At 45.8% G+C, this 72,089-nt stretch overlaps 1 protein-coding gene across 4 annotated transcripts; it reads right to left on the bottom strand.

The window, feature by feature from the left end:
• Window positions 1–13,077: 13,077 nt before the first annotated feature.
• NGF (nerve growth factor) lies at window positions 13,078–68,827 on the bottom strand. 4 transcript variants are annotated; one of them, XM_065906401.1, is made up of 3 exons: window positions 68,795–68,827; window positions 21,810–21,933; window positions 13,078–13,964 (listed from the first exon to the last, which is right to left on the bottom strand). In XM_065906401.1, exon 3 carries the CDS (start codon window positions 13,950–13,952, stop codon window positions 13,227–13,229), a length of 726 nt encoding a protein of 241 aa, XP_065762473.1. In that variant the 5' UTR covers window positions 13,953–13,964; window positions 21,810–21,933; window positions 68,795–68,827; the 3' UTR covers window positions 13,078–13,226. The 4 variants fall into 4 exon arrangements, with proteins under 4 accessions (XP_065762473.1, XP_065762466.1, XP_065762490.1 ...); XM_065906394.1 differs by lacking the exon at window positions 68,795–68,827 and adding an exon at window positions 68,642–68,708; XM_065906418.1 differs by lacking the exon at window positions 68,795–68,827 and adding an exon at window positions 68,481–68,541.
• Between the last annotated feature and the right edge of the window lie 3,262 nt (window positions 68,828–72,089).

Here is a 72,089-nt window from a genome sequence, read left to right as displayed (position 1 = left end):
CTGTGCCTTTGCAAATGCTGTTTTTCTCTGCTTGGAATTTCCACTTGTCCTTGTATGGTTCTCCAAGCCTCAGCTCAATGCTCCTCCTGCAACTTGCCTCTATAGGCAGAGCTAAGAGCTTTGTCTCACCTCACATTATTATCTATCATATTAATATCTATTCCATTACTTAATAATTGGATCATGCCTGGTTTTTCCACTTGACTGTGAGCAAATACTCTTGTCTTATTCATATTTTTTTGTCTTCAGTGTCTAGCACATAGTAAAAAGTTAGTATGTGTCTGTTGAAAGAATGATGATTAGATGAAAGAACAATAAAAGTAAAGGATGTTACCACTTGGTTACAGATTTGTAGCCAGTGTTAATTTAAGTACTACTGGAATGAAGGGAAAATGGGCTTAAAATTGCATGGTCACCAGTTGATTTCTTACAAGTAAGGAAAAACATTGAACAAATGAAAAGAATTGCTGAATGATGTGATTCTTAGGGAATGGTGAAACTCAAGTAGAGAAAGATGTCAGGAAGGTACCTAGTGTTTTCTCACAAAGGACTTTTGTTTTTCATCCACATCGAATCTTCTCTAGCACCCACAGTTTCTTCTTCTTGCTTCCTTATGCTTTTCAGTAGGTTCAAAACCTCCATGTTAAACAAGAAAATCAAACAAAAACCATCTATTAGGCTTGAAGTTCTATCTCGAAGATCCATGATAGACCCAATCAGAGTCATTGCACATGATGCATTTTGATTTCCTCAAGACATGGACAATGTAGCTCATGAAAGCCTTGCAGACAGGATGGGGAAAGGTGGATTAAAAATTATCTGACAAGCAAGTTTAAAGAAAACTGGCTGTAGACTGGACTTAATCTGGAGGCAGGCCTTGGTGACAGGCCAAGAGACTCTCTTCCATTGCCTCACCTTCCTCCCAGCTCCCTCTCCTGGGTTCTATTCTAGCCACACTGGCATCTTGTCAACTACCAGGACCTTCTGGGCTCTCCTCCACCAGACCTTTCTCATAAGGCCATTGTCTCTGCCTGGAAGTTTCCTCACTTTTACCCTCACCTGGTTGATCCCACTCATCCCTCACCTCACACGTGACTTTCTTCTCCCCAGCTAGATCAAATCCCTCTCTGGGGGTGCTCATGGTCCCACAAACTTCTATTTGTAACTGTCATCATGAATGCAATTTCATTTATATGTGGGCTATCTTGCTTCTTCACTAGACCATAATGTAGTTTTTCTTTTTCCATATCTGATGTTTTTCCCCACTGTATTCCCAGCTTCTATGCAGCTGTTGGCTTAGGTGAACAACTTTATGAATAACAAAGTTAAGGTCCAAGTTAAGCAAATGCAGGTATTTGCATTTGCTTAACTTGCAAGTCTGTGGAAGTCTGCCTGGGGTCCAAAGCTAACAGGAGCCAGCAAATAAACCAGGTGAGGGAATCAGTGCTCAGACCAAGAGAGTTTGCAATTACTTCTTTGGACTAAGGTTTCATTTGTTGGTGTTTCTTTAAAAGTTCCAGATTGGCCTTATCCTTCCTCACAGATAAGAGGATCAGTGTGTTGCATTATGAAATTAAGATTCATAAAGCACACAAATGATCAGTGATCAGTCGAGTTATTGAGCGTCTCTTACTAGTCTTATGCTCTAACCTCTAGGGGGAGCTCAAGGCTTCCCCCTCCTCTCACAAAATGGAAGGGGTGGGGCTCTTGGTGAGAGGAATAATGCAATTATAAGTGGAATTGCTGTTTTATTCACCCCTTTTCAGTTTGAGCTCATGTTCTTTTCTTTTTCGCCCCTGCTCTGCTTGTCATCAGATGTGCTTGTTTCAATGAGTTCATAAAAGTTCTACAAAGATCGGAGGTGCTCCTATTCAGTAGGGATTTGGGAGCCAACGTGTAATTGGAAGTAGAGATCAAGCTTATGCCTGGTGCCTTTATTCCTTGGGCTGTCATCATAGTGGGAAGCAGCTGGCAGAAGGTATAGCTAACACATCCCTGAGCCAGGCACTGTGATAGGCTCTGAAATTCCATCATGAGTTAAGACACAGCTCCTGCCCACAAAGACTTTAAGTCTCACCATTCAGTAAACCACATGTCTGTGTTTAAGCTAAATAATCACTGGCAAAAATGGGAGATGGAGAAGTCCTGGTTTAATAATAGTAAGAAAACAACAAAACAAAACAAAAACCCCAAGCAGTTGTAATTTACCATAAACTCAAAAGGAAAATTTAGACTGATGTGGCAACTGAAAAAGGTTGTGTAATTTTAGACGCCATTAATAGACATATGCCATGTGGATCAAAGGAGTTAATAGTCCCATTGTAATTAGTGCTGGTCAGTCCACATCTGGGGTATTGTGTTTCCTTCTGGACACCACATTTGAAGAGGAACATGGATAAATTAGAGTGTGTCCAGAGAGGGCTGGCCAGCATGGCAAAGGGGCTGAAAACCCTTTCATACAGAGTTGATTGAAGGACCTGGGAATGTTTAGCCTGGGAAATAAAAGACTTAGATGGGGGACATAATAGCTATTTTCAAAGATTTGTCATATGGAAAAGAGCATGTGCCAATTCTATGTGTTATTCCAGAGAACACTTCCTAGGGACAATAATTGGGTGAATGGGTATAAATGTTGGGGAAATATTTTTAGTTCAATATGAGGAGAAACTTTCTAACATCTAGGCTGTCCAACAGTGGAATGAGAATCCTCTTTTCTTAGCACTTGACTTTCTTGTCTTCTTTTCTGCCTCTCCTTCTCAAGGTCAGAACTGGTTTACAGGTTCCTGTTTCTTCTCTAAGAGTCTCAAATCTCTGATCCTTTTTGGTCACTCTAATGGAATGAAGTCCCAGAATTCGCTTCTATGTGAGTGAAACTAGCTCTTGACAACTGACAGTATGCTAAGCGCTCTACAGAGGTGATAATGCTTACTGAAAAGGCACGAGGTAGATAAAATTATCAATTATATATAATTGTCTATTTTAAAAGCAGAGAATATAGCTTAAACAACTTGCTCAAAGTCAAATACCTAATGCTACGAACTGAATGGTGTGCCCACAGGGCTACCCTGGGGGTTCAGTCAGTAAAGAATCTGCCTGCAATGCAGGAAGCTTGGGTTTAATCCCTGGGTTGGGAAGATCCCCTGGAGAAGGAAATGGCAACCCACTCCAGTATTCTTTCCTGGGGAATCCCATGGACAGAAAAGTCTGGTGGGCTACAGTCCATGGGGTCAAAAGAGTAGGACATGGCTTAGCAACCAAACCACTGCCAACAACAATCAAAATTTAATGTTCAAGCCCTAACCCACAATGTGACTGTATTCAGAAATGGGGTCTTCAAGGAAGCAATTAAAATTAAATGAGGTCATAAGGGTGGGGCCCTTACCCAACAGGATTAGTGTCCTTATGAGAGCTCTTCCTCACTGTCTTTCTCTTTCCCACAATGTGAGGACACAGTGAGAAGGCAGTCATATATAAGCCAGTAAGAGAGCCTTTGGCTGGAACTTTGATCTTGGACTTCCTGGCTTACAGAACTGTGAGAAAATACCATTCTGTTGTTAAAGCCAGTCTATGGTTATTTTGTTTAGCAGTCTGAATTGGCTAATACAGCCAGTCAGTGGGAAAGTCAGTATTTGAACCCAGTAATTCTACTTCCATAGCCTACTCTAACTACCCTGCTATGCTTGCCTCTTCCCTACCAAAAAATAAATTCTTAAAAAATATAAATAAAAGAGTTTTGGTGGATTAGGAGTTTGGACCAATGTGGACTATTGGAGCAGGGTTGTTGTTTTTGTGTGGTTTTTTATGGTGGATAAGGGGCAAAGATAAGCATGTAACTTGTATGGTTGCGACAAGAGCAGAGATGTTCAGTATGTTCCCCTGGACTTATCATTATTTGCTGCTTGAGCTATGCACAGTGTCTTTGTTAAAAGGAAGTAGTACTTAGATCCACTCCATCGCCCAGATGGTCTGCACATGTCACCAGGCTGAGAGCCCTCTTCATTCAGTGGCACAGTCAGGATTCTGATTTAAATATTGCTGTTCTTTTTTTGACACTCTCCCCTCATTCCACTGAGATCTGGGTATTCCATTTTCATTGCATATTTATTGCTTCACATAAGACAAAGCCTTTTGTAATGAATAAGAAAATTGAAATGCCTTTTTTCTCCTAAAAGCCTCTATGACTCACCCAATACACACAAACCACAACCCAATAAAGCCATGATTAAAGTCTATGTAGAATAAATCTCTGAATGAGTAGAGTTTCGAGTTGTTACCACAAGTCATCCAAACCCTTTGATGTATGTTGGGCCCTCTTGCTCATAGACCTCTGTCCCTATCATCACTTTCCCCAGCCATGAATCTTAAGCCTGTGTGATTTCTCAATGGATAAGAGTCTTGTTTAACAGGAGGCACATAGGGAGGGCTTCCTGGAACACATGGAGAAAAGTCAGGAAAATGCCCCAAGTGAAAGGTAAATCTAGAAGAAAAGAATCAGCAGCAAACAGATAGCTTTCCCAGCTGTAATCCTTGCCTGTACTGAATCCAGAGGCTGCCAGAATAAGTGAGCAAGACTGATTTACAGGCAATATTGCCCACATTTTCATCTTCTGACTCTTGTTCTGTGTAGAAAATTTTTGTTTAAAAAAAACATAACAACACAGCTCAAACAATCTCCGAAACAAAATATTTTCCAGATAAATTTATATTTATCATGTAGAGCTACAAATCTCTGGCAGTGAATGATGCCAACCAAAGAACTTCCTTGAGTTATATAAATATATGATTTCTGATATATGAACACAACATTCATTTGGTTTTATTGCTTCCATCAAATATTAATTCAGAGACAACTAGGTGGCCATCTGTTCTGATAAACTTTAGGTAGTTTAAATTCTTCACAATTGCTTCCAGCAAAGAATCTCTTAGGGCAACTGATAGCCACACTCTTTTGTGTGTGTCCATGATATTTTGCTCAAAATAGCGATATTTTTACTTAATGGATAAAAGAGTGATTATAATGGCAGCAGCAACTGTTGTAGATACAGAAGGGAGATGACTAAATAGAGAAGAAATTGAACTGGTTGTTATTTTTAAATGACATTCTTCAAATATAATAAACTGTAAATAAACTATATATCACCCTTTAAGGATGAGAGCCAGACGTGGAAACTCTACATATGGCCACCAAGGGATCTAGTTTGAGATTTTCAAGTGCTTCAATGACTCCTGATGTGGTTTGGCTATGCAATTCATCTACTTGAAGCTGATGGGTGACAAACTCTGAGATGGAAAAGGGCTACTTGTTTTACACATTTAATTGTGACATTTTTCATTTTTACAGCCATTGCCAATAGTTATATCAAGTGTTATGTAAACTGTCCTGGGTGCAGTAAGAAACAACCCCTCTGGGAAGTTTTAGGACAGTTCAGAGTGTCTAAGGCTGATGAAAATGATTTTTCATCCCTCTGTTATCAAGACAAGGAAACTACAGGTCAGAGAGGAAAGGGAGCTATGGTGTTTGCTTGTCACTAACTTTTTTACAACTAGGATGAGCCTGGTGTTGTGTGACTGGTGCCTTTCTTTCTTTCTGTCTCAACACAAAATACACCTTTGAGGCCTGACACTTGCAACCCTGCCTCCACCCCGGGTTTCTCTTTGCAATAAGTTTCTGCCTCCTCGAGCCTTGGTTGTAGCTCCCATTGCATTCTTCCCAGCATGATGTAAATTGGGTCTGCCCTTTCTGACTTCTCCCTTCTCAAGGGAGGATAGCAGCACTGACCTTGTGGGACAGCAACTCAGGAGCATAAGACAGAGGTTGAATTCCCAGTGACTGGAGCAGGACCAACACTGTTGTACCCAAAGCCAATTTGGACTCTGAGAACTAGAGATGAGTCTGGTTAGAGTTCCCAAGGGAGAACTGAGGTCTAGACCAAGGGGAGGCCATGTGTAGTCTATGACCTTGATACTCAAGTGTGTGGTCCCCAGAGTAGCCTCATGGACAACATCTAGGCACTTGTTAGAAATTCAGGATCTCAGCCTCCTACCCACTACATGTTGAATCAGGTGACTCAGGTGAACATTGAAGTTTGAGAAACACTTCCCTGAAAAACTCAGGTCAGGATCAGGGTCAAGGGCACGAAGTCAAGGGTTTAGAACTCAGTGAGGATGAGATAGGAGTGAGAGAAAGTCAGGAACAAGCAAGTGGAGGCCAAGGTGAGGGGGCGGGGTGATTCCTGCCAATACCAGGGGGTATTTGATGTGATATGGGTGTGTGGCTGTAGATATATTTGGACTAAAAGTTGAAAGAAAGGTCAAACTTCTGTGTCTAGCCTCCAATTCAGACATAGAGTCCTGGAGGACAGGGAACCCCCCTTATCCTCTGTCGGCTTAGGGTCCAGCATGGCTCCTCATGTCACTGTTGTGCAGTTGGTCTCTGCTCATCCGATTAAGTCCCCTCAGCCTCTCCTGGCAGTTATACAGCTTGGGTGATTAAATGGAGAGTTGCCACAGAGGTGGGAGATACAGAGATTCTGTATCTGGCAGGAGTTTTCTGATAAGATTAAGACATTTTGGTATACTTTGTAGCAAAAATCACCCTGATAAATCAGAAAGGAAGCAGCATCATATCCCTTGAGAATCCAGGCAGTGCCCCCAGAAGACCCAGGCTCCCATTGGGGTGTTGGCCCATCAATGTGTCATTTCTGCAAAGAGGAGAATGGGTCTGCTGGTTCTTGCTATTATTGTTGAAAATTTCCTGCCTAGATGCCAAATCTGGAGCCTCGTTGCATACCTGGGAATTGTTATTGCCAGCCTCTGCAGAGCCTTTGGAATGAGCTCGACTTGCAGCAGCCTTCTCCTGGCAAGAGTTAACGCTAAGGTGCAGCTGAAGGAATGTGAAGGCTGGAAAGCCAGCTTGGGGGATTGCTATTGCAATCAGAAGACGGCCCAAGTCCGAGTTCCAAAGTCCTTTGAAGGGATGCCAGCTCGGACACATGTTTCCAATTATCATATGCAATCTCGAGACAGTGTGCAAGTTGCACTTTCATTATGTCAAAGTGAAAGGAATGGTGAGGGCGAGATAAAGGGGGAGAGGCCGCCAGGCTGGAGACTGCATTTAGCCGTGGCACCGAGTGTCAGCCAGGGCATCGAAGCTGGCCTCCCACCCAAGTCCACCCCTGGAGACAGGGGACCACGGTGCCCACTCTGAGGGCTGCTCTTCTTCCTATTTACTTTGAGCTTCAAGGAAACCAGCTGATAAGGCTGGAGGAAGTCCCATATTCAGAAGCTATTTGACTAGACCTTCGGCATTTGATTGACTACAAAGACTGGGTGGACTGCATACAGGGATCTTGCGTTCACCAGTAGGATTTCACACTCTTATTATCTGAGTTTGCTCATGGTCTGTGTTTACAGGTGAAGCTGGTTCCTTTGCCAGTTTGTACCAGGTTGGCCAATAAGTTCGAGTTTTTCCGTAAGATGAGATGGAAAACCCAAATGAATTTATTGGCTGATCCAGTCATTCAGACCGAGGTGAGAGAACAGGGGCATCTGTTCTCTCTCTGTCATCCAGAGCTGGGCAACCTTGTATTTGGGTTTTACCTTGTTTCTGAATCTGGAAGAAGTCCCAGCACAGACGATAATTTTACTCAAATTTTTCTAAACACAGTTCATAAACTGTTTCCTTCAGGAAGCCTTCCTGGGTTTACTATTTCCATCTGATTGCTTCTTATCACTGTGGCCATCATTCAGAATCACTGTGGCATCATTGCAGTGATTTGTCTGTTGTTCTGTGATTTTAAGTCAGTGTGTGGGTGTGTTTAAGCGTGGAATGTACACTTCCTGGCTGCTTCATAGCTCGAAGGGACTCTCTTTGTAAGTGTATCTGTGTGTGCTCCTTCACGTCTGATGCTTTGCAGCCTCATGGACTGTAGCCCACCAGGCTCCTCTGTCCATGGAATTTTCCAGGCAAGAATATTGGAACAGGTTGCCATTTCCTACTCTTGGGGATCTTCCCAACCCCGGGATCAAACCTTGGACTCTTACATCTCCTGCACTGGCAGGTGGATTCTTTACCACTAGCGCCATCCGGGATGCCCCCAGTGTATCTGTATATTGTGTCTTTAAGTGGGCATCTAGGAATATATAGATGTGTGTATCTTTACATATGGTTTATACATAATAATTTACTATGTACCAAGCACTGGACTAAGTGCCTTTCAACTCAACAAAGTAGGTGCTATTGTCATCATCCATATTTTCCATATAAGAAAACTGATGTGCAGAGAATAAAGGTAACTTGTCTGATATCACTCGGCCCAGCTAGTGGTGAGGCCAAGGTTTAACTGTGGTAGTCTGATCATGCTCTTCATTAGATACCAACCTCGGAAAGCTGCTTGGATGATTCCCAGGCAGTGACTTCTGGGATGACCTTCAGTTCAGACCATTAACCCATTTCCTGCTGATACAGTGCGGACACAGAGGGGGTGGAGATGGTGGTGGTGGTGACGGTGTTGAAGAAAAAGATGGGCATTAACTTCTGTCTTAATTACCTTAAGACACTGGTGGAGTGCCTGCCACATGCGAGGTTGGGCCAGGTGCTGAGGGGACACAGATGGAGCACTTCCTTCATTTTAAGAAACAGCCCTAGGTTGGAGGGATTCTCCTCAGGCGACTGCTGCAGGAGGACCTTCCCAACTTCATCTTGGACCCAAGGTCCCTGAATCATTTCCACAAACCCAGGTGAACTTTGAGAAGGTCAGAGCTTTCCAGTTGCAGACCCAAGTGAATTAGAACAAAACAGAGCCCACGTGCTTGACACGTGGAAACTCTCAAAGCCAGTGGTTTATAAACTTGCCAAGGGATGGGGAGGTAAACACATCCCAGATAGCCAAGGAGCAGTTCTCTGGCAGGGATGCATAAAACAGAAAGCACAGCCTTCTGGTGTTCTCCTTAAGGTGGTCTTGGTTTTAGAGCCCATAGACTTGCTTGGAGCTGATTGGAATGAACTACTAAATGCTGTGCGCATGTAGAACAAGCTTTTAGTAAATGCTGATGATCAGTATCAGCATTGCTTGTCACAAAATGGACCTGTGATACATCCTGCAGAGCTGTCTGTTCATGAGCCTCCTTTGCCTCGTTGAAAGCGGTCCACTCCATTCTAACAAACTTTTAGAGTTTCTCTACCAATTCTACTTTTCAACACTAACATTTATTTTACTCTTCTTAGGCATGCACACACACACACACACACACACACACACACACGCTCAGTTGTGTCCAATTCTTTGCAACCATAGGGACAGTAGTCCGACAGGCTCCTCTGTCCATGGGATTTTTCCGGCAAGAATACTGGAGTGGTTTGCCATTTCCTCCTCCATGGGATCTTCCCGACCCAGGGATCTAACCCATGTGTCCTGCATTGTAGATAGATTCTTTACCACTGAGCCTCCAGAGAAGTATTGCTATCCCCATTTCACAGATGAAAAGTTGAAACTCAGAGAAGTGAAACAACCTGCCTAGGGTCACATAGCCTATGCAGAACTAACTTGCTTGTCTGACTCCAAAGCCCATGCTCTTAACTGTGACACTAGAACCTCCAGAATCTAGGTGGCCTCTCTGAGCCCAGATTCAAGAAGAATCTGAGCTGAAGAACTACTGTTTTTGCTCTTACCCTTTGGGGCCTGGTTGTGCTGCACCTGTATTCCACGATGTCCACTAGCCAGATTCCCTTCACCCAATCTATGTATCTGACAACAAACAGATATCTACTGAGTGCCAGCATTATTGTCACTCTCCTACAATTAACACAGAAGTTATTACGTTTAGAACAAATTACTTTGCCTTGCACTTGTATAGAACATGAGGTTTACTTTCAAATACTTGGTTTGGCTTCATGCTCACAACTCTGGGATATAGGAATGATTATTTTCATTTCACAGCTGCAGGAACTGAGGTCAAAGAGGAGCTTGCCAAAGTTGCACAGAGAGGAATGGGGGAGCTGGGCCTAGAAGCTAGCTCTGCCGACACCAAGCCCAGTGTTCTGACCATCACACTGGCTGCTTCCTCAGCACCAGGGCACCGGGGCGCCCACAGCTCCAGTCAGGCCTGTGAAAGAAAGACCGAGCTTACCACTGAGGGGGACCCTGTGGTCTCGATCACCCACACTTCTACTCCGGTCTGCTGAACATCTGCGTCCCTGTTGTAGGTTTTCTGTTAGGAGGGAACGCAGATCCAGGGGAGGCTGGTGCTGTGCTTGAGGGAGGGGGAAGTCACGGGGACAGATTTAAAATATAAACTAGAATCGGGTACCACGTGGCTGTTGCCTCCCAGAACTGGGAATTTTGCCTCAAGCTGAGGAGAGCACGAGCCTCACCAGCAGGCTGGGCCGTGTCAGCCTGTGGGCAAGCCAGGCTCTGCGCTCATTTTGGGGGCAGGTGTGCTGGAGGGGAGAGGGATCTGGGCTTTTGCGGACCCCACTTAAGAAGACCTCAGTGAGGCACATGAAGGAGAAGTTTGCAGGATTTGCAGATGCTGCGCTTGGGCAGAATGTAATGGACAGTTTGGGGCTGTTTTTTCAACATATTCAAGTGTCTGGGGCTCTGGTGACCCAGCAAGCCCCTGGGGGTCAGCCTGGGTGGGTCTGGAAGCCAGAGCTCCCCGCTGTGTAGTTGTTGGGGGTGGGGGGCGGGTACAAACTATAGAAGCCACCAGGCTCTGGGTTGTTTTTGGACCTTTCTGAGTCTTTTCAGCCAAACTCATATCCCCTCTTATTGTGAGAAAACTTTGGCTCCCACGCTGGGACTCCAGAACTCAGCCTAGAGCAAATGTTCCCTTTGGGGGAGGCCGTAGTGTTAGTGGAGAGGGGGCACCTTCTCTTACCCGGCTGTCAGCCTCCGTCTTTCCTCAGGGTTGGAGGCTGCCTTCCCTCCAGGCAGGCAGTGGGGTCCCAGTCACCCCCAGGGTCCTGCAGGGCTGGTGGTGGCTCTCCAGACTCTCCACAAGGTGCGGCTGCACAAACATAGCCTTGCTTCCCTGTGGAAGCTTCCTGAATGCCTCCCTCTCTCCCCACATTCAGGACCCAGGAGGCCTGTCTGGCCCTCAGAGGAAGGGTAACCCCCGCCCCGAACTGTTTGTAGGAGGGGCCAGGAAGGCCAAGGCCACTGGCTTTGGAGCCCAGGAAAAAGCCACAGTCATAGGTCAGCGGGAGGGCTGCCTCCCTGCAGCCTTTATCTGAGCAAATATCTCAGCACAGAATGTTCTGGTTGGTGTTTCTTGTACATAAATCTTTATTCCAATTGCAGTAGCTTTGATAGGAAAAATAGGGCCCATTTCATTATGCTTTCACCCTAATCAAATGTCTCTCATGCCAAAGCTCCCTATGTTTCTAATTTGCCCTGTTTGGATTGGGTTGAGGATGGTGGGCGGGCAGGGAACAGGGAGAGTTACAGATAAATGGATACCACCATTTACTTTCTTTTTTTTTTTAATCAGAGGGGTAGTTTGGGCCTGTTACAAAAACTAGATCGGCATTTTGCCCCGGGGGAAAGGGCAAGGGTAGAAAAGCAAAATTTTCAACCCTATGTAAGTGCTCTAAGCGAAAAAATTTTGTGCCTTTGGGGAAAAAACAAAACACAAAACAGACAAAAATGTTGCAGGGGCAAGTGGCACCTTGAGGACAGACAGAGCCCTGCTGTAGACTGTACCTGGAGTCCCTGTCACCTCCAACTATCTCTAAGACTCTCCTGATACAGCCAGTGTGGATGAGCACACCCCCAGCTTAAACACACACACACATCCAAAAAACCAAAACAACCCAGGAAACTACCCAGGATGTTGGATTTCTTAGAGGCCCAGGGATCCTGATGCTGGTAAAGGTGACACACCCTCCTCCTTTGCTTGTGCTCCCCATCATCAGACCCCTGATCCCCTGTCTTTCTCTTGTCTAGTGTCCTCTGTCAGGGAGGAGCAGAGTCCTTGCTCCTTCTGGCTTGGCCCACCCCTCCTCCGCCCCTTACCCCATGGTTTGTATTGGTTTTCGCTCATCTTTGTCATCTTCTCTGCAGGTCCCATGACCCCATCCACCTTTGGTCACTTGTGGAAGTCACCCAGGTAGGAATTAAAAAGTTCTTTTTCGTCTGGTCTCTGGCTCCTGTGATTCTGGACTGATGCTGGGGCCAATGGAACTTGCTGTGGGGCCGTGAATGGGTGGCAGGAATGTTAGAGGTTATCATATTTTCTGGGGGAATGGAGTCTTTCTGCAGGAAGCCACCGGGGGATAAATTGAGGGCCAGCCATTAGAACTAAAGCAATCTTAACATGTAATCAGATCTACCGTGACAGGCCTCCTGAGATTATTTTGTTACAACTCTTTGAGAGAGTTTTTCAGCAAAAAAAAAAAGATCCTCCTCTCAAAAAAAGGAGCCTGCCTCATTAGTCTTTGGTGCAAATCTCCTCCTATCCATCTAGTGAGTCCTTCCAGGACCCAGCCTGGGCCCCTCTGAGGTGGGAGGTAGCTCTGTGCCCGGCAGAGATCTGCCTTCTGATGAGGTTCCATGAATTTCCCCAAATGAAGCAATCAAGGCTCAAGAATCTGGGCTGTGGGGCAGGTAATCCAAGGATTAGGTATCTCTGGCTCTGGAATGCAGAACAAAGTTGCAATCCAACAGACGTCCCTTCCTAATCATGCTCGGCTTAGGCTAATAGCTGAACCCAGTTAGCTTTCACTGAAGTGGCATGGCTGGCTGGGACTGACGAGTGGGTGAGGGTTACAGATGTGTCTGAGAGAAAGAGGATGGTGTCCCAGGTGGTGCAGTGGTAAAGATCTGCCTTCGATGGAGGCGACACAGGAGACGGGGTTTCAATTCCTGCTCCAGTATTCCTGCCTGGGAAATCCCATGGACAGAGGATCCTGGTGGGCTACAGCCCCTGGGGTCACAAAGAGTCAGACACGACTGCTCACACACACTGAGAGAAAGCCAGGGGGTACTGTGGACCCTCTTCCCTGCAGCCTCCGAACCACGACTTGTGGGTGGTCACCCTGGGCAGAATGACTGGAGGGCCAGCACACAAGCTGCTTCCAAAAATTTAATAAATAATGATTTTTTAAAACTGTATAAACTATAAATTACCATGCAGTCCTTATAATTTAAAATAATTTACAGGTTGAGGTAGGGAGGGGCGCAGGAGAGTGTAGAGGGGAGCAGGGAAGGGTTGGGGGCTGCTGCAGATCAGGCTCTCCGCCCAGTCTTCCTGCTGAGCACGCACACGCAGGCCGTGTCGATCCGGATGAACCGCCAGGCGGCCTGCTTGTCGTCCATGGTCAGCGCCTTGACGAAGGTGTGGGTCGTGGTACAATACGAGTTCCAGTGCTTCGCGTCGATGCCTCGGCACCCGCTGTCCACGGGGTTGGGGTCCCGGCACTTGGTCTCAAAAAAGTACTGTTTGAACACGCTGTTGTTGATGTTCACCTCTCCCAGCACCATCACCTCCTTGCCCTTGATGTCCGTGGCGGTTGTCTTGTCCCCCACCCACACGCTGACGCTGTCGCACACCGAGAACTCCCCCCGGTGAAAGACGGGGTGGGATGACGACCGCTTGCTCCTGTGAGTCCTGTTGAAGGAGGCGGCCCCGCCCGCTTCCAAGTCCAGATCCTGAGTGTCTGCGGCCACAGGTGGGGGCTGCGTGCTGAACAGTACGCGAGGTGAACGCAGTCGCCGCTTCTTAAAAAGCTTGGGGTCCACAGTGATGTTGTGGGTCTGCCCTGCCACCCTGGCGGCTATCGGCCCAGCCGGGGCGCTGCGGGCTCTGCGGAGGACTGTGTCAAGGGAATGCTGAAGTTTAATCCAGTGGGCTTGAGGGATGGCGTGTCCAGCTGGGACATTGCTCTCCGCGTGCGGTGCTGCCTGTATGCCGATCAAAAGAGCTGTGATCAGAGTGTAGAACAACATGGACATTACGCTATGCACCTGGAATGAAACAGAAATGAGGATTATTCCACGGGGCGCTGAGTGTTGGATGAGGGTGGTTTCTGGGTCCCTCAGAGTTGCCCTCCCAAGAGGATGACAAGGAGGCTTCCCCTGGTAGCAAAGCGCAAGGTGACCCTGGAATTCAAACTGGGACCCTTCTGAGAGTGAAGGGTGATGCTGTAACTAGGATCCTGTTCCACTAGGATGGCAGGCTTAAACAGGGCTGGCTCAGACAACCTGAGTGTCTGGGTACCTCATCTAAAAGGGTTGGGCTTTTCCAGGAAGGGATGGACAGAGTCCCAGAAATTCTGCCCAGTGGTGTGGTGTGAACTTGGTAGCGTTGCTTAAAGAATCGTTTGAGTTCTCCATCTGCCAGTGAGGCAGTCACCATGGGCAGGTGGCGTGTGTGCAGCAGAATGGCTTGGGGAGGGTGAGTCTGACACCTCTCCCAGCGCTGTGCCCTGCCCAATGGTTTGAATCCCCTGGGAAGGCAGTGGGAAGGGCTGCTGGGGATTTGTCTTGAAGCCTCAGCCTTGAACCCACCCTCTGCAGGCAGGAGCACCAGGTCAGCTCTGAGATTTGATGATTGAAAATCCACAAACATACCAATCCATGTCTGGCAAAAAAAAAAAAAAAAAGTATACAGCTCTGGGATGTCTGAACCAGTCTGGCTATTCAGCCACCGGTGCATGCCTGTAGACATGATATTGATAATGTTTTCTCTTTTCGTGAGTGATGTTTTTCAGCTTTTCAAATGCATTCACTTCACATTTCTTGTTAGCTTGTGACTTAGGTTAGGATTTATCATCTCCCTTTCATATGCAAGGAAAGTGATCCACAGAAATGAACAGGCTGACAGTTACAAAAACTGGACCAGAAATAGAATCCAAATCTGACCTCTTACTAAGCCAGTCTACCCTTCCATCCTTCCTTCCTCCTCTACTTTCTCTTTCATTCTTAAGTGTGTCTTTTCAAAAATTATTTAATCTTAAGTGAGAATAGACCAAATAGTGTAAATCATCTGTCCCCACTAGCGGTACAGGCCCCTCTTGAGCTCATGCCAGATGGGACACTGCACTTAACTGTACAGACTTGCCTACCACTAACCACCCCCAGGGCAACCTGCTGTGAAACGAGCTCTGTTCTTGAGCTCACATTTGGTGAGCTCCTACACACACTTGCAGATGTGTATCAGATGTCACCTCCTCTGGGAAGCTTCCCCAGATCTTCCTGGTAGGGTTAGAGGCACCCCCTAGACAGGGTGTTAAACTTCCAATGCAGTCCCTCGCCATCTCTCTCCCCAGGTCATTCTGCTCTCCGCCCACTCTTCTAGCCTGGTATGAGTACCATCTCTTCCTTGAGACCTTCTCAGATCACCCAACTAATAGCCATCTCTCCCCATTCTCAACTTCAGAAGTGTGTGTCTTCTTTTCTACTGAATCAGTGTAATGAAAAGAACTCTGCACTGGATCTAGGGTTAGGAAAACTCATTTGGATTCCTAGTCCTACTACTTGTTAGCAGAAGAAAGCCACTTAATCTTTTCTGAGCTCTGATTTCCTCAGTGATAAAAAGCAGGCAATAAACACTATTTCAGGGCTTTTCTAGTGGCTCAGCGGTAAAGAATCCACCCGCAGTGCAGGAGACATGGGTCCATGGGTTTGATCTCTGGGTCAAGAAGATCCCTAGGAGGAGGAAATGGCAACCCACTCCAGTATTCTTGCCTGGAAAAATTCCACAGACAGAGGAGCCTGACGAGGTCCATGGGGTCCATGGGGTCGCAGAGTTGGACACGATTTACCAACTAAACCACTACAAACACTATTTCACAGGGCTGTTGTTAGGATTAAATAGGTGCTCATAAACCTATTTAATTCTGAGTCATTCCAATGTCCTGTGACCAAGACTTTGTTTTCTTCAGTTATATTGCTAATTCATTCTTGGAGCACACTTCATCCACATCTTTTCATAGCACATAGTTTTACTTCTGTCAGGCTTCTTTTCAAGCCTAATGATTTGAGACTATCTCCCCACTAGCTGTGTGCAAGGTCCTGGAGGGCAGAGCCTGTCTCATCCACCTGTATGGTTAGTGGATGAGATTTAATAGATATATTTTTTCGATGTCATGAGAGGCATTGAAAATGAGAAAAATACAATCACAGGGTGTTCCTGCTGGGGGGGCTCCCCATCTGTTCTCTGTAATTGATTATTGTTAAACTAATTTTCAACTGTGTAAGTCTTAGAAAAATGATATAAATGTATGTGATTGTCTGGGGTGAGGGTGGGGGCGGTTATTGTCTGTTCTTGATCGTCTCTGGCTGCTGACCAATTTTGTAGCATTTCAGCAAATTCATTTCAATGTTCTTAAGTGTTTACATTTACATGTCTGTTCTTTGAATTCTCCTTGGAATTGGTCATAACATCTTACTGGTTCTCTCACCAGTTAATTTAATTGAATAAAAGTTGATACTTGTTCATGAAAAAATAAACAAAAATGTTTTTTCTACCCCTTTTTGCTCTAGTGGTTTATGCTTAACCCTATTACCTCTCCTTGTGTTGTGAACCATGGTTTACTTGTCTGTTTCCCTCAGGGCACTTTGGAAGTGGTGCCATCTGAGTTTACTGGGGCCATGCGCAGTGCCTGGCATGTAGAAAGTCCTCAAACTCTACAAGGAGAGTGAGTGAGAAAGTGAATGGGGATGTCCGCAGCAGCTCACCATCTGCCTTCTTTCCACCATGACGCCTGTTTTCTTTTGGATGCTGTGCATATGACCACATGTTGCATTCCTAATCTGTTTTAAAGCAATGCATTCTTCTTCTCGGTAATGTGCTTCTCTTCAGCTGCTAGACAGCTCTTTGGTGAGATACCAAGAATAAAACCACCAAATTCTTTTCTCTTTGGTTACTTCAAAAAATGTTTGTGTTTTCTCCAGTTCTCCAGCCAGCCATGCAGAGGAGGTAGTGACACATCTGGCTTTTTGACCGTCACTGGTTCTGCAGGCTAATGGTCTTACAGATAAATATCCAGCTGATTAGTCAGTTAGCTGCTAATTCAAGGCTTTGGCTTTTGCTCCCTTTCTTGTTTCATTTCTTTCTGCTTCTCAGAAACATTATCTCTCATCAGGTAGATGGAGGGAGAAGAAATGAAATGGAAATTTATCCCTTTATATCCATATTAGTAACACTTAAGAGATAGGGAAGTGAAAAGACTACAATGTAGTCATCAAATGTATTTGATAATAAGGGACATACTGCTCCCTAGTTCCCATTACCAGAGGCTCCCACCTCATTCTACAGTCTCCCCTTTGCTGAGCTCATCCTCTTCTACAGTCAACTAAGATATCTGTGCAGTTGATGCCCATGCCAGGATCTCTGGTCTAATTCCTCCCTTGAAAGCCAGTTCTGAACTTCCAGTTTCGTGATAGGCAACTCCCCACAGGTGTCAACATTTTAAAACCAAGCTGTCCAAAACAAGAACCTTCATTCTCAAAGTCCCCACTAGGACCACCATCCTCTCCTTTCTCCTCTTTATTCAGAAGCAGCTGCCCCATTTTGGGCCACTTGATGATTTATGAAAGTAGTTTCACAGCTACTATCTCTTGTGAGCCTCTCTTCCCATCCTCCTAAACACGTTTCTCTGCATCTCTGTTTTCTATTCCTGGAACCACCATTTGCTTTGTTTGCCAGCTCCAAGCCTCAGCTCCTCACTGGACTCTGCTTTTTCCTCTCTGCCTTTCATCCATCCCTTTTTGTCTGTTTTAGCATCACCTTTTGAAACTGTGCTTTTTGTCCTCACCTCTATGTTTCTAGTTCAGGTCATGCAACAGTCTCCCAACTTATGTCCTGGTTGCCTACCATCCCTGGTTGCTCCATTTAACTTCCTAAAGCACTACTCTGATCACATCACCATGCTCAGAAGATCCAGAGGTGAGCAGTTGTCTAGGGAGCCACTAGGACTGCTCAGCCTGGCAGATAGACCCTGCCTTCCATCTACTCCCTCCACATAGTTAGCATTCCTGGCAAACAGATCTCACAGGATGTGCTGGCTCGGTGCTTCCCCACCACTGCCCTCAGTTCAGACTCTTCTGTGCCAGGCATGCTCCCCTCCCCCCACCAACCAGTGCCTTTTCTGCTCCCCACCTCTGCTGGTCAGAGTCCTTCCTGCTGGCTATAACAGTCAACTTAAATGCCATGTCCATTGGGGAGATTTTCCTGTTTTCAGAGGGATCAACTTTCTTCCTTCTCCATAAAGGAGAAGCATTTCCTTAAAATTCTCTTACAGCATTGTATTCTACTCTTATCCTCCCTCCCAAAGGGCAAGATCCCTGGAGGCAGAAATGCATCCTGTTTGTGTTTTCCTGTGCAGGTGACCTAACCCTTACAAGGAGTTCCACCTCTTAAGAGTCTGAGTGTGAACAAGTCTCTTCCTTCTGTGTCCCTTCATTTCTCCATCTGTTTATGGTATCTTTCAACTCTGACCCTCTGAGTATAAGCAATTATAAAGTTTTCTGCTCTACCTAGAACGCTACTGGTTCTACTCAACTGACTACACAGAGTTCTTAAAGTCTAACGCTGCTCCTCAATACACTGTCAAGGTAACCCATGGCTGTGGTGGTTTGTATTTGCTAAGTCATGTCCAACTCTTCTGCGACCCCATGGACTGTATCCTGCCGGGCTCCTGTGTCCACAAGATTTCCCAGGCAAGAATACTGGAGTGGGCTGGCCATTACCTTCTATAAGGGATCTTCCCCACCCAGGGATCGAACTGCACCTTCTGCATTGGAAGGCGGATTCTTGACCATTCGGCCACCTGGGAAGCCCCTAACCTGTCCTCACTGAGGGTATTTGAACACATTGAAGATTTGCCTCTTGAAGAGACTGCATCATTGTTTCATTAAGATTTTAAAATGTCGCAAATATATCTCTCATTTGGGCCTTAGAGCAAAAGGATTTTTTTTTTTCTAAATTGACTTACTCCTAATAGTATGCCCCTATAATCTTCTTAAAAAAAAAAAAAGGTTTGTTTAAAAAATAATGAGTAGATAAGAAAGAAAAGAAAAAATCAGTACGTATTTTATTCTAGTGATTTGAAGTACAAGGCGCAGTTCACAAAAGAATATTCTCTCCTTGGTTGATGTGAACCAGGGAGGAGTTTTATTTATTTACTTTTAAAAACAACCTTTGAAGCCTTACTTCTGAAGCAGTGACAGTCCTCACTGGGGTTTCACTAAGCAGAGACCTGTGAGTAGAATGATTACCTGGGGAAGATGCAATTAGGGGCTTGCAGGATGGAACATGTTCTGTTTAATGTGTGAATTTCTGTGTTTGTCCTGCTCCCACGAGAATGGAAGATAAATGACTAAGAGTGCGGGGACCCGCCGGGGATCTTCTTCCATCTATTCAAGGGCCACCCAGCTTCCTTGCCCTCTCCTGGGCTGGAGGTACATTCTGTGGTTTTCCAGTCATTCACATACTCCAGTAATAAGAGAAATTTCCTGCACCAGGTGAATGATTTCACATAGGTGTTCTCACCTGAATAGGTGGTTAAGCGGCAGGCCAGAGCTAAGTAACTGGTTCATCTCTGTGGCCGGGACGGCCAATGGCGCTGGAAAGCCTGGTGAGCGTGCCTTTGGACATGCCTTGTAAGGGAGTGAGGGAATCCCTGTCTTGGCTGGAGGAGTGCTGAGAGGGAGCTGTTAGTGATTCTCAGACTAGCGATTATATTGGTGAACCAGGGTCACGGAATGCTAGCTGGAGAGGAAATCCCTGTGGCTGAGAAAATCCAGCCTCCTTCTCCATCTCATTCGCCACATTAGAGTGTGGGTCAGGAGTCATTTCGTGTTTTACACTTGGCCTCCACTCCAAATGTAAACTGACTGCTGTCTTCAGCTCTAAAGACTGGGACACAGTCGGTTGTTGGGGTCTGCGTGGAGTGAGAGAGGAATTCTAGGGCCCCTCAGCTTCCCAGGGAGAAATCCCTGAGGCTGCCGCAGAGAAAGGCACTGACAGTATAAAATCCAGCTCCTCTGCTAGCGTCTCCCAGGCTGAATTTATCACGGGGAAGCATGAACAGGAAGGCACGTCAGAGCTGATCAAGTCCAGAGGTTCAGTGCATTAGCATCTGCATTGATTTCAGCCCCTTGGAAGGCTTATTAAACTACAGACTGGAGGGCCCATCCCCAGAGTCTCTGATTCAGTAGGTTTGGTGTGGGGCCCCAAAACTTGCATTTCCCACAGCTTTTCTTGAAAGAAAAGCTATGACAAACCTAAACAGAATATTAAAAAGCAGAGGTATCACTTTGCTGACAGAGGTCCATATAGTCAAAGCTATGGTTTTTCCAGTATTCATGCATGGAAGTGAGAACTGGACCATAAAGAAGGCTGAGTACTGAATAATTGATGCTTATGAATTGTGGTGCTGGAGAAGAATCTTGAGAGTCCCTTGGACACAAAGAGATCAAACCAGTCAATTCTAAAGGAAATTGACCCTGAATATTTATTGGAAGGACTGTTGCTAAAGCTACAACTCCAATACTCTGGCCACCTGATGCAAAGAGCTGACTCATTGGAAAAGACTCTGATGCTGGGGAAGATTGAGGGGAAGAGGAGAAGGGGTGGCAGAGGATGAGATGGTTGAATGGTATCAATGATTCAACAGATATGAGTTTGAGCAAACTCCTGGAGATAGTGAAGGACAAGGAAGCCTGGGGTGCTACAGTTCATGGGGTTGCAAAGAGTTGGACATGACCTAGTGACTTAACAACAACATCCTGTCCAATCCTTGAATCCTAGAGAGGAGAGAAATGGACCTTGGAGAGGCACGGTGACCTGGAGTTATGCAGCTAGTGAGTGGCCGGCTCTGCATGTGGGCACTTGGCACTGCTCTGCCTCAGCTGTTCTGGAGGTGAGAGGGCTGAGGCTACACACACACTATAACTGATGGGTCCTGGGCTGCATTTATTCAGCCTCCAACATCAAAATGAAAATTCCGTTCAGCAGGCTGTAAGTTTTCCCTTCCTGAAGCCATAAATCCAGATACCAGGGAGGAATTAGATACTTAATTATTTTATCTGGTTTATCAGGTTTTCTCGACATCATGCATGTTTGATCCAAAAGCACTTAAAATGCCTGTAATAGAAGTATGCAGTCAGAAACCACTAGCAGGTACGGGCACCTGTGGATTTGTTGTCTACTTCAGGGCAGAATGGAAACAGAATCTACTTGTCTGAATGCTTAAAGACATCTTAAAATGAATGAGGACAGATCATAATTACATCTTATCAGGTTATTGGGCATAATTGTCTCATTACCCAGCACGACAAATCTGGCAGGTGGGTCTCATTCTTCCCATTTTATAGAGAAGGAAACTGAGACACAGTAAGAGTAAATAACTTGACCACAGGCAGAAGCCTGGTGGAAGTGGACCTTACCCTTGTTTCCAGACTTGGAGCTCTCCCTACCCTCCACTCCACAGGCAAGGGCATGAAGAATGATCAGGGACCTTCAGTCTCCTAAGATCACTTGTTCAGACAGATCAAGAGCTGTGTGGAGGGTCTGACCGGTGCTCTCTGTCTACTGGAGGTCCTCTGTTCTGACCCTTTAGACAGGGGTGGCTCAGTCTCTAATCATGTCCCTGAAAACTGTGGGACCAGCCTGAAAGCAAGAGTGACATCCTCTCCAGACAAGCTAGGAGGGCCACATGTGGGGCGTCACTAGGAGCCACCCGGGCCCCTTCTGATTGACAGCTGGCACCAAAGTCCCATCCTCAGCCTCAGGCTTGTTTCCAGCTAGCCCGGCATTTCTAGAACTAGCAACCTTGGTGAGGCAGATGCCCTGCGGGTACTTACCTTAGTGTGGCCAGGACAGAAAGCTGTTCCCTTGGAAAAGCCGTTATTGGGCCCAGACACTGAGCTGAGCTTGGGTCCAGCATGCCATCCAGCCCCTTGGACTGCACGATCCCGGGCCAGGACTCTATGGGAGGAGAGAGCTGGCATTAGATGGGTGCTTCAGTACATTGTCTAGCAGATGGGTAGCTGTGCCCCAAGCAAGAGGAGAAACCTCATTTTCCTGAGGTTTTCCTGATGCTGGGATTCTGCCAGCATTGGAGCCAAAGAAGCCAGAGCTCAGCTACCGAAATTACCAGGGGCCTGACCTTGCCCAGACTTGGAGTGGCACCCGCCTCTCGGTCTGGTGCCAGAGCTCTTGGTATCTCCCTGGACACAGTATATGGTTGATCTTATGCCCCGTGTAGGTGTTTCTAGTCCCTCATCAGAGTCTGGCTCTAACAGGTCCCTAACCCAGCATCAAAATGGAATCCTTCTGTACATTATACACACAGATATAGCATACCCAACTCTGGACCAGTATACCTAAGGACCAGTATACCTTAGTCAGAAGATAAAGGCCTGACAATGAAGAACAAGCTGGTGCCTTGATGAAACTCCAGACCAAGTCATGGTGGAAAGCAAGACAACTTGACCACTTGACAGATAACAGAGAGCTCTTACAGAACAAGGAAGGTAATCTCAGAGATCAAAGTTTAGCAAAGACACATTTTAGGAATCAGGAGCTAGGGAGTTGCTACAATGAGAGAAAAAGTTCTATTCAGATTTAGGTTGTAGTTTCTAGAAGCAATGGTAGGTTTCTATTCCCCCTTTACCTTTATAAACCTTGTATAAGTATGCACTTCATTCATTAATTCAACACTATTTATTTCCTGAGCACATATTTCTGCTATGTACCAAATACTGTCCTAGGTGCTAGGGACCCAGCAGTGAATAAGATCAACAAGGTCTATACTCCATGGAGTTTACAGTCTTTTATAAATAAACATAACATCTTATATTCTCTACATGCCCTGCAGGTAAGCAGGATATGATGATAGAGGGTGATGGCGGGGTGTAGTGAGGGGCCATTGAAGACAGGAGGGTCAGTGGAAGTGGTCTTCCATCTCTGAAGAAATGACCTTCAAGTTGAGATCTGAAAGATGAGAAGGAATGGGGGAGACAGCATTTCAGGCAGAAGGAACAGTAAGTGCAAAGATCCTGGGGGGTAGAAACAAGTCAAAGATGCTAAGCATGTAGAAAGAGACCTAAGAAATGAATGGAGAGAGGGAAGAATGTACTGAGCACCTGTGAGTGCAGGCGTGCAGTGAACAACTACAGTTTCACCCTATAGGCAATGGGAAGGGAGCAGAAGCCTTTGAGCTGGAGGGTGGCATGAGAGTTTTTACAAATGAGTGAGTCAACTGTTAATGTCTATCGTAGAATTTTATTGTAGGTGGGGATACCTCCCCCCCAAAAAGTTCTGAAATGACACCTTTATCTTTCCTATCTAGATTATCTTTTCAACTCCTCAACCCCTCGTTCCCAGCATGCCTTTTCCCATTGTGGATCCCCTGCTCGGTCTTCCTGCAACACCCACTCTCAGCTTGTACTACCGAAGCAAAGGTCAGTGAAGCCACCATGGCCCCCAAATCCCTGATCATGCAGAGGAGCTGGATGACAAGGTGGTAGGAAGGGCCTGGAGTGATTTTCCTGCTGCTGGAAATTGTGAAATTAAGGACTGGGATGTTACCTTTTCTCTTTCTTACCCACTCTACTTAAAATATCCTTTTTCTTCAGAAGTACCAGAAATAGCTTCCAAACCTCAATTGGGGTTCAGGCCTAGAGATGAACACTTACTCAAACACTAAAAAAAAGTTAGAGTTTGTAGCAAAGACCTTGTTTACCCTGAATCAGGGTTGAACTGAGCACAGGATGGGGAGGACAGCAGGTCCTCCAGGAAGGAGGTGCGTGTTCCAGGATCTGGTTCCATCGCTCACAGGAACAGGATCTGATGGATTGGGTCCACAAACCCTTCAACTGGGTGTTTGGCCAAATCTCACTCATCGCCAGACTGGAAACTACAGAACTTTGTCCTGGCCCAAGTCATCAAGTATCTTTAGGCATCTCTGATCTTTCTCCACAGATGAGGAACCAATAGGGATGCTAGCTAAGGTCCCTTCCAGCTCTGATAGCCCATGATTCAATGGGCACTAATATTTCCAGCCTGCATCCATACTGAGCATCTAAGGAATGCTTTCCTTCCTGTCCATACACTGGGATTCATTTATTTCATTGATTAGACACTAAACTTACAGGCACTGCACCAGCCACTGTGCTAGGTACTAGGGACACAAAGAAGAATGAGACGTAAGCACAATGTCCAAGAGCAAAGAAGCTAGAGGTGAGGAAAGCAAAATACCTGAACAGCATTTAAAGCACACTGTGATAAGTATGACAGATAATTCTGACATGATGTGGGAAACATAGCAGAGGGAAGAATTAGTTTTATCTGGCCAGGTCATAGGGGAAGTAACATCTGAGCGGGGTTCTTAAGGATAAATAGGGGTGCGAAGGGAAGAAGGGAAGCAGAGCTATTGCAGAGCTCCAGAAGTTCCACAAGGCTTAGGAGGGGGTGTTGGGGAGGGTGAGAAGAGTATGTGGTGGTCTTATGCAGCAATAGCAGGAACTTATGAGCTTGCAGAACTCAATGCTGTGGCCTATCTGCTGACTGTACCTTCCAATGTGACACAAAAGCCCCTACTTTAATCTAGGGAACAATGTGGGAAGTAACTGACTTTCTCTGAAAACATTCTATGTATTCCACTATATGCCAGGGTGGCCTCCAATCTAGCTGATTTGAAGGGGAGGGATGGTCGATCTAAATCAAACATTCCACGACTCCTAGGCAGAACTGCCTTCTTGGGGGATGGGCTGTAGATCAACCACAATAGCCCCCTTTGCATGCCAGGGTCCCCTGCCAACCACATCTAGATGTCTGATTGCTATATTTGAGACCCTGTCTTGTATCTCCTTTGGTCTTGTCTTATTCAGTGTAGGTACAGGTAGCTTGCTACTGGAGACAACAATTTCCTGCCCAGAATACTGAAATACTAAGTGATTGTCATAGATATTATTGTCATTGTTCTTAGTCTCATGCTAGTGAAGGTTGGGGCTCTAAAATTAAATCTGATTTAAATATTACCAATTTCTAATGCAATGATATTAGGAACAAACAGCCCCAAATGTGTATCTATTTTTAAAACCTTGTCTTTTCTCCTGCAGTAATCACTTAATCAGAGAGATTTTTCACTTTTATAAATGCATGGAAATAAATCCCAGCTCATCTCAGGACCATGTTCTATTCCTTCTTCAGGGAATGAAGGAATACTACTGTAATCTGGTATTCCTTCTAGACCAGGACAATGCTGGGTCTCAGATATTCCTTCTAGACAAGGATAAGGCTGGGTCTCAGGCTTTAAAGCAGTGTTTCTCAAAGTGAGGTCTACCATAATACTAGCAATATCTCAGAATTTCTTAGAAATGTATATGCTTAGGCTCTACCATAGGCCTAGCCATGCTTAGTGAAACCCAGCAAATCTGAATTTTAACCCCTACTGCTGATACCGATGCATACCTAAGTTTGAGAAGCACTGTTTTGGAGGGTTCCACTCTGGACCCCCTCCAACTGCAACCTCCCCCTGGGGTGAGGGAGCCAGGGCTGAGAGAGAGTGACAACTCAGAATACTTCTGCAGGCTGCCTGCTTGACCATAACTTTCCACATCACAGTTAACATTATGTCTAGATCATGCCTCGGAACCCAAGATCAACCAGCCTTGAGTCAGCTGGAGCTAAAGGTTCTTCTGAAGACCCCCTGAAGTTGAGCATGTTTGTATGGCCCTCTCTATTGACACTTGTCTCAGCCTCCCTTTCACTCTCATTAGGTCTCAATGATATTTTGGTCAGTTTTGAAATACAAGCTATATTTTGTAAAGCTTCCATGGTGACCCCAAGGAAAAGTCAGGGCTGAGAATCATGGCTGCACAGGATGAATGGGAAACTTGACACTGGCTTTGATGAGCTAGCAATGAAGAAAAATGATCAAGAAATGAATATGTCTCAGAAAATATGAAGTGCAGGTATGGTCACACTATAGGCAACAAGAATGTGTGAGCATATAGCTCGCAGACTCTTGAGGGGATGTTGTCCCTGTCTCCCCTTCCCACACTCCGTCCCCAGAATTATCTAGGTATAACTGACATTTGTGAATTTTGAAAGGTTTTTTTTTTTAACTCCTTGCACACCACTTAAAATGTTCTTTGGTTTTGGAGCTATGATTAGCTTATTATCAAGTCCAAGGACTATTTGCTGACATTTTTAATTCCAAAAATTGGGGGATGCTTGACCGAAAAAACTTCTTAGACCATTCATCCCTCACAGGTGCTGGGACCCAATGGCTAGTGCTAAAACCAGCTTACATCACATCAAAATGCTAGAGTAGCTGGCGTGAGCTGCAGTCCCCCTCCCTCCTGGATTCCACCTGCTGGAGTTCTGTGAGCTGGGAAAACTCACTAGGGAGGTTGAGCAGCAAGAACATGTTGCTGAGGGCATAATAATAACTGTTGGTGCTGTTGCTGTGGTTTTCATTTCTGTAACTGTTCCCCTTAATGCTTCCCTCTCTCTGTTAGTTCTCACTCTGAGTCTATACACAAAGAAAATCTGAAATCTTTTACATTGAAAGTCTCTTTTCCTAATTTTTAGCCTAATCAGACATTTTTTAGTATGGAATATGACTGTGAGGTTTGCTGACTGGGAGCTCTTTCTTTGGGGAAAAAAATTCAGTTTTGGCCGTTTTGAAATGATTTGACGTGTTTTAACTATTTAGTGGTTTTGGCACAACCAATAGGAAAATAGTGCATCTGGCAACAGGACTTAGGAAGATATTCAGGTTCAGCAAAACCGCTATTCTTTTTTTTGACTGAAAGTTTCAATGCTGACAATTCTGAAGCGTCTTGCCACATTTTTCTAAAAGAGAAATAGTCCTATGACTCTTTTGGAGATTCTCAGATAAATTACAGACTCTTCCTAGCAATTCCCCAGAGAGGCAGCTCAAGGAAGAAATCATCACGGTGCTGACCTTGGCGTTCAGAATCAATTAGCATTTCCTACAAATGTGTGTGGCCTTCTGGGGTGAGTGGTGGGACAGTTGTCATTGTATTTGGCCGACTGGATCTGCGAGCTGTGGATTCACAACCTATGCAATGTCAGTGCCATAGAGAGGTTTTCATAACGTGGGTAATCACAATGAGACGAATGTGGTAGAAGGTAAGACATCTAAACAAACAGCAGCCTTCCGTAACAGGGCTGAAGCCAATACATTTTTGCAAGAATGTGCTACTAAATAACAGTCCTTGTAGTGGAGCCCATCAGCTTAGTAATACTAATGATATATCTATGATCTACATTTGAGTGCCAAAAACAATCCAATAGTTTTTCAGCCTTTTCTGCAACCCTAAGAAAATATCTCCTCAATTCCAACTGACTGATTCTTAAACCACACGAAAAAGATCCATTTCAGTTCTGTGCTGGGCTTTTCCTGGCTATTGTTTGCATACTTGGGACTAAGAGCAGACAGAAGTATTGGGGAAAAGGGGGAACTCTAGGGTTGGTTGGAATCAAGGTTTACATCCAATAATATCAGTGCCTACCAAGGCCTCCAGCCTACTGTAGATTCAGATGACCTCCTGGAATGGAATACATGAATGAAAACAAAACGCTGCCAATGAGAGCTAACTGGGATCCAAGCGATTTATTCCATTTGCTTTATCAGATTAATATCCTCAGCTCTTCTTGAGCTAGCCTTTTCCTCTCAGTGTGTGGTACGTTTTCCAAGCAACAGGTCAAGCAATGGTACAATACGTAAGTCTATAATGCAGTTCAGATGTAACTTCAGAAATTAAGACCAGCTAAACATCCACAGCCCTGAAAAAGACCTGGGAAAAATCCTGACTAAACAGACACACAGTGTTCTAGGGCTTTAAAAAAGGCAGGCAATTCATCCTTCCCTGAACGAGGGATAAGGGACAAGCTGTGGGACTTGAATGTAAAAATCCCTGTAGAAGGCCACCCTTACTCGTTAAGAGTCCATGAGATGTTGCTGTTGTTTAGTTGCTAGGTCATGTCTTACTCTTTTGTGACTCTATGGACTGTAGCCTGCCAGGCTCCTCTGTCCATGGGATTTCCCAGGCAAGAATACTGGAGTGGGTTTCCATTTCTTTCTCCAGGGGATCTTTCCAACCCAGAAATTGAACCTGCATCTCCTGCGTCTCCTGCATTGGCAGGAGGATTCTTTGCCATTGAGCCATCTGGTTATTTCTATTTGAGCAGCTGGACTTCAATTTCACTGCAAAAACTGTTGCGCCCCAAACACCCTGCTTCCAGGAAAACATGGATCACAGGCAGCCAGCACATTCTGGGGATACCGAGTCCCAGGGGCACATCAGATGCCATCCCACTCCATGCCCCCTCGAGGGAGTGAGTGACAGCTCCCTCACTCTTCTGTGCTGACATTTCCTGGCTTGTCTGCTGACTTCACACTCAGAAAATCTGACTCAAGGCATGAAAGAGATAACGCAGCCCAGCTTTGCCCAGGCATGTAGCACATGCGAATCCTAGGTAACCCGAGGCTAAGATAAGAGCTGGAAATGAAAAATTTATTTCCATGTATGTGTTTGCCAGGAGGCTCTGAGCTGTTTTAGCTACTTCCTGTGTATGTCTTTAATAATCCCAGCCCCAACTGGGCACTTATTATACAGATCATATATGCTTGATGGGGACTATTGGAATGTCAATGGGCTGGTTAACTATTGCTTGGTGGCTCAGCAGTGTTCAACTCTTTGCAACCCCGTGGGCTGTAGCCTGTGAGGCTCCTCTGTCCTTGAAATTTTCCAGGCAAGAATACTGGAGTGGGTTGCCATTTCTTTCTCCGAGGGATTTTCCCAATCCACGGATCAAACCCATGTCTCCCGCTCTGGTAAGATTCTTTACCGTTAAGCCACCAGCGAATTCCTGGATGACTGTAATAAGGGGCTGACCGGTATTAAAGCTCCCTTTAAGGAGTTTCATCTAGCTCCTTCATTTCCTCAGGAGGAAAGATCAGGGGAGATGAAAACTGCTGTCCCCCTAAAGTCACTTGATTCTCATACAATTATATTTCACAACACTCTCAGTCTTCCAGTGTTTTTTCTTTTAGGCCTTATTTGACCATGACATCATGAACAAAAGCAAAACCCTGCACTGAGGAAATTTACTCCAGAGCCAATAAGGGACCCACAGAACGCATCGTCTCCAGGGCCCGGAGGACTGTGAGTAATTAGGAATTCCAAAGATGAAGACAGACGGCTTTCCCTGTTCTATCACTGCACACACACACACACACACAAAGAGAGAGAGAAAGAGACCAGGCACTCAGTCACTCAAGAGGCAAGTTTAGATGTTTAAGGTTCAGAGAAATAGAAACTATTTACTTTAGAATCTCAATTGTTATTTTACAGAATTATAAGCTGTTAGTGCTATAAAGGGGCTTCCCTGGTGGCTCAGAGGGTAAAGGGGCTGCCTGCAATGCAGGAGACCTGGGTTCAATCCCCGGGTCAGGAAGATCTTCTGGAGAAGGACATGGCAACCCACTCCAGTACTCTTGCGTGGAAAATCCCATGGACGGAGAAACCTGGTACATTCCATGGGGTCACAAAGAGTCGGACACGATTGAGCGACTTCACTTCAGAGCTGTAAAGAGAGTGACTTTGCACGCCCCTTGATGGCTGAATTAACCAAGGCCCTGAGTCCTCATCGCTTATCAGCTGTATGACCTTTAGCAAGTGACTTAACCTCTCTTTGCCTCAGTGTCTCCTCTCAAAGGTCAGAATTGAGTTATCAAGAGGCTTAAAAGAAATAAGCATTTAGCCCAGGGCCTGGCACCTAGCTGGTGCTGCATAAATGCTAGCTCTTCTTATTAATACCATTAAAGACTTTCAGCTGTAATCTGGCAGTGGGTTACTGGCAGGCTGGGTGCAGAATAGAAAGTGATGCCCCTCGTCCATCTCATGCCCTTGTCTGGCTGTCTCCAGCAGGAAGAAACCCTGTTTATGTTACAGTCGTTGTTTATATCCCAATCTTTTTGAATGGCTGGCCAGGCACATGCTCAGTGGCCCCGTCTGAGCAAGTGCGGGAACACTGCAGCTGCAGGATGATTATCTGCAATCATTTGCTGACAAAGATGCTGAGTAACGAACTAAGACATTTGTTTTCGAAATGATCCATCTTCTTCAGCCTTGTCAAGTCAGAGGAAGGAAGCTACTCCAGCTATGACTAAAACTTGCCAGGCCCTGTAGAGTTCAGAGCGTCTTTGCCTATGGTGAATGCTGCCATACAGGAAAAGTAGATCACAAGAAAAATATCAACGCAAAGGTATCTTCACGGTCAAATTTATGCTCACTTATCTAGGGACTGGGGATAGATTTTGGCATCGGCTGGATCATTAACTTCTTGAGGTCTTAGGTGTTTTTCTCTCCATGGGGCTGTCTCAGAGTAGGCCCTTGTATGTGTGTTAGTTGCTTAGTCGTGTCTGACTCTCTCTGACCCCATGGACTGTAGCCTGCCAGGCTCCTCTGTCCATGCGATTTTCCAGGCAAGAATAGTAGGGTGAGTAGCCATTCCCTTCTCCAGGGGATCTTCCCGATCCAGGGATCGAACCCAATGTCTCCTGCATTGCAGGCAAATTCTTTACCATCCGAGTCACCAGGGAAGCCCCAGGCCCTGAAAGAATGTTTATGGAATAGAATTGAAAATTCTTCCCACAGCTGCACCAGACTATTCAAAGTAAATCTGTTTAAAAATATTATATTGATTAATAACAAGAGGTCTCAATTTATATTCCTGGATTACCGGGTGAGCCCCCCGTCATGTTGACAATACGATGTTTTATTTAGGAAGGAGAATGCCCCATGACTGGGCTGACAGGTGCACTGCTAAGGAACCAACTGTCTTAGCTCTGAGCAAAGCCTCATTCCACCTTCGTTACCAGCACTAAAAAGCACACAGGTGTCGGGCAAAACAAACTCATTTCCGGCTTGCTTATTTTTCTTGTCCAGAATTTCTTTGGAGAAAGCTATGCTCCAGTCCAGCCATTGGTCCTCTTGTGCAATCCACTGGGATGGCAATCACCTCATTGTTTAGTTACAACCCTTGAAAAGATGAAAAAAAGAAGAAAGAAAAAAGCAGAGCACCCACACACAGAATGAGGGTGGAGGCTGCACGATGATAATGAAAACCATTTGTTAGCATTTCACTCCTTTCTTTGTGAATCAGCTGAGTTCCTGGCACCACGCCTCTGTCTGTGAAAGGCAGCTGCACCTCCAAGGCCTTCCAGGGACTCCTGCCACCATGTCTGGCCTAGAGTGTCACCCTTTGTCCCCAGACAGGTGCTTGACTGGCGGCCCCAGCTCCCTCTGGACCACAGCCATCAAGCCTGGCACTGGTCCTCACCTTCTATCCTGGGGCACCTCCCCATCCAGCGTGACTGTGCACGCCCTTGGTGACCTCTAAGCTCTGCCTGAACCAGATGCGGTCCACTTTGTGTACGAAGGGCTCTCCTCTTTACCTGCGGTATCCACCCATCTGTGTCCAGGATTGCAGCCTCTACTTTCTTTTTAATTATTTCTACTTTTCTTTCTCTCCACAGACCTGATTTCCCTATTCCCAAAATAAAGATTGAAACATTTTTAAGGATAAAAACCAAAAATGAAAAAAAATGAAAAAAAAATAAAACAAAAAGCTTTCAATAAGCAAAACTTCCCAAAATTTACAACCAGTAGAACAGGATATGTGCTTCCCTGGTGGCTCAGTGGCAAAGAACCCACCTGCCAATGCAGGAGACAGGAGTTCCATCCCTGGGCCAGGAAGAGCCCCTGAAGAAGGAAACAGCAAGCCACTCCAGTACTCTTGCCTGGGAAATCCTATGGACAGAGGAGACTGGCGGGCTACAGTCCGTGGGGTACAAAGAGTTAGACATGACTTATTGACTAAACAACAACAACAGAACAGTAGTCCGCTTAAGCATCTTTGTTTTGCTTGCACTGTCCCCAAGAAAGTAAGCATCTTGAACTACATACCTTGTAGTTACAGGCAGAACCCGGTACCAAATTATCTGTGCATTTGTGCTCATGAAGGCCTAGTACCTAAGTGTCCCATGGCTCTCTGCCCACCTTTCAAATAGATCACAGCATTCATACAAGTCAGGTCTCTTATTCAGATCCACAGAGCACAGCAGCAGCATTTCCAACCATTACCACCACCTCCACCGCCATGACCGTCACTTCCACCACCATCGCCACCTGCATCACCATCACCACCAGGATCTTTTTCATCTCCATGACCACCACCATCCAGTCAACACTACCATCATTCTCTTAATGCTTCCTCACCACCACCAGCCTATCATTCACCCATCACCACCACCAGCATCACTACTGCCATCATTTTACCATTACCACGATCACCTCCACGATCAATACCACCGTCACTATTACCACTACCATCACTAAAGGACTAAATAACTTTCTGGAGTCAGGCAGGGAAGTCTGACCAATGTTTCTCAAGGCTTCCTCTTGCTGAGCCAGAAGAGGGCCAAGCTGGGGGTCATTTAGTCCCTTGCAAGTAGTTAAGTGAGCTATTTATGTTCCATATAACTCCCAACTAAGTGAGCAGAGTTGGGTCTAGAAATCAATATTCCTGCTTTCCATCTATGTATTCCATCAGACTATTTCCCAGCACCCATTCTGGAAGTTGTTTTTTTTCTCTCCTGAGTTTTGTTATTGTTGTTAACTTTGTATTTCTAATAATGTTGATGACATTAGTTTAGACCTTGATAAAATTCTCTCAAAATAGGAGTATCTACAACTATCAAGGACATTGTAAATAAACACATGTACACTTCCAAAGGTAAAGAAGGAATTATGTGCCTTGTCTTCCAAAATGAGGCCGGTTCTTCCGTTTGCCTGTGCAGTGTTTGAGGATCAGTGCACTACTGTTACGAGAAGGAAATGGCAACCCACTCCAGCGTTCTTGCTTGGAGAATCCCAGGGATGGAGGAGCCTGGTGGGCTGCTGTCTATGGGGTCGCACAGAGTCAGACACAACTGAAGTGACTTAGCAGCAGCAGCAGCAACAGTCTGAAGGCGAGTGGGCTTTGTGGTTAGATCCCTGCAGGAGGGAGAGCTCTCCCTGACCCCTCCCCTCAGCCTCCAGGAGGTACTCCTCAGGCTAGTGTGACTCTATGCAGTGACTGGCTCCCACTTAAAAGATGGGGGGAGTTCCCTAGGAGTTAAAGGCCAGCCTGAGGTGGCTCTCTCGTGGCCCCTCTGCACTAGCCGGAGAAGGGCCACCAGTGTTCCAGAAGAGGACTGGCTCCCCGGCACTCTTCTCCCTCCAGACATTTGTTTAGACTCCAGAAGTTTGAGTTTAGGCTTACAGGGAAAAGGGTGTCTGGTAGGATAGAACCCCTACCCCCCGGCCAAAATCCTTAGGCATCTCCCTTAGGCTGCCTGAGAGGCACCAAAAAGGATGGAATTACCAATATTTTAGGTGCAAGATTAAATGTAATGTAATATGATGCATTAAAATATAAGTCCTTCAGACTTCCCTGATGATCCAGTGGCTAAGACTCTACACTCCCAATGCAGGAGGCCTGGATTCGATCCCTATTCAGGGAACTAGATCCTCCATGCCACGACTAAGAGTTTTCATGCTGCAACTGAAGATGCTGCAGGCCACAGCTAAGACCCAGCAAAACCATAGATAAATGTACTTTCCTAGCATAAACCTTGGGCTAAAAGTGAATACAACTACTGCCACTAATAATAAGTAACATTTATTGTGCATTATGTGCCAGACATTCTACTAACAGCTTTCTAGAGATTACCTTTTAGAGTACTTATTAACAATCTTCTGAGATCAATATTATCCCCGGTTTACAGATAACGAAACATCCACTTGAAGTGGGGAAGTGCAGGTGTTTAGTGGGCGGCAGGAAGGACGAGAGCACAGGGCTCCCACTCTGTGGTCACTGCTCATCACCCTTCTCCAGATGCTCACAAACCAGATGGTTCAGAGGAGCAACAGCTTCGCCCTCTGGGCTTTGTACTGAGAGCTGGTTTCTGTTTCTGTGATATGGATAATGTATAGGTGGGATCCTGCATATTCTCTGTTCTTGAATTTACCTAATCACTTTTAAAAATAGAATGGGGTGCACATGTCTCTTTCAGATCTCAGTGTGTATGCCCAGAAGTGGTATTGCTGGGTCATATGGCAGTTCTCACACGTGCACCCCAATGTTCATCGCAGCACTGTTTATAATAGCCAGGACATGGAAGCAACCTAGATGCCCATCAGCAGACGAATGGATAAGGAAGCTGTGGTACATATACACTGTGGAATATTACTCAGCCGTTAAAAAGAATTCATTTGAATCAGTTCTAATGAGATGGATGAAACTGGAGCCCATTATACAGAGTGAAGTAAGCCAGAAAGATAAAGAATATTACAGCATACTAACACATATATATGGAATTTAGAAAGATGGTAATGATAACCCTATATGCAAAACAGAAAAAGAGACACAGAAGTACAGAACAGACTTTTGGACTCTGTGGGAGAAGGTGAGGGTGGGATGTTTTGAAAGAACAACATGTATATTATCTGTGGTGAAACAGATCACCAGCCCAGGTGGGATGCACGAGACAAGTGCTCGGGCCTGGTGCACTGGGAAGACCCAGAGGAGAGGGAGGTGGGAGGGGGGATCGGGATGGGGAATACGTGTAACTCTATGGCTGATTCATGTCAGTGTATGACAAAACCCACTGCAATGTTGTGAAGTAATTAGCCTCCAACTAATAAAAAAAAAATTTAAAATAAATAAATAAAAATAAAAATCGAATGGGGACCTCCTGATTTATGGAGTGCCTTGACTTTGCCTCTTCTCTGTCATGAGACTCCCCTTGTTTACTACCTTGAGGGAGACCAGAGATACTGAAATACCCTCCTCACTTAAATACTACCACCAAGAAATAGAGTCTGGATGGACCTGTTATTCTGAGAGGAATGTAGGCATAGAAGACAGACACTTAGCATGCTCAGATGTTACTTACTGAGCAATTTATAGACAAGGGAATGTGTCTATTCCTTGTACTCTCATATTTTGTGAATAAGACTTACTCTTAATTGTGAAACTGTGTAAAAAGCTGAAAAACCACAGCAAGACAGAAACTACTCACTCTGGGCTGGGTTGTGATTCTCTGTTGGTTGGCTTTTTGGGTGTGAAGACCAAGCCAGAGCCTGATGGAGCCAAGTGGAGTCTGTTAATATTTCCATTCATGGACATGCAATAGAAAACCATCTCATACATTTACAGGAAAACATCACATATAATATCTTTGTTGTGCTTAATCAGAACCAGAGTAAAATTCCAGTCACCAAGAATAGAAACTTACACTAATGATTTCATTTTTACTCCAAGATATACAGTGTTTTCTCTGCCTGTTCTGTTTGTCACTTTCTAAAACAAGAAATTACCAAGCTATGACTTTGGTTTGAGGGATGGGTGAAAGCGGTTAACACTGAACAGAAAGTCAGACAGATCAAATGTCAGGGATCCTTGGTGGAAGATCATCCAGAAGTGGATTCAGTTTGTGTATTGTTGACTTTATTTCCCAGAACCGTGTAAATTACTCAATCAGGGTTCAATTGTCCAGGATTCCTGCTCTCAGCAGGGAGTACTTCATGTATATAATAGCAGGGAAGCAAAGGCAAAGAAGAGGGTGAGTCACCATCAGTGATTTTTTTTTTTTAAAGAAGACTTGGTTGTTTTCATTGTTAGCAAATTAAATGGTCTTTTCCAAGAAGAATGAGAATCTCATGCTATGAAAAACAGACAGGACACCTAGACAGAAGAGAAGCATTTCCTTCCTATTTGCCACATTAAATTATACAGAGTTGAGTAAATGGCTTGCCATTAGGGGTCAGGCTGCTATGTTGCAGCAGATTAGTGGTTTCAATTTTAAGTTCTGGAGTGAAAATCTGGCAATTTCTTTGGCCCACCAGTCTACAGCCTTCAGAAACTCCCATTGAAGGAGACGGGCTTGCTGTCTTCTAACTTCTCAAGAATAGTGTGAGCAGGAAAAGTGCAAATCACAAGAAGGCTTTTCACCGGTGAGCAATAGCTGTCACCTACAGGCTGACAGTGACATTTCGGCAGACACAGCAGAAGCACACACACTGGCCATGAATTATGTGGCTTGGCCCCATCCCCACTGGGCAGCATGGGGCATCTGAGTAATGCTGGCACTGACGATGGCTCTGGTGCTCAATCTGCTGCTTCCAATTAGGGGCCAGCCTGGGGCCGGGGCCAGGTCAGGGACAGAAGGAGAAACGCCTCTCTCGTTTCCCATCAGCTTGGAGCTAGAAGTGTTTGTGGCACGAATGAATGAGTTCTGAACAGATGGAATCAGACCAGCCCAACACCTGCAGGCACTGGGACAAACTCAGTGAGCTGGGGTTCGCCCTGCCCTTAGGAAATCTGATGTCATCATAGAGGGAAACTGAAGACTCGGAATGAGAACGACGGGACTATAGTAAGAAGCACTTGAGAGAGGAGGAGAGTGGGAGGAAGTGCAAGAGCAGAAAAAGAGAGCAGAGAGAGAGAGAGGGCAGGAGAATGACCCGGGTGGGGGGTGGGGGGCAGTGGCCAAAGTGGAAAGAGAGGAAGGGGGACCCAGAGGGCAAAGGAGCAGTAGCAAGCAGAGGGGAACCGGAGGGAGAAAGAAATGAGAGAAAGACACACAGACTGAGAGGACTTTGAAGATGGCCTTGGCCTCAGCGCCAGTGAGGCGAAAGAAGCACTTGCACAAATCATAAACAGACATGCTCTTCATCCTGTGCTGATGAGATGTGATTCCTGGATTTCCCTGGAGAAACAGTTCAAGCAAAGGTAATCAGAGCCACTTATAATTAGCAGCTCCCTCCATCAAGAACCCAGATTTCACTGAATTGGCTTCTGGTGACCGTACAAAATACTCCTGATGATGTTTCAATTAACAGTCTATGAGAATACAATTTCTGCTGGAAAAATTCCAAATCTGAGCCCAAACCCAATGATAGCATTGCCTTGGCAGCCTGACACAATGATTTCATTTCACAGGTTAGGGTAAGGCCATATCCCAGGGTACACCATGCCTTGAACACAAAAATTCCTCATCACAGAGCCACCGTGCTGGGTGTGCCAGACTGACCCCTTAAAATAAATATGATCATGACCTCACCATTATCAGATGCAGAGAAAATGCCTTGGAAGAGAAATTGTGAGTAGAAAGGACAAGAGGACAACATCAGGGGATTTGGGGCTTCCCCTTGATGGGTAGATCCAGCTGGAGTCAGTTAGAGTGTAAACTTTGTTTAATCAAATCCTCATTAATCAACCCCCTAACCAAATCCAAACACAGATAAATGATGATGCACTTGGAATTCACATTGAGCTTGCATCACTGCTTCACCAGGTGCCATGCATAAATCTGGGGTGCAGGCTTCTGGGGCTGGAGCTGCAGAGAGGTTGTCTTGGGGGTGCGCTCCCACCAAGACTCGTGCCACTGCCATTTTCTGGTTACTGCGGCCCAGCCAGCCAGTGAAGGAGCTGAGGGCAACAACAGGCTCTGTGCAAGATCCACCATGCTTCTGTTCCCAGGGTGGCAAATGATAAAGGAAAACCAGGAAGGCAGGGCATCTGGAAACCATCCCATAATAAAAATGACTGGATGAGTTAGAGGTGTCACAAATTTAGGAACACTTTCACAGGGAGGGGAGAGGAGCTGCTCTCCATTGTTCCAGGAAACACAAATAGGGGAAATGCACAGAACTGGAAGACAAGTGGGTGCTACCTCGACACGAGGTTGCCAATGATACCAAGCAAAGGGGAACTACTATCTGCTGTGGTAGAATTCCCTGTCATGAGCCATATTCAATTCAGGCTGAATAAAGATAACAGCCTCTCAGGACTTCCCTGGTGGTCCACGGCTGGGAGTCTGCCTTCCAATATAGGGGACACAGGTTTGATCCCTGGTCTGGGAACGAAGATCCCATATGTCTCAGAGCAACTTTGGAGCCCAAGTACCACAACGAGAGAAGCCTGCACCCCGCAGCAAAGAGCCCACATCCTGCAACTAAGACCTGATGCAGCCAAAGAGAAAATAAAATTAAAAATATTTAAAATATAATAGTCTCTCATTCTGGGGCTTCCTTGGTAGCTCAGACAGTAAAGAATCTATCTGCAATTCAATAGACCTAAGTTCAGTCCCTGGGCCAGAAGATCCCCTGGAGAAGTTTCTCATTCTAAGAGTATTAATCTTGTGTAAATTATCAATAATTAGAACAAATAAAAGGAGGGAGAGAGAGAGAAAAGGAAGGAGAGTAGGAAGGAGGGCATGATAGAAGGAAAGGGGAGTAATGATGTAAATAGTGAGGGTGATTCTTCTCGTAGTCCTACCAAGCTAGTACAGGAGGTAGAGATACAATTCTTCCATCAGTGTCCCTTTCCATCGACCTCTCCTTCTGTGAGCCAGTGTGGATTTAGTATGTTTTAAACAATATGGCCCCTTTGAAGCCAACAACACCCAGTGCTCCACCCAAGAAAGAGTAATCTGTTCCCACATTGAAGGAAAATCCAGCTGGTTAAACTTATTGGGAGGCATTGTTATTCTTCAGCATGGGCCTTCCTAAGGGGCTTTTGAAGGTAAAGTTGGCTTCACTTCACTGCTGTCTTGTACACTGACTTTAGAACACAGACCTGCTGAAGGGCAGATAGATGGTCTTAAACAGAAGGTGGATGATGTGGAGGTAGCTGCAGGTTTCCTATTGAGCTCATGGTAGCGCTTCTTTGCAGGTTCACAAGACCCCTTGCTATGCCGACTAGAATTACTCATCTGTCTTAGTTGAGGCTAACAAAGCATGACCTAGGGACTGAATTTGCGTTTCCTGCATTGGCAGGCAGATTCTTGACCAATGAGCCATCAGGGAAGCCCTTTATTCTTTATACTTTTTGGGTGGGTTTCCGTGGTGGCTCAGTTGTAAAGAATCCACTCGCAATGCAGGAGATGCAGTTTGGTCCCTGAGTCAGAAAGATCCCTCAAGTAGGAAATGGCAACCCACTCCCGTATTCTTGCTTGGGAAATCCCATGGACAGAGGAGCTATAGCCCATGGGGTTGCAAGAGTCAGACATGACTTAGCGACTAAACCACCACCATTTTCTAAATAGTTTTCAGTGAGCCATGAAGAATTGTTTATAATCAGAATAATGTATTTTAAAACAATTTGACAGCTGTATACTTAAAACTGTGGAAATGTCCATAGGGTTCACCCACTAATCCCAATTTTGAGACTTTATCCCACAAAAATAATTCTGAGGAAAAATCTATACTTACGACTTTTTCCCCTAAATTATTTATAATTGCACAATCAAAAGCCAAGTGTCCTCAATAATGGGATAGGTCATATCTCATATCTCATATCATCATCCCATATCTCAATAATGGGATAGGTCATTAGTTACTTGGTGGAAATCTTTTTCCAGAACTTCTGTGAGTCATTAAATATGAAAATGGTAGAGACAGTAAGAACCTGGAGAAATGCCTATACTGTAGTGTGGGATGAGGGGTGGGATGAGGTGGTGGCAGAAACAAATTGGGAAGACTGTGTATGATATCTTTGCAGCCAAGGGAACTCACATGTGCACGGAGGCCAGGCCAGGAAGTAAACATCTAAAATAAAAACAGTTGTATTCAGTGTTAGAACTTAGGTCTCTTTCCCTTCTCGCCCATTTTCCAAATGAATCGTCATGTCACTATAATGCCTTTATAATAGAAACAAGGTCCATAAACCTTCCCATGTGTTCTTTCTGGAATCTTGTCAGGTTTCAGGTGATACCAGTTTTGTTCCAGGTTTCATGCGATACTAGTTTTTGTTTCTCTCTTAGTGTTCCCCTCAAGGAGCCTGACCTGGGCTTCTGCACTCTGCAATGGAGCAGCTGATGTTACTAAGCCACCAGTTTACTCTATGGCTTTGGGTGGCTGCAGGTAGGGGACATGCTTAGTCTGTGAGCAGCCTCACTGTTTGCTCAAGTTACAGTTTTATTGCTTTGAACAGAGAATGAGAAACTGATGAATGGTTCCAGGGCCTATGGACACACTTTCTATACTTGGAAGTTCTTGGGCATGTAATGAGACTTGGATTCTCCATCTATTGTTGACTTAGGCGATTCTGTTCCCCCAAAGCTCACATAAGGTTTGGATATAATGGCAGCTCCTGATTATCTGTTCTATGGAAGGAAAATATTGGAAACAAACCACCAAGCTATTTGTAGCGCATATCTTTTGTTTGTGTTCACCCCAGGCTTTGGGGAAGGGTGTGGAGAGAAAGAGGGATAGGAGGAGTGGGAGGAGGAGAAGGAGGAGGGAACCATTGACATTTGAAACATGCCTGACCCTCTCCAGGAATAATTCTACGGGCTTGCTAGTGTGTGGTTCACTTACACGTCCCAGACAGACAAGGGAATGGAGACTCAGAAGTTAGGTAACTTGTCCCAGACCACACAGGCTAGAAAAAAGGAATTATTTAGTTCCGAAGCACAGTAGGCCTTGATTTCTATGCTCTGTGCACACGCAGATAATCCACAAAATGCAAAAAAAAAAAAAAAAAGTCTGGAACTGACTTTAATCACCATGGGTTCTATTATAGTAAATGGCTCTCAAGCAAGGATGATTTTGACCCCCAGCCCCACCCCAGGGGATATTAGACAACATCTGGAGACATTTTCGGTGTCATAATAGGGTGGGGAGTGGCTACTTGCATCTCAAAGGTAAAGGCCATGAATGCTGCTAAATATCCTATGGTGTGTAGGTCCACCTACCACAATTAAGAATCATCTGGGCCAAAATATTAATAATGTTGAGGCTGAGAAAACTTGCCATATCATAATGGAACCCAAAGTAACTTAACCCCCCTACATTCACTTCCTTGTTCACTTTTGAAATGAAGTTTCTCTGCTTCTGAACACTTCTCAAATATATAAAGCATCTTGAGATGCTGTCTGCTTACTGATCATATGATTAGGAACCACTCAGCATACAGAAATCAAATAAACGTGCATAAAATCTAGATGACAATGCCAAGTTCAAACCTCAAATTTATTAAGGGAGTTTACAGTGAAATTGCTAGCAAGAAATTAACAGCTCCCCAAGTATTACCAATTGTGGCTAACCTAATCTGTATTAAATTCTATAATGAACAGCTAAACGTTCTCTTGGGTCTCAGGATTCCCATACGGAAAATCAGAGACTTGGCTGTCCTCTGATAACAAGGTCAAATCACTAAGTTCTAACACGTAAGCTGTATCTATAAGCTGAGAAAATTGCTTTGGTTTTCTATGGCTTGCCCATTTGGAGGGGCAGCATACATTAATTTTGTTACTTCAATAGCATTAATATAGCCCCTGGATAACTAGAGCTAATGAATTATTTAATGCTTTTGTGGTTCACCATAATTTTGCAGTATTTGAGAAAAACTCTTAGAAACTCTGCAAAACTAAAAAGGACTCAGAGATCATCTAGTTTAGTCTTGAATTGATCAACTAGTTTTCTCTGGATGACCTACTATATGTCCAATTCCATGCTCAGTATCACAGAGAATACTAGACAAGCATAAAGCACAAGCTTATCACCAAGTAATAAACAGTATCGGGGAGGAGATGAGACCAGTTCGCAGGAAATATTTAGTGAGTAACAGGTTCTAAATTGTGTCATGCAGACTGTTAGCAATGACAGGGTTCACATGAAATTGTTGATATTTGTCCACATGTTTACCTCTTCTGTTACACTGACAGTTACTAAGAATACAGGGACCTTGACACTTTCTTTTTGAGTCTATCTTGATGTCTAGACAGAGCCTGGTCTATAGAAGCCAACAAATTAATGTCCATTTAATAAATGAATGAATGATCTCAATAGGAAGTGGACTTTGAAATCACAGAAATGTCTAAATCAGTGTTTCCTACCCCTTGGGGTGTCAAAAGAGATTTGGTAAAACAAGGGATCCATGGTAAGATTGCATTTGGGAATTGTTGGCCTAAAAACAGTTTTCTTTAATCAGAGCTTTGTATATGCCTGTATGCATTGGGAATCTCTAGAAGGACTCACTTTTTCGAGGTCAAAGTTATTTCACCATGGAAACATTTTTTTTACTGAAGATTTGGTAACATAAATTTGAATCAATACACTTAGAAATTTGAGAATAAATTATCCAAAGAAAATGGTTGCTTTAATTGATCAATGCTTCAAAAACTGTATAATGGAGCCATAAAATTATGATTTGGGGAATCTTGAGAGAGAGGAGAAAAGAAGTCCTGTCCTTCTAAACCATGCTGTGTGAAGGGAAGACCAGAATAATTGTTATGCTGCCCTTGAGGAGCTCTCATAAGTGGCCTCTCTGCATCTCTGGTTTACAGAGTTCAGTTTTGGCCTACCATGATGGCTTAAGCCTTGGATGGACATTCTTTAAAAATTTGGATGAGTCTTTTCTTAATATTCCCAGTGGGCTTGTACTTTTATTTTTTTTAATGTCTTTTGCCCTGAACTGCTCAACTGGGCTTGATAAATTCTCAGCAGACTGCTGGCCCCAGAGCCCTAGAAGATCTGGGACAGCTGCTGTTTGTTTTCCTGTAAATCTGTACTTGCTTTGATTTTGGTGGGTTTCCTTATATAGTTTCCAATTATAAGGATCACTTATGGGCACCAGTCTACAAAAAGGTAAAAGCAAAAATACCTATTAAATTTATTTACCTTATTAAAAGCTTCTTTTATCTAACTTTAATATAGCTTTCAAATGTAGAATTGTTTCCCCTTTTCTAATTAACTTTTGAAACAAGTCTTCCAGATCCCAAAGGGTTTTTTATTAAAATACAGAGCAGTTTCAAAATAATTGATGGTGAACTGGGGAGTTGAGTAACATTCTATTGCCATTGGGAGAAAACACAAGCAGACAAGTGACACATTCTGTGAATTATTTCTATTTAAACATTTGAGCCTGAGGATACAGTTGAAGGCAGTGCTAAATCCATTTCTGCAAGTAGCTTTCGTTTAAGATAAATTTGTAAAATGATTCCTAGTGCACTGTGTCATGTGCTAGCCCAACATATAACCTGGAATTTTGTACTTGGACTTTCTAAAGGAGTGAGTTATTGGGAATGGGCCTTGTTATAGCTCATCCTCATCTATACCAGGGCCTGGGGGCACAGGTCCTGTGGATGACACTGTAGAAAGACCCCCAAGCCATGTGTGGTTTCCAGGTGGCACAGTGGTAAAGAATCTGCCTGCCAATGCAGGAGGTGCAGGAGACTCGGGTTCAATCTCTGGGTTGGGAAGATCCCCTGGTAGAGGAAACGGCAGCCCACTCCAGTGTTCTTGCTTGGTGAATCCCACGGACAGAGGAGCCTGGCAGTCTACAGTCCATGGGGCTGCAGAATTGGACATGACTTAGTGACTGAGCATACTGCAAACAAATGGATGCAGCTCCTAAGTTGAGGAACAAAGTTGTCAGGTCCTATAGCAGTGTAGCAGAATGGGACAGGAGCAAAAATCCTGGTGTGTCCAGCTCACCAAGGTTTGTCTGCATGGTGCTGTGGAGGACGTATGGTACACCCTTCCCCCCAAGACAAACCCTTGACCCTGGTGGCCCACGGCCAGTCAGCCCTCTGGTCACACTTGCTTCTGCTGCTTCCCTCAGAGCTTGGCTCGGGATGCTGGCTCTGCTGTGACTGCACCTCTGTTTTCTCCAGCACACAAAGCTCCGTTTGTGCTACTCCTTCTCCCCAGAGTGGCTGCCTAAGTTCTAATAAAATACTGGGACCGTCTTTCAGAAAAATGAACAAACCGTCTGGGCACAGTGCCCCTTATACATGATATGAACTGGATTTGAGTCACATAATTTGTGGCTAGCACTGAGCAACTGTTCAATTTAATTCAACACCCATGTGATGAGCACCTGTTCCGTGCAGGTGCACCATGCTAGGAATTGTAGGAATTACAAAGAGGAGCAGGACTGGTCTAGTTGGAGTAATAAGTACACAAACAGCTAATCTGAAATGCAGAATGAAAGCATATTGTTAATTCACTCATTCAGCAAATATACGTTGAGTACCTGCTACCTGCCAAGGCATGATTCACGATACAGGGAATCAGTAGTGGACAGGGTGCAAAAGTTCCCTTCATTAAAGGATCTTAAATTGAAGGGATATGGACAGAAAATAAAGGACAAATAGGGACTTCCCTGGCAGTCCAGTGTTTATAAGAATCCATCTTCCAATGCAGGGGACATGGCTTAGATCCCTGGTTGGTAACTAAGATCCCGCATGTTGTGGGGCGACTAAGCCTGCAAACCCCAACTACAGAAGCCCATGCACCATGGCAAAGAGCCCCTGTGCCACAGTGAGACCCAGGGCAGCCAAATTAAAAAATTTTAATAAAAAAATAAAAAGTTAGAAGTTTAAAGAAAGAAAAAGAAAGGACAAATAACCAACAAAGTGTCAATTGATGGTGACTGCTGGAAAAAACAAAGATGGGAAGGATTTGGGAATCACAAATTGGGGAAGTGCTACTTTGTAACAGGAAAGTCCCATGAGGTGATGTTTACAGAGATCTGATGAAGTGTGGCACAGAGTTATGCAGAAATGTGGGAGAAACATTCTAGGCAGAGAGGACGGCCAGTGTGAAGGTCCTGAGGCAGGAATGTGTTTGGCTGAAAAGAGTAAACATTCCCCTGCAGCTGGGGCAGATAAATCCCTGCGGAGGGCAGCAGAAGAGGCAAAGGAGACAGTCCTTGCAGGACATTCTGAACCATAGTGAGGGCTTCGGACTTTATTTTTAAGGACAGGGGGAGCCATGACAAAGCTTTGAACAGGAAAGTGACCTGATGTGATATATTCTGAAAGGAGTGCTCTTAACGAACCTGCACAAGGCGGACCAAGAATAGAAGCAGGAAGGTCGGTGAGGCAGCTCCTGTGATGACCTGGCAAGAGGCGGTGATGATCAAGACTAGCATGGCAGTGGGAGGACACTGTGAGAGGGAGGTGCTGAAAGAACAGGGTGAACAGGATTCTCTCATGGACTCTGACCTGGGAGAAGTGAGGAAGAGGAGAATCAAGAATGATTCCGAGGTCTTAGCATCCAGCAGGTGCTGCTGCTAAGTCGAGTCAGTCATGTCCAACTCTGTGCAACCCCATAGACAGCAGCCACCAGGCTCCTCTGTCCCTAGGATTCTTCAGGCAAGAACACTGGAGTGGGTTGCCATTTCCTTCTCCAATGCATGAAAGTGAAAAGTGAAAGTGAAGTCGCTCAGTCATGTCTGACTCTTAGCAACCCCATGGACTATAGCCTACTAGGCTCCTCTGTCCATGGGATTCTCCAGGCGAGAGTACTGGAGTGGGGTGCCATTGCCTTCTCCAACATCCAGCACGAGGGAGCTGTAACTCACTGAGGTGGGAGAACACCAGGGAAGGAGCAGGATTCAAGGGCAGAATCAAGAGTTTAGGTATGGACGTGGTAAATTGCGATCCCTATCGGATGAGAGTTGGAGTAGGCAGTTGATTCCAAAATTTGGAGTTAAGGGGTGAGGTCAAGAACTGTAAGTATGAATTTTGGAAATATTGGGATTTGAAAATGTCTAAGATAAGGAGCCTGGAGAGGTAACTCACTGAGGTTTATTATGTGATTCAATTTCTGACCTTCATTCTTCTGTAGATGAAATTAAGTCTTCCTGCTCTGAGACTCCTTTGTCCCCTTTCTGTGCCTTCCCTGGTCAATCTCTGGAAGCTTCTTGAAATCAGAGACTGTCTTATTTAGCTTCCTATTCCGTATACTGCCCAGCATGCGCCTGGTATGTCAGAGGCTGCAAACCCTTGTTGAGTTGGGCTGAGCAAACCATTTATCAAATACCTGCATACACCCAGGGGCTGTGCTGTGTGATTTTATGAGTAGTATAGGACACCAGTTGGGAGTCAGTATCATTATACATCAACCAGGAAAGAAACCAAGAGGCCATCTGTAAGACTGAAAGGAGATGCACAAACAGTCAGAAAGTGGTCAGGAACCTAGAGTCTGGTTTGGTCTTTGTTACTCTCTGACATTGGCTAAGTCATCACACATCAAATATCGCATTTGTAAAATGATCTGGACCGATTACCTCTAAGAGTCCTTCTAGTCCTAAATTTCTGCCTCACCAAATTATGCACTATTTATAGGAGTAACTAGGAGGAGGATCTAAGACCTGATGGTTGTTGCTTAGTTGCTAAATTGTGTCCGACTCTTTGGACAGTAGCCTGCCAGGTTCCTCTGTCCATGGGATTTCCCAGGCGAGAATATTGAAGTGGGTTATCATTTCCTTCTCCAGGGGATCTTCCTGACTCAGGGATCTCCTTCATTGGCAGATCAGTCTTTACCACTCAGCCACCAGGGGAGCCCTCCAAGATATGATGAAGGTCAGAAAATTCAAGTTGGGTTCTAGATGTTTTTTCACACTCATGTATCTCAGGTAAGTTCAAAAAAGGACACTTGATATATGCTCATTGCCTACATATTGTTTTTGCAGAGCTTGGGTGTCATCTTAAAAGAAAATGAAATATATGTATATAATGATAGCTGTGTTTTATCAAATATCTCATATGTGCCAGGTATTATTGAAAATACTTTATTTATTTATTTGGCTACACCAGGTCTTAGCAGCACATGAGTCTTTAGTTGTGGCGTGTGGGATCTAGTTCCCCTACATTGGGAGAATAGAGTGTTAGCCAGTGGATCACCAGGGAAGACCTTGCTGGAAATACTTTACATGGATTATCTCACTTAATGCTCAGAATAGGTCTATGAGTAGAGTTGTTTTGTACAGAGGAGGAAACCAGAGCCACATACACACACACACAGATAAATCTCAAAAACCAATCAACCAACTCACTCTAACCATGTTTTATTCAGATTATAGAATTTTAACCTAAAAACCTCAAAGAGAGTCAATATAAGTTTGATTTAACTTTTAAATCTCAGAGCAATTGAAAGAGTTTATTAACTAACTAGCCTTTTAAGACATATTTTTCCCAAATGATACTGCATATTAAAAACAAAGATTTCCCCATAACCTCAAGAATTGTTTACAAGTGGAATATTATGTGTAGATTGAGTCTAATTTTCTTGAACAGGCATACACAATTCCAGATAGGCCTCCGAGCTTTCTATTGCAATCCCACTCAGAGATAACTAATGTCAACATTGTGGGTACACCATGTTGACATCATGTGGACAAGGAATTGTCTTTGGTATTCAAATTTTCATACCAATTTCATTTCTAGAAGTACTTAATTGTGACACAGGCCTGGCCCCTTGGAGTATGTGGAGAAAGGAGGGGTTTTGTCTTGCCCAGTTGGTAAAAATGGCCTTGCACAGGGGTGAGGCAAAGGAGTCACGGCTTCTGTAATTTTCCAACGTGATGGCACTTGCATGGAGCCACCATCTGTTTGCAGGGCAGCTCTGAGGACTGGGCATCTGATTTCAATAAGCCCAGAGAGTGGCTCCATCCCACAGCGCATTAGCAGGCACATCTGCTCTGTCTCCACATCCACAAGCCAGTGGAAAGTGGGTCTTCTGGAGCCTGTGGTCCTGCTTGACAACAGAAGACAGTAGTTGCTGTTGGAGCCTGTCCAATCGTCATGGAGGTCAAGTTTTGACCCAGAGCCTTTCAGGGCTTAGAAGCCCGGCTGGTATTGTTCTTTATCATTAGTTGTGTTGTCTCAATTAGAAAAAAAAAAAAATCTATGAAGTCTGGATGCCGAAATCTCAAGTCTGGAATTCCTCCCACATATGGAAAGTAAGACTCACTCAAGGAAACAATGCCACTGTGTTTGTCACCCACATACTTTGGGATCTGACCACAGAGAATAATTTGCACTTTATCCAAGCTCTCTTCACCTGGGGCTGATAAAGAGCTTCCACCAAGCAGAGCCACAGTCTGGGGACTGCAGTCAGGGGACCCCTGTCAAGTGACTCATGTGGCAGCAAAGTAAGTACTTGGTGCTCGCTCTTACTGGTAAGCCATCCCTGCACGGGCAAGAGTCCTGTGTCACTGAAATGTTTGGGTCATTATTGGCATTAAGCCATTTATTTAACAATATTTAGACAATGCATGTAAAAACATAAACTAGTTAATTGTTTCGATGTTAATAAGGAAAACACCCCTTGATCTTCAGATCATGTGGGTTTCAATAGAGCAGATAATCTGAGCTTCTCCAGGAGATGCTAAGTGGGAAACATGAGTCTTCACCCTCTCAAAGGCTGCCTCTCTCCTAGCCCCTGGTACACAACTTTCCCCTTCTCTGGGCTTCCCATCCTCTCTCTGGCCCCTCTTGTAGGACCCAAGGGGGCTTCTTAGGAGCAGGTTGCACCCGGGTCATGTGGAGCCTTTGTGTGAATTAGTGACTACAAGGAGATCTAACCAGTCCACCCTAAAGGAGATCAGTCCTGGGTGTTCATTGAAAGGACTGATGTGGAAGCTGAGACTCTAATACTTTGGCCACCTAATGGGAAGAGCTGACTCATTGGAAAAGACCCTGATGCTGGGAAAGATTGAGGGCAGGAAAAGAAGGGGACGGCAGAGGATGAGATGGCTGGATGGCATCACCGACTCAGTGGACGTGGGTTTGGGTAAACTCCGGGAGTTGGTGATGGACAGGGAGGCCTGGCATGCTGTGGTTCAGGAGGTCGCAAAGTCAGACACGACTGAGTGACTGAACTGAACTGAACTGACCTGAGCCCCCACTCACCACCTCATCTGGATGCCCGATACAGCAGGGGTCCCTAAACCTCCAGGATCTAATGCCTGATGATCTGAGGTGGAGCTAATGTAATAATAATGGAAATACAGTACACAATAAATTCAGTGCACTTGAATCATCCCAAAACCATCCATTCGCACTAAGTCCATGAGAAAACTGTCTTCCACGAAACCACTTCCTGGTGCCCCAAAGGTTGGGGACCGCTGTGATACAGGACGAAACTTGCATGCCTGCAGTCCCTCTACTGATGGGTGGACAGGACTCCCCTCTGGACTTCCTCACTGACTCACAAGATCTGGGCCAGTACCCTGGAATTACTGCACATTGCCAGAAGGGTCAGTAGGTACCCTTGGCCTCCACGGCAGTGGCAGGAGAGAGACGGGGAGGGGATGTAGCTCCTCTGCATGGCAGCCAGGAGCTGTCTTCACATCCACCTGCCTCTTGTCTGCATCACTGTGGGCAGCTCACCCTGTGCCAACCTCTTTGGCACATCTTCTTTGACCTCTAGCCACCCTCTCCTTCATCCTCTCCTCCCTGCTCTAAATACAGAGCACCTACAGACAGGCGTCGCTCCAGCATCACCATGTCTCTGCCACCCTGGTGGTTCACCTGCTGGTCTGCCAGCCTCATCCCGTTTGGGGAGCCTCCATCCCTCAGCACAGCCCCTGCAGTTTGCTAATCAGATAATCAAATTCAAGACTGGGTGTCAGTAATGCTGCCCTGATCACTTTGGGTTTTGCTTTTAAGGGAAGCCTGTTGGAGACTCACAGTCCACTAAGTGCTGAAACCCACAATGGGCTATGGGAAGTTAATGCTGAATGGCTTCATAGGACCCCATAAGTTGGTCCTTGCACATTCATGCCTGGCTCTGGGTAGAATCCTAGCCAGACTCACTGGTTGGTGTCACCCAGCTTTTACATCTGACTAGAGATTAAGCTAGTAAAATGTTTGAGTTTCCACAACACAGAGGGTGCCTTCTCCAGCATAAGCCACGTGTGATCATCACGGGCTCCCATCCAGGAGCTGGGAGATGATCAGAGGGACTCAAGTAGAGTGTCCAGCTTCTTTTCCCAACCAGACCCTATGGCCAGTATTTTCCTTCAAGATTCTCCATCTCACAGCCCTGCTCAACCTCCTCCTCTGCACCTGCACCACCATCCACAGCCACTGTTTGTTCCCCTGTATTCTGTATGCACAGCAGACACCACACACACACACACACACACACACACACACACGCATACACACACACAGGTGCACACATGCCTTGGGAACAAAGGTACTTCCACTGCAAAACATCCCTCTGTGATGTCCCACCTGCCTTGCTTCCTGCCAGTCTTTGTTAAGAACTCAAAGCTCACTTTTTCTTTTGGAAAATCCCTTTAGAAAACTGGGAGGACATTGGAGGGTACAAGGATGGGAGAATAGATTGACTCTTTAAAACGTCACCAAATCATATATACTGTGAACTCTGACCTGCACTCACTTGGTGTTTCCTGCACCTACAAGCAGACTGGGGAAAACAGTAGTGGTGCCATCTCCTAACCTCGCGCCCTCAGCTGGGCTCTCAGCCCCGGGTTCTTGTGCCCCCAGCAGCCCGAGTTATATTAAGGAAGAACAATGTCAGCCTAGCAGCCTTAGCCAGGCTCCGAATTCCTGAGGGGTCACAGCCTGATAGAGATCTGCCTGCCAAGTGTCTCATACAGCACTGGGCAGGCGTGGGTGGTTGATAAATATCATTAGATGGCAAGGGGGTGACGAAGACCGCAAGAACGGGCTCTTTCTTAGAAGCCAGATGGCCCAGGGTCTGATACAAACAGCCCCAAGGCCTAAGTCACTTGTTGACAGTGCCTTTCTGGGAACAGGCTCTTGGTAGAGACCCTGCAGGCAGGGGACAGGCGTTTGGCTTAAAGGGCAGGGTTTGTGCTGCCCACAGCAGGAGGCAGGTGGAACGCAGAACCATCTTCGTAAAGATGGTTCTCCAAAGGAAAGGGACCTTGATTTGTAGCATCTCCTGCTTTCTGGGATGTAAATCCTCCCACCACAGCCAATAGCAAGATACTAGCGTGACTTCACTGAGCGTGAGGTTGGGAAGAGAAGTTTGCAGTGGAGCAGGTACGAGCCTGCTTGAGCCCAACTCCAGCATACCACTTTCAAAAATATGCTTCCTGGATGAGGTAGGAAAACTTCCCTTCATCTTGGGAACATCTCTCCTTCTCTTTCTCCTGCCTGCCTTTCAGATCTCAAATGAATCATGTCTTTCTCCAGGAACCTCCCCTGCCTTCCTAGGACACCCCCCTCTATGATGGCTCATGGATCTTTCACATAAGAACTCAAAGTGGACACTGCTCATTCCTTTCTGCTTCTTGCCGCTGTCTTTCTGTCTGGTCTTAGCCTTAGGAGGGAGGAACTTCGTACAGTTTTCGTCCACCTTGTATCACAGGTGCCTCGCACAAAGTTGGTGCTTATGAAATAGCTGATGAAAGAGTGAGGAAAAGAAATGAGCTAAGACCTGAGCTGGACTTGCCTACTAACCTTGATTTTAGACAAAGCAATTCACCTGCTAGCTTTCTGATTTTTTCCCCCTTCTTTTAAAAAATTTGTATCTATATATAAAGACTGCATGATTTTGCATGATTCTTTCAATGCTAGGAGTTTATGGATGTTTGAGTCAGAAGCAGTGCAGTTTTTGAATGTTTGCAGCTGATTCAGCAATGTTTACACTTTTGTGTGTGTGTGGGTGGGTGTGGGTGTGTGGGTGTGTGGGTGGTTACAAGTGCCTGTGCATGTGTGTCTATGTGTGTGTATGTATGGTGTAGAGGGTAGACAGGGGCAGACAATGGAAGCCTGAGAAAAGGGAGAAGAAAATCTCATAATAAAATGTTTCCATTTCCTTTTCATGTCCAAGGCCACTGGGTCATAGAAGAATTCATATGATAGCCAGCCCTGTGGTATTAGACTTATCCCAGTGATTCTTTCTCCCAAAGGCTGAAGGCTTTCTTGGAATTAAAATGAAGTAAGAACTTCCAATCAGTTCCTAAGTCACTTGTAGGCAGGTCCAAGTCTTAAACATCCTTATATCCCGCTAAAGCCCTGAACAGTGCAGAGAGAACCCAGTGACACCCGCTGAATAGTTAGCTTTAAGCAGACTTCACCTCGGCAGTAAGAGTTAGTCCTAATCACCAAGTTTGTTGGGACCAAAATGTTCCTCCATTTTTATAGGTTTGCTCAGGAACACACGGGCAGAAACATCCTCAGGACATTTTATAAATTTTGGTAGCTTTGATCATGAATGAGGCAGCTTAAAATTTACTTCCCCTCCAGTCCAAGAAAGCTAAAGGGCCCTTGTCTCTGGGATTTCTTTTCTGTCCCAGTCTAGCACTTTCTGGCAAGAAGAAAGGCAAAAGCTAAATTCTGGGCCCTGGGCTTCCCTGATGGCTCAGCAATAAAGAATCCTCCTGCCAACGCAGGAGACACGGATTCGATCCCTCATCCGGGAAGATCCCACATGCTGTGGAGCAGCTAAGCTCGTGTGCCACAACTACCGAGTCTGTGCCCTAGAGCCTGGGAGCTGCAACTCCTGACTGCCACACGACTGCAGCCCCCACACCTAAAGCCCATGCTCCACAACGAGAGAAGCCACCTCAGTGAGAACCCTGCATACCACAACTAGAGAGGCGCCCCCACTTGCCCAAAGTAGACAAGAGCCTGTGCAGCAACAAAGACCCAGCACGGCCATAAATAAATAAATAGATAAAGAAATTAAAATTATTTTAACAAAACTCTGGGCCCTTTTCCTGATTGCTGCAGAAATTCATTTCAAGGGCCACAGCTCCCTTGCTTTTGTGACCATCCCAGAGATGAACGGTGAGAGCCAGGTGGCACCACCTCCAAAGTCCTATAAGAAAGGAAAGGAGCTGCCCCCTGTCTATGCAGAGCACGGCATCACCTTTCCTCATGATGAAGCCAGGTGGTGGCAGGGAGGAGAAGATCCCAGAAATCTGTGGAAGTGACTTTCAGCTGGCTGTAAATGCCCTGTGACAGGGACAGATCCTTGCACATGGGGGAAAGCTGCTCCAGCCTAAATCCTGCGATAGTGCTTCAGTTGCACATGTCTATATATAAGCTTGACCTGAGTAAAGAGTTGAGAGAGGAACTGGCATGTAAAAGACAGGCTGTGATAACAAAAACCATGACAACAAGAAGCATAAACCTTTTGAGCCTCAAGTGCATGGTGCTATGTTAACCATCTAAAAGCATTATTGTATTTAATCATCACCACAACTTTATTACTCCCATTTGACAGATGGCTTAACTGAGGCTTACCTCCACAACTGAACAGTAGCCACAGTGACACCATGATGTTGAACTTCTGCCTTATTTTCTCCCAGTGTTTTATACTCCATTCCCTTCTCCCCTCACTTCACAAAGACCTTAAGCTTCAAAATATTTCCATGAGTCATTGACTGAAGTCTGAAATTTTACTTTCCAAGATTTTAATAACATAATGTGAGTAGTTGCCGTTTGTTGAACAACTTTCAGGTGCCAAGTACTGTGCTAACTGTTACATATACGCTCTCATTTAGTTACTGCTTTATAAAGGAGATATTGTTATTATTCCAATTTTACAGTTCTGCCAGGCTCCTCTGTCCATGGAATTCTCCAGGCAAGAATACTGGAGTGGGTTGCCATTCCCTTCTCCAGGGGATCTTCCTGACCCAGATATTGAACCCAGGGCTCCAGATTCCCTACCGCGTGAACCACCAGGGAAGACCTTACAAAGGAAGTATTGTCATTATTCCAATTTTATAGTTCAGGAAGCCGAGAATCAAAGAGAGTTTTTGTAATGTGCGTGAAGTCACACAATCAGCAGGAAAGAAGGGCCAGGGCTGTCCTTTGGCTTGCTCTGTTGTCTGTGAGTGGCTCACTGCCTTCTGACCAAGGGAATTTGATGGCCGCTGAGAGCATCTGCCCCTGGGATAAGCATCCGTCTGAGTCTTTGTCAGCTATGTATCTCTAGTGTGAGTGAAGGGTCAGAGACCACCTTTTGATGGAGTAGAAGTTTGAGAGCATCAAACCTCTGTATACCAAGGAGACGACTTAATGATGGAAGGGAGCTCCAGTGACAAGTTGACAGAAAGATTGTGTGACCAAAAAGCCAAAGTTGAGTGCCAGCGGCTCTCTGAAGAAGCAGGGGAGAGCTGGTCAGCTCAGGGGTGTTTTATGACTTCTGAGGCTGTGTGACAGACAAGCTCATCACCTTAGCTCCACGAGGCACATGGAACCCAGGAGGCTATGAGACTACGTCTGCGGGAAATCCGTATTTCTATGGACTGAGTCAGGGCTAAATTCAACATTAGGGCAATGCAACACATCTGAATTTCATCACCATTAAATCACTCTTTAGACCTTGTAAATGTTCCTAATGATATTTTTGGTAGGTTGGAGTAAGCTGTCTACATCTGAGGTGTGTTACTTTAAACCTACATTAACAGACTCATAAAATAAGGTGTTGGCTGGCTAATCCCCTGTAGTCATACCCTCAGAAGTATCCAGGCAGCAGAATGAACCAGAGTTATGAGTAAGTGTCCTGAGGTAGCCCCGAGTGCACAGACCCTGACCACACCTGTCACTTAGAGGAACATTAGGATGAGTGGAACTGTGTACCTGGGACCAAGCATTCCCCTCCTCACAGGCTCCATAATCTACAAACCCTGGAATCCTGAGACCCTGGAAAACCAATCCACGATCTGAACCCACCCCTCTCAAGAACTGGACATGAACATCCTTATTGTGAGGCATCATGGGGAGGCCAACCTGGGGCAAGGGGCACCCACTCATCACCTGGATGTGCTGCACACAGATTGTACATCATCGCGTGTGGGCCTGTGGGATTTGCTGTTTTTAATTGAAGCACAAGAACAATGTTTGGCAATGGGTCAGAATGTTGGAAACCAAGACTGTCCTGGAGCCACGATTTTCATAATTATCTCATGTAGTATCAGCTGGATACTACACGGGGCAGTACAATGTTTATTCAGGGCACAGTCTCTGCCTGCGAAATCTGATTCTACCCTTTACTGGCTTTTCTAGCTTCTCAGACCCAACTCAACAGTTGCCTCACTTGGCTCCTGGAAAACTGATAGCAGAAGAACTTCCAGTTTCTTCTCCAGAAACTATTAATACAATCAGCCCTTCGGGATGAGCTACTTAGAGACTTTCCCCTGAAGATGACCTTTCTTCCCCTTTCCCCCACCCCCACCCCCTCCCTCCCTCTATAATGACCTCTGGTCCTGATCTGAACCAACTTGAGCCTAGATTTCTCCTTCCTGCTCCTGCCTTTCTCCCATTTGCCTCTCTTTTCTAGCTCCTCTCTTCAATCGTTCGTCTAAGACCCCTGAGCTCTCCAACTTTGCTCTCTATCCTATTGAATATTAAAGTCCATGGCTGGCTCTAATCTATAAGAGGTGCTCCCAGGTATATTCATACTTCAGAGGAGGCCAAGCTTCCAATGCCCTGCTCCATTTTGGGCCAGCTTAGTTGAACAGGTGGGGACTCCACAAACTTGCAAAACAGCCCTTCAGGAAGCCTTCCCCCACAAGCCGGATCCCACTGATGATCTCCTTTCCTAACCTTCTGCAGTAATCGCTGTCTGTGCCATACGCATCAACCATTCATTCATTCATTCAATGAATACTTCTTGAGCTTCTATATGTGATGAAGCCCTTGATGAACACAACAAAGTCCCTGTCCCCATTCTCACATTCCTGTGGAGGAGTCGAATAATAAACAAACAAACAAAAAACAAATAATAAAACTAAGTAGTATGACATAAATAGGGCGGGGCAAGGGGGGAGAGTCTACTGTGGCAGGGTTAGGTTGAGTGGGGATAGATGTATTAAGTTATAGTGTTCAAGAGGTGTAACACCCAAGCAGACCTAAATTATGATCAAAAGCTAACTATGTGAAGAAGATCTGGGTTAAGAACCACTGAAGTCAGGCCATGGCAAGAGTATGGATTTTATTCTATGTGTAATTGGAGGGTTAAGAGCTAGGACATAATGTGACATGATTTACATCTTTAAAAGGGCACTCTGCTGTTAGGTTCAAAGGTTGTAGGGGAACACGCGTGGAAGCAGGGCATCCGGGAGGAAGTCTCTGCAGTAATCTGGCTGAGAGATGGTAATTTGGACTGAGAGGCAGTAGTGGGATGGGAGAAGTGCCCAGGTTCGGTATTTAGTTTGAAACCAAGAAGACTTGCTGGTGGATTGAATAGAAAAGGTGATGAGCTACTATGCGTAAAATAGATAATTAAGGAGAACCTACTATAAGGCACAGGGAACTCTACTTGGTGCTCTGTGGTGATCTAAATGGAAAGGAAATCCAAAAAAGAGGGATAAATGTGTCTGTGTGGATGATTCACTTTGCTGTGCAGAGGAAACTGACACGGCAGTGTAAAGCAACTAAACTCCAATTTGAAAAAGCACTAGGTTGTTTGGATGGGCTTCCCTGGTGGCTCAGGCAGTAAAGAATCTGCCTGCAACGTGGGAGACCTGAGTTTGATCCCTGGATTGGGAAGATCCCCTGGAGAAGGGAACAACTACCCACTCCAGTATCCTGGCCTGGAGAATTTCACGGACAGAAGAACTTGGCAGGCTACAGTCTATCGGGTTGCAAAGAGTCAGACAAAACTGAGACTTTCACTTTCAGGTTGTTTGGCTAAATAGGCCAAGAACTATAGAGAATATAATATTAGTAGGCTTAAGAGTAAGCTTCTCCAAGGGAGAAACCATTCACTGTTTCTAGTTGTGTCCCTACAAACTAGCAGAAAGAACATTGGAGAATGTTTGTTGAATTAATAAACATGAATAAGTGAATGAGAAAAATTAAAGGTGATGAGGAAGGTCTAATCAAGGGTAATTTCCTGATTTGGGGTCTGAGCAACTGGGAATAATGACATCATTGTCTAAAATAGGGAAGACTAAAATTAGACTTGGAGAAGAGTAGTTCAGAGGTCAACAACTCTAAATCTGAGACGTCCATTAGATGTCCAAGTAGACATGACAGTAGCACCTGAGAGCCTGGAGCCCGGGGGAGAGGACCAGCTTGGAAATAGACATCCAGAAGTTGTAGAACCTATTTAATGCCTGGAGAGGCTGAGATAGACCATCTAGGACGAGAGGAATACAAAGAAGAAAGGACCCTGGGCTGAGCTCCAGGCACTCCTATATTTAGAGGTCAGGAGAAGGAAAAGCTGGCAGAGGAGACAGAGGGGACATTAGGAGAGCTTCACATCCTGGAAGCATCCTGCAACCACATCTGCCTTGGACTGTCCTCAGCCAGGTCACCAGCTAAGCAGAATCCCTCAGGTACTCATCCATGATTAGTGCCAAGGACCACTACAAAGCCAAGTTTTGGACAAGCCAAGGACTTGGCAGGAGTCACGTTGTCTAATCTTTACACTAAGAAGTACGTGCTACTAGCCCCATTTCACAGCTGAGGAAACTAGAAATTGGAGAGCTGCTGGAACTTGCGCTGGTCACATGTGTTTTTAGCCCCACTCCTAGGCCTGCAGCTTTGGAGAGTCTGACTCTACATTCACGCTTTTTCCACGGTGCCCTTGGCCTCCGCCTCGCAAGGGCCCGCTCAGTGCCTGGCACAGGCCTCTGTTCCCACCACGGCAGGAGCAGCTCGTTTCTTCCCAGGATCATGTGAAGTGCTTTCACATCTGCTCCTGCGTTTGAGACAGGCATGCGGGAGCTGGGATGGCACACACCGAGCAAGTGATGGTCAATGTCCCTCACCTAACTCAGGGCAGAGACAACACTGGTGCCTGGAGTCTCCAAGTTCTTTTCCAGGGTTCTCACATCTCACCTCTTATACCAACAGTCAAGGTGTCTCCCTAGCTGGCAACCGTATTCAAGGCAGAAGGTCGTTCCAGTATCCAGGGGCAAACTTATTATTCTCATTTTACAGATTAAGAAGCAGAGGCTCAGAGAGGCTCTGTGATTTGTCCAAGTCACACAGCTAAGAAGAAGCTGACCCAGAAATAAATCTCCATTCTCCTAGCTCTCAGTATGACAGAGCTGAAATAAATAATATATATCTGATAACCATTTTTCTTTCTTACATAACAACTTTCCCAATCCATAAAAGAAATAAGCTTCAGACAGGTTTCTGGAATTTTCACGAGTATGAGTGTTGCCAGTCATAATTCTGGTTCATAATCATTAAAGAAGTGAAAATGAGTAGAATGTGGATATTCTGTGTACTGTGCCAACTTAAAGTTACTTTTGTTATGCTTAATCATAAAGGTGATTTAAAAATAGCCTACAACAAATAATATTTGTTGCTTTATTAAGCCCTCTAGTTTTTGACACATCCCACTCTTTTTTAGAAAAATTCAAAACAATACTTAAAAGTTCCACTCCCAGAATATTTTCTTTCATTTCCAAGATACAGAGGTGCTGACACATGGGTGTGAAATCTGGAGTCAGGTTTTGGTGTCTGATCTCCTCGAAAAAGAAAATGAAAACATTTCTAAATGTTCACACTTTTCCCCGCAAAAGGACAGATGCAATACCCTTGAACCCAGATGAAAAGAAAGGTAATTCATTTCATGCATAGAAACATTCTTGGTGGTGTGTCATGTTCTGGGACAATTGATTCCATTTGTCATTGCAAGTTTCAGAAAGGGTGGAAATATGCTTTTTTTCCTCCCCTTTTGGGCACAGAAAATGTAAGTCAGCATCTGCTTTTTCTTAAAACAAACAAAAAAACAAAAAACAAAAACAAAAAAAAACAACTCAGGTGCAACAGTGATGGATTTAAACAGCCTCTTAGCTGCTTTGTTTATGATCCAGTCAAGATCCCGATGCTTCGCTCAATATAACCCACCTGCTTAAGGAGGAAGGGGCTGTATATGATGTGACAAATGTCTCTCTTCTGCTATAAATGTTATTATTTTTTTAAAGATTTTTTGATGTGGACCATTTTTAAAGTCTTTATTGAATTTGCTACCATATTGTTTCTGTTTTCTCTTTTGGTTCTTTGGCCACGAGGCATGTGGGATCTCAGCTTCCCAACCATTTTCCCATGGAAAATGCAGCCCCTGCATTAGAAGGCGAAGTCTCAACCACTGGACCGCCAGGGAAATCGCTATAAATGTTCTTTAACATGTGCAACTGGCTTGATGGCATGAATTTTACAGAGAATGGTGGGATGAGTTGTGGTAAAGAAGACTCTTACAGAGATGAAAATTATAACATGCCCACTTTCTCCCCATAAGCCCCCCTGCCCTGCAACCTCAAATAGAGATGTCTTAACTGCCTAGAAACAACTGCCTTGGAAGGAGCATTAAATCTTTGGTCTGGACAGGAATTCAGCATTTGAGGAGATGTCACTAATAATCCTCTTTGAATCTGAGTGGTGAAAAAGGGGCCCTGGTGGGGGTGGGGAGTTGCATTTTACAGAGAGAGCACTGGAATGAGCCCCAGGGGAGCACGGGGAACACAAGAGGGAGAAGGTGACGCTTCTGCCTGAACAAAGAGGCAGCAGTTTGTCATTGCTGATCTGTCCTCAGGGGACTGCACTAGCCAGGCTCTCAAGAAAATTGGGACATGTCACCTTTGTGGCCCTTGGTATGGGTCATTCTTCCACGTACCCTCAGCTGGAGAGGGGAGGTCTAGGGTCAGGGACAGACAGTGGGCCAGGTTGAGGGCTGGAGTCAGGATTAGGGTTTGGCTTACCTGAAGCTGTCAGCTCCAAGGTCGACACTAGGAGCCTGTAAGCTGTCTATAGCAGGAGAGAAATTGAAATCCTCCGCACTGGGGCAGCCTGGAGCCTCACTCACAAGAAAATGTTAGGCTCCCTGCTCTGGGCAGGGACTTCTTAAGAATTTGACAATGTCAACATTTTAATAGCATCTTAGCCCTGTTGTCCTTATAAAAATATACTGAGAAGGAAAGGATGTGATTTGTGGGAACAGAAGCTCCTTCCAGAGTCACTGTACCACCACATTAAGACCAAAGAATTTGTCCCGGTCACAAGGCTGGGGAAGGCTGTGATGCTGTGATACCCCGCTTGATGGTTCTCAGTGACAGGGAGGGGGATGTCTTGGGCCCTTGGGACAATTACTGTCATGATGATGTCCAGGGAACAATATCACAGAAAGATGCCTCTGCCAACATGAAATAGAAGAAAGACGGTAGAAAGGTAGGGATACAGACAGCATACCATGCTATTGTTTCTTTGCTAGGCTGGCCAGAGATCTCAGGAACAAAAACATTTAGGGAGGTCGTCATTCTAATGAGGTTGAGTAGTCTCAAAGAAGATAAAGAAGGAGTAGGCAGAGGGGGAAAGGAGAAGACCATTGATGACAGTGGCTCTTGCTTACTGAGATCTCCTTGAAGGCAGACCCAGTACCAAGCACTTCATACATCTTTGTCATTTAATCTACACAATAGCCCTAAGAGGAGGCAATTAGCCTGACCTTGCAAATGAGGAAACCGATGCTTAGAGAACTTAAATACCCTAAGATCACACAGCTAGGAATCACAGAGCTGGGACTTAACCCCAAGCTTGTCTGGCTTCAGAGCAATGCCCTTTTCTAAACCATGCTGTTGGCTGTGCCAAGAGTTTTTCAACTTTTTTAACCATGACTCATAGTGAAAAAATACATTTTCCTTCATGATCCAGTTTGCACACATATTGTGTAAACTTATATACAATTAAAACAAAGTTTTCACACATATTTCCCCTTGTTCCATGCAACACATGTTGATTTTTAAAAAATTTACTCTACTTCTTTCTTTAAAAAAAAAGTTGTACCACTTAATTGATTTCTCATCTCTCTAATAGGTCCCAACCTGTAGTTTAAAAACCATTTTCCCTTACTTTATTCTATGACAGTGGGTTTGAAATTTTTTCAACTTCTTGCTTGATCCCTTTGGATGCTAGGCTGTATCTCTGCTTCTGAAGCACGCTGCTAATCATGTACCCTGGACCATCCCTCTGGTGAGGGGACATCATTAATCAAATATTTCAGAAATTACAAATATCCGACAAAGCCGTTTGCTTGGAAAAGAGTCAGTCCAGGAAACCATCCAGAAAACATAATCGCTGATCTCAGGCACCAACTAGTAATATTTTAAGCAATTGATGCATGCTTTTGCAAAAGAAACTATTTTCTCTGCTTTCAGAACTTACAAGACACATTTGCTCTGACGGGGCCATGCACAGTCACCATCTAACAATAAGTGCCCAAGGAAAAGAACAACTCAAGGGTCTGTGAAGACTGTCAGTCCATCATCAAGAGTAGTGTTGTCTTTCTCAGTTTTGGGTGAGTACACCCAGGATCTGAAATTTGATTGCTTTGCAGTGGAGTGCATATGTCTCCACTCTGGTTTAGAATTTAGGGTGATTTTATTTCAGCAGCTAGGGGCAGGGACAGGGTTGATCAAATCAGATTTCGATCATGGAAAGTAAGGTCCTGATCAGGTGGCTTCAGCACAAGTCAGCCCCGAGGAGCCACAGACTCAGTGACTTCACTCCAAACAATGTGCATGCTAATTGAGAAAACATGTTCCTGTGATGGCCTCGTGCAAAAATCCAGATTTACAAATTTTTTTTTTTTATTCCTAAGAATTCCTTGAATATTTGCCATGCGTGTCTATACAGCCTCCAGGAGTACTTTTCCTTCTTATGGAGTAGAGATCTGTTTTTCTGCTGTTGGCCCAGGTCAGGTTTTTAAAGTGTGGGATTCTGATAGACCAAGTGGGAACGCAGTCTCAGGCCTTGGGGAGAAGCAGGAAGAGGGCAGGAGGGGAGAAAAACGGCCTACAAACGCTGTTCTTTTCTGGGGACAGGAAAAGCAATTGAATCTCAATCCTCAGAAAGCCACTGTTCACAAAGCTCAGTGAACGGCCCTTCTTCATGTTTCTTGTCCTTCATGCCCTCTGGACAGGCTAACCCCCACCTGCCCAGCATTAGGACAGAACTCAGGCTCACTGGGCACTGACAATGCTCCAGGCTCTGGGCTAAGTAAGGGCTTTCCAGCCCTCCTTTCTCTCACCCTCACAACTGTCCCCGGAGATGCGCATTATAAGTCCTTTTTACAGATGAGGAAACTGAGGCTTCAAGTCATTATGTGGTTCTAGAGCCAATAAGAGACAGAGACTGGGTCTGAAGCTGGTTCTGTTTTATGCCAGGGCTGCTTTTATACAATCCTACCTGCCTGCAAGACATTCCCTTCCTCTAGGAAGCCTTCCTAGAGGACACTGATCATCCAGGCCTCTCTAAGAGTTGATGGGAACTTCTTCAGCTAGTTTTCATTTCGATAGTGCTCTCAATTTCTCCAAGTGTGTCTATCTGGATAATAAGATGAAATTTGCAGGCAGGTTTTGTTGATCTGCATGGATGTTTTAAAGAGTGAAGGATCTATACACTCAAGCACAAAGTTTGGATTCTTGGAAAAGTTGGAAGATCTGGCCACATTGGGTCTACAAACCTGCAAAGCAACATGATTGCCTGTCTTCTTCCGATGGGGCATACCCTCTCTAGTTCTCTGCAGCCCCCACCAGCCTAAGCCCCCACCACCTACCTCATTTACATTATCTGATGAGCCTCTGAAGCCATTTAAGTTTTGACTTGAAAGCAAGCTCCTTGGGCAGAATTTATATTTATTAGGACTCTCAACAGGGCCCAGGCCCCTGGTTAGCATATTAATCAAGATGCTCACTGGGAGAAGGCAGATCCATCCATGGCCTGATGTTGCCTTCCCAGGGTGGGGACTGTTCCCTCTTTAACCACAGATTATGTGCTATTTAGCAACAGCTGCCCAGCCACTGACCCTTGGGGTGGGAGAGCAGGAATGCCCGGCTGACATAGAAAATTTCACTTCCTCTTCTTCCTTCTCTTGTGAACTTGATAAGACACATAAAATCCTAAGGAAACGAGTTGTTGGAGGGAGGAGAAGTTGTTATGTGGGGTAAGGAACTGAAACATTCTTAAAGCTGCCAGTACAAATGGCCATTCTCAAGAAATGCCTTATTTAGAGAGCATTACATAACATCTCTGAGATACAAGTCTGAGAAGTTTGCCTCTGAAAGAAAATCGCAGAAGAATATCTCTGAGTTTCCTTTCCCTCTGATATTATGAGGCGGAGGTAGTTCAGAAGATGAAATACTTGGTTACAATTCTATCCCAATGAGAATGTTAATTACAGAAAGTCAAAATGAAGGTGGGTAAATTCCTAGGGAAGATTCGATGCTTCCAGAAAGATTTCTTCTCCCAGGGCAGCAAAGCTTTACACATACAGAGGCATAAGAAAATGCAAAGATGATGTTGCTCAATCTGAAGCGAAAAGCGTACCTCAGATCAGTACCACGGAAAGAGAGGATGGCAGAAAAGAACTCGTGTCTGTTGAGTGCCTGCTCAGCTGTGTGCCAGGCCTGTGCTGGTGGCTCACCAATATCACCCTGCTCGAGGTGCCCGGCCCAGCAGAGCAGGTCCTACTGTTACCTCTGTTTCACAGAAGAGGAGCACCAGGTACAAGAGATACCCTCTTGCATTTCTGCTTTCCCGGTGCTCATCTCCCTCCTCCCTGTTTACTGAGTCCAGCAGCCTTCAGGAGCATGACTGCTCTTCCCTTTGAAATCACAGTCCAAAGGGAGTCTGCCTCTCTCAGCATCTCCCACCCAGCACGGGGGCTCAGAACCTGGTTATTGACGAGGATGAGACGGCACCTCCAAGCCAAGCCTGTGATGTGCTGTGCCTAGTTGCTCAGTCGTGTCTGACTCTTTGAGACCCCGAGGACTGTAGCCTGCCAGGCTCCTCTGCCCATGGGGATTCTCCAGGCACAAATACTAGAATGGGTTGCCCTGCGCTTCTCCAGGGGATCTTCCCAAGTCAGGTCTGCTCGGGTCCAAACACGGGATGGCGTTTGGACAAGTGAGAAATGCAAGTCACTTTAACCCTGCCTCAGATCCACAGTGACTAGGGGCTTGGACAGTACCTCCTTCTCTGGACCCGGGCTGAGCCCTCAAGGTTTCCAGCAGGCAGCCCTCCCTGGGCTCACTTGGGAATGTGTGTGGTGTTCAGACAGATGATATATTCCACCAACCTGGCTACTGAGCGGACAGCCAAAGGAAATGGGAAAATCAGCCCATCTGTGTACCAAGTAGCACATACTTTGTGGTTACTGGGAGCCTGTTCTGTGGCAGTGGATTTAAACTGCCCTCAGTGTGGGACAGCTTCTGGGGGAAGCTTGGGCTGCTCATCCTCACCGACTTCAGAGCCAGATCATTCCACTTGCAGAGCTCTCCACCTGCAGAGGCCACCGCAGGCAGTGCCAAAACCTCTCCATCTGCTTACCCCAGTGGGGAATTTTCAGGGAAACCCTGACTGTCTGACTGACTAATACTACTACTAATAAAAAGATTTTCCGCATGTGAAAGAGGTTGGCCAAACTTGGGCAACTCAAAAAGCATTGTTGCTAGTCCTACGTGACAGATTGCATCACCAGACCCATCTCAGTCTCATCTGGGAATCTCCTTCCATCTCTGATGTCCATTTTTTTTTTTTTTTTTGGCCTCATTAGGAATCAACTACAAACCCTGCCAGTTCTACTACTTTGATAGTTTTCTCTCTTCTGCAACTTGGGGGTGTTGTTGTTCTTTAGTCACAAAGTTGTGTCCAATTCTTTTGCAACCCTATGGACCGTAGCCTACCAGGTTCCTCTGTCCATGGGATTTCCCAGGACAAGAATACTGGAATGGGTTGCCATTCCCTACTCCAGGGGTTTGGGAGTGGGTAGCAAGCAATAAACTCCTCCAAAGAAATTATTCATTTTAGCCCTTTACACTATGAATAACCCAAATGGCTCTATTTTTGGTCATCCAGTGAGACCGTGTGGCAGAGGTAAGGATAGGTGAGAATAAACCCAGTGCTATATGCACCGTCCCTCCAGTGTACATTGCTAGCCTATTTTTTCAATTAAATGTCACATTATTGATTCCCATTTACTCTCACAGCTTGGGCACGGCTGTATTAATTTGATGTCAACATGTGCCCATGTTGTATTAAGTGTTGTCAGTGCTGGGGAGGGCTCTGCTTCTTCGTTCTCTCATTCAGAGAAGGGACCTCCTGGTGCTACAGTGTGATCCATTTAGTAAAGGAGAGCAGGATTTCCTCCCAGTGCTGTGGACACCCGGGGCAGGCAGTCTGCCGGTATTTTTAATAGCATATGGCAGAGAAGGAAGCCGCCATGCTCTGATACCGCCGGTCCCTTCCCCCCAACTCTTTCTAGTTTTCTTTTCATGTGGGCCATTTGTAGTCACACTCCACTGACAAAAGCAAAGGATGATGCCCGGCAGGACCACAGCACTGAGTTTCCTGAAGCCTGATACACTGGCTTTTGGAGGATGAAGCCCAGGGCTGGATCTCTGAAGCCCCAATTCAGTGATTAAGTAAAAGATGGCCCGACCATAAGGCCTGAAAGAAAGGTCCTTATTGGAAATTGCCAAGGGAATTCTCAACTGGGAGCCGTATTACCCTTTAAGTAAGCATTTGGCCTTCCATGGGCGGGAGGGGATTTTGGGTTGTCACCATTTCTGTCATTTTGGTAGATAAGGCAGGATTACTCAACTTCCAGCATTACAGAAATAAAGCACCCTTAACCAAGAATCTTCCACAAATGCCAAGAGCCCCATTGAGAAACACTATTAATACATTACCCTTCTCCCATAGATTGGGAAAGTGAAGGCTGCAAAGTTTAGTGACTCGCTCAAGATCACAAAACTATTTTCCCTTCTGTCTTACAACTCAAAAACTACCACAAGAAGTTTACTCAAAATACAGGAAAGAAATATTAAGAGATCATTTCAGTATAATTCCTCTTGAGGCAAACAACCTCTAGGAATTCCTGCAAAACATGTAAGACATTAACCCATAGAAGAGTAATAAAAAAATCATGAAGCATAAGATCTTTTTTTATTATGTGATTTCACTGTTCTGGTCTTGGTTAAATTTTGTGGCTCAAGGTCTATCATCTCTGCTTAAATAGGACAATTCCATCCCTATGCATAACCAGCCTAAAGGTCAATGACCACAAAGCCTCAGCTTCTCCAGCTGCGTTTCTGCCTCAGGGCCATCTCGATTTTGCTACTATTTGGAGACTGGATGTTAACCGTCTCCCCACTATCAGAAAGCAAGGTCCCTGGCAATGGGTTGAGCAAGGGTCTTTTCCTCTTCCTTTATTTGCTAGAGGCCACCGAATGCTGTTCTGTGAAACCGGCCCATCACAGAGTTGATTTCTCAGGACTGGCTGAGCCTAGGAGCTGACAGTTTAGTTGATGGTTTGCAAGTTCAGAGGTGCCAGTCAAAGAAAGAAACCCTCTGGGAACATGGGTTGTTTGCTCAGAGATATCCAGACTTTATATGAGTCCTCAGCAAGCCTTCCACCGCCTGCTGAGGGCAGAGTGTCATTTTTCTGTGGCTCCAGTGCAACTGCCACTGAAATAAGGCACTCCATGAATGTGCAGCCGGAGTGCTCAGCACTCATTTAAAAGGAAAGTTGTGTGATTTTCTCATCAGTTTAATCTCAGCAATGATGAGAAACTTCCCTCGGGCTCCAGCCCTGCCCTGCCATGCCCTACCCTCCCTGCTGATGTCGGCAGCTGGGGCCCCCTTCCTGGCCACTGCACAGATTTTTCTCTGGAAGAGGAGAGTGTGAAGCCTCACTCCCTGCGCCTTCTGCCCCTCCAGGTTGAGGAGATCTGTGGTGGGAGGTAGGAGAAGATGAGAACCCCACCCGTGGACAAAGGTTAAGGATATGGAAATTCCCTAGTACTAGGATGGCTACCCCAAGTGGAGACAATTTTCCAATTCTCTAGTGGGCCTGGGGAGCTTGAGGGTGAGATGGCTGTCCAGGGATGGTGTGGCACCAGCGGCTGCCAGAAAATCCTCTGAGATACTCCTACAGTCCTATCAATGCATGTGTCCCCAGTCCCCGAGACGTTGGTTCCCCATTTCCCTTGGTGCCTCCTAACATTTTTCCATTCAAAGTTGCCCTTTTCCCCACCTGCACAAAAACGTTGGCAAAAGCCTGGGGGAGGATTTTGGTGGCATGTGATGTTAATCCCAACTCCCTTCAAGGACCAGAGTCTGAGGAACATTCATTTCCTCTCTGAGTCAACACCAGCAGGGCCAGTCTGAGACCCCAGACCACTGTCACTCACCCCCCAACCCCAGTCCTCTGTTACCTCAATGTCCGGGAACACCGACCATGGTGGATTGACAGTCGGGTTGCCCAGGCTGACCTATGACTTCTCCACAAAAGAGACCCTTCCAGATCTAATGGAGTGTTTCTTCAGTGGGTCTTCAGAAGGGGAAAGTTTCAGACATTGGATAGGAAACTGTAAACACCATGCAAGAAGAGCTGGCAGGGCCCAACGGCTGTTGTCCTTCTGCATCACGTTGAGAAGGAGAAACAGTCCCCTTGAGCAGACTTAAGTGACAGCTTCAAGAGCCTGAAGACCCTGGAGAGAAGATGCTGGTGGGCCTGCCACTGCCCTTTCTGATTTTAAGAATGCAGCTGGCCATGCATGTGTGGAGAAGGAGGGGGTTGGCACTGCAGTGGGTGCACCCAGAGGATGGAGCCAGGACAATTAATCAAGTGCCTTTGCTCCAGGATTTCCACTGGCCTCAGATGACAGAGGGGGCAGAGATACCCGGAGAGTCCTATTTTGGTTTCCAGCTGGGAACGTGCACTAAGTTTTCCTTAATACCCACAGCACCCAAAGGCTTTGCAGTAATACACTTTAATGCATGAAACACCCATAAATTATCCGACAAACTGTTACAACTTCCAACCTGGAACAACTTGGAAAAACCAGCCTAGCAAGCACGCTCTTTTTTAATCTCTCAAGTCACTAGAGAAGAGAAAGTTCAAGCAGAAAACACCTTCCATGAGAATCTCAGAATTTTTTTTTTGGGGGGGGGGGGCGGTAAAGCAAAAGGAGAGTTGTGATCAGAGTGAAGTTGCTTGTTTATGACTGCTCAAAGATGCCGCTCCTTGACCCCAAGTCGGGTCTCTCCCTTCTCTGGTTCTCTGCCGCCCGGACCTAAAGCGCTGCGCGCCCCACCCCTTCATGCCAGCTTCTCCTACACCTGGCAGCAGACAGCTGGAGGTGAGGCGTGTGACCCAAGTAGCAGGACCTTCCATGGAGTCCCTTGACCAGCAGGCTTTCCTCTATCAACCCCTGGGGCCATCACTCTGGACTCCCAGCCCTCCAGCGACTCGCAGAGGAGCCCAGAGACCCTGGCTCCACTCGCTGCACCAGGTCCAGACCCCCTTGCCCGGCTCGTCCCCAAACCTGGGAGCGGCGTCCCGGGGGCAGCGTAGCACACGCGAGACTGGGCGCACACCGCGCATTCGCCCTCCGCGGTGCAGACCACCACTCTTGCTGCCCCGCGCGCTCACAGCCCGCGCATCCCTCTCGCCCGGCTCCCGTACTCTCCCTCACTTGCGCGCTGTCCCCCTTCTAACCCTCGAGCTAGTCTCTGGCACCGCGGTGCCGCGACTGCAGGCGCCACGGTTGCCTCCCGGACTTCCGACCATCCATCGGGAGATCGGGAACTCCACGACCTGATAGAGCGCTGCTCCCCACGACTCGCCCGCCAGCAGAGGCTCCCGCGCTCCCGCATCCACTCGGGACGCTCCTCTCACCGTCGCACTTCAGCCCGCGGGACCTCGGGGACGGTGGTGCCCGGAGATCTCGCCAGACCGCGATCCCTGCATACTCTCCCCCCGGGAGCCTAGCCACGCCGGCCCGCGCCCGTGCCCGCGCTGCACCCCTCTCGGGCTGAGCTCGGGGCAGCCTGACTCACCGCTGCGCTCCCCTCCGGCTCCCAGAGCTCTCTGCTGTGCCCGAGCGCCGAGCTGCTCAACACAGGCTTCTTGAATTCTTAGCCCCTCCTCCCTGAGTCACCCACTCCAAATCCTTTCCCCCACTCCAACCCTCCCCGGCCCCAGCCCCGCACCTGCTCTGGCCAGGCGGAGGTGCCCGCCAGCGGGGGCTCCTGGGGACGAGAGAGGTTGGTCGATCTTGCCCCGGGAAGGCTGACTGGACCCGGCCTGGGAGGGGTTCAACCCTCCAGAGGTCAAAAGGAAGCGCACGCGGTTGGAGGGGCCGCGCGCAGAACCCGGTTGGCTGGGGATTTTCTGAGACACCAGGCCGGGGTACTGGTTGCCGACGCCCACGGGCCGACAGGCTCAGGGTGGGCGAATTTCCTCGGCTGACCACGCACCCCCCGCCTCCCCCACGCTTTCCTCCAGCATAGCCTGCAGCCAGCGCCTGGAGCCCGGCGGGAGTGTCCGCCGGACGTCACCTTCCCTGCCCTAGACTTCTGCTCCTCCTGCTCCTGGCAGCCAAAAGACACAAGTCCAGAGACCCCGTTCTCCTGGGACGCCTCCTGTCACCCTGGGAGAAAAAGAGCAGCCAGGGGAGCTCTGAAAGATGAAGGTGCAGTCTTCTCTGACACAAGGCCCTGAGAACCGTGGTCCTGAGAACCGTATCCCCCTAGAAAACCCTAGGGGCAAGGGCAAGTCCTCTATAGAGAAAAGGCGCAGAGCACTTAGGCATCAGGACCTAGAATCAGAGCCTTCACTTAAGGCCCTGACTCAGGAAGCTTCCTTCTTGGAGTCCCTGATCCTTCTGAAGTTGTAGGCATGTTTGTCTGCGTGTGATGCCTGCGTTTTTCTGGATAGAGGGTGCGCAGCTTTCATCACTGTTGCAAGAGTTCTGTGACTCTAAACAGACCTAGGAAGACCGCCTTCCACCCCACCCCAAGCCTTACCCAAATTCTTCTTTTCCTCCACCATCTGTGCTTTCCATTGGATGGGATCTCCTGGATTACCCTCTAAGATTTCTTGGCTTCTGTGGAGTCAGAGCTTGATGGGGGAAGCGTGTCTGACCCATGGCCCATACTAACAAGGCAGAAATACCCCCAAAGTCAGATTTCCACTAAATGTGCATCATTAATTGTAATATTGTTCTGGGGGATTCATATGTCTTTGGAAATTCATTCCACCAACCCCTCTGGTGTTGAGCTTGTAGACGTGTTTCTTCAGTTCTTGCTTGAGCAAATTGAATGCTGAATCCCTACTCTTTGCCTGATACCACAAGGGAGGAAGGCATGTGAGGAGAGAGACAGAGAGGGGGAGAGACAGAGTTTCCCTTTATGGCTGAAGCCATGCCACCGCAATCAATGTGAAGGTCACCCACAGGTGCCAGACTTGGTGAGGCATGGGGATTCCTGCTCGCAGTCCAGAGGTGGCCCTTGTTCCCCAGTGGAGGGCACTTGAACAAGATGAGGCTCTGCTTTGGCCCTTGACATAGACTTATCTGAGGTTATCACGTCTCTCTGTTTTTGTCTTTGCCCCCATACCTAGGTTTACCCGTTTACCTGAGAAGCATGATGTAGGAAGAAAGCCTCAGACTTGGAAGGGAGCTTCAGCTTTGATATGACCTCGTTATTTCCCAGCAAAGGCTTATCTGCTTGGGTTGTTCAGATACAAACTGCTGGAGGAACACACCTAGGAGGTGAGTGTAAGTGACCAGAGCCACCGTGAATGGCCCTTTATATAGACATGGCATCAGAGTAGGGCGATCCAATAGGTCATGTATCAGTCAGTCACACAAAGGAATTTCCAGACAATAGGACAAATTCATTCATCAATCATGTCAGGTATAAACTTGTTTGAAAGTGCCAGCCCTAAGCCTTACATAATCGCTGCCCAAGAATTCAGGGATGAAGTTGAAATTTTTAGAATAGCAGAGTATTTGGTTGTTGAATGCAGACCTTTTGTATGTGTCCTTGTGTTATCACCCAGAAGGATAAAAGGTTTTGGGGCACTTGTGGTTCTTTTTTATGTAGAATGTAAGAGGGAGATTTAAAAGTGATGTAAACAGGATACAAGCCTGGATACCCCATTCCACAAATTGTTGATCTTATTCTGATGGCACATGTTGGTTTAATAAGCACTCCTTTCCGTTCCTGAATGTCCATGAGTTTTAAGGGTCTTGAGTAAATTATAACATGTAAATAACAAACACACATTGCAGAGATTGATTATTGAGCACCTACCATGTGCCAGGGGCTTCCCAGGTAGCTCAGTAGTAAAAAATTTGCCTGCCAAGTAGGAGATTCAGGTTCGATCCCTGAGTCAGGAAGATCCCCTGGAGGAGGAAATGGCAACCCACTCTGGTATTCTTGCCTGGGAAGTCCCATGGACAGAGGATACTGGCAGACTACAGGCCACGGGGGTCACAAAAGAGTCAGACACAATTTAGTGGCTGAACAGCAACTATGTGTGAGTCTGTGAGATGACCATGGTACCTGATCAAGCAGCTTGTGTGTCGGGAGCCGCCAGGACGTGCCTGGGCCGTGACAAGGTCACAGAATGAGAAAGGAATCTGCAAGGCAGCTCTTCCCCTAGAGGTTGTCCCCGGGGCCCAGTATGTCCCTCTCCTCCTTCTGTCTTACTGTTGTTGGGCTTTCTATTAATTTTTGGAAATATAATATATAGTAATAAGGCCTCCCTGGAAAAGTCTAAGCCTTTTTGGAGATGCTCATGATTGCTCTGGCTCAGGACACGACCATAAACATCAAGTCAAAAAAGAAAAGGCCACAGGTATAGTTTGGCTGCTTGCTTAAAAGATTATAATGTTCTAGAATAGAAAAGAGTAGAGGCATTTAGATTTAGAAGTAGATGTACTGCTTCAGATTACTTACTCCTTGGTTGAGAGGATTTTCATTATTGCTATTTCCTTGATGCTATTTGTTCATTGTTTCTCTTTCTTTAAACAACATGAGATTATGGGTATTTCTGTAGAGTTAGGAAATGGGGTACATAGGATTTCATTAGAAGATTTATATTAACCAGCTTCACTGCCAATATCTCACTATTAATAGAGAGAGGTGTTTTGCTGCTTTTGAGGTGTTTTTGCTGTTTAATAGTTAATCATTGTAAATTGAGATTTTGTGGTTTCAGGTAAAGAAAAATATCAGGGTTTTCTCATGGTACTATTCTCAGAAACGTCCAACATGTTACTGTGACCCTTCCCATGCATTGTTTTATTACCCAAAGAATTCATGCTATATCTGGAATCGATGGAACATTGGTTTTGTTCGAGTGAAAATGTTAGGCCATTGAGGCTAGAAGACTATGTACGGGACATTTAAGGAAAACTCTGTTATCGGGAACGTTCTAGATGAATGCATAGGGGAAACGTGGGGGAAAAAATACTGACGGAAGCACAAACCAATATCTGAT

The sequence above is a fragment of the Muntiacus reevesi genome, chromosome 1 (genome assembly GCF_963930625.1).
Source record: "Muntiacus reevesi chromosome 1, mMunRee1.1, whole genome shotgun sequence".
NCBI lineage: Eukaryota > Metazoa > Chordata > Mammalia > Artiodactyla > Cervidae > Muntiacus > Muntiacus reevesi.
This window is presented reverse-complemented; position numbering and strand designations above follow the sequence as displayed.

Bases quoted from the DNA above. Each gene is read 5' to 3' on its own strand.
- NGF (XM_065906401.1), bottom strand. From the start codon at position 13,952: ATGTCCATGTTGTTCTACACTCTGATCACAGCTCTTTTGATCGGCATA.